The 60948-nt window shown below is 42.6% G+C and overlaps 4 protein-coding genes across 8 annotated transcripts in view; 1 reads left to right on the top strand and 3 right to left on the bottom strand.

Annotated features, from left to right (window-relative positions):
• itsn1 (intersectin 1 (SH3 domain protein)) overlaps window positions 1-25385 on the top strand; it is a 50964-nt gene extending 25579 nt beyond the window's left edge. The window contains exons 17-41 of one of the 4 annotated variants that reach the window (XM_031558934.1): window positions 1235-1321; window positions 3539-3651; window positions 3948-4147; window positions 4351-4469; window positions 4638-4652; window positions 6908-7227; window positions 7633-7831; window positions 8241-8446; window positions 8679-8761; window positions 9022-9188; window positions 9492-9537; window positions 9984-10105; window positions 10475-10598; window positions 10980-11171; window positions 15573-15694; window positions 16702-16808; window positions 17184-17367; window positions 18168-18266; window positions 18612-18779; window positions 19306-19518; window positions 20003-20124; window positions 20448-20530; window positions 22282-22365; window positions 23013-23186; window positions 25041-25385. In XM_031558934.1, the coding sequence (XP_031414794.1) occupies window positions 1235-1321; window positions 3539-3651; window positions 3948-4147; window positions 4351-4469; window positions 4638-4652; window positions 6908-7227; window positions 7633-7831; window positions 8241-8446; window positions 8679-8761; window positions 9022-9188; window positions 9492-9537; window positions 9984-10105; window positions 10475-10598; window positions 10980-11171; window positions 15573-15694; window positions 16702-16808; window positions 17184-17367; window positions 18168-18266; window positions 18612-18779; window positions 19306-19518; window positions 20003-20124; window positions 20448-20530; window positions 22282-22365; window positions 23013-23186; window positions 25041-25189 (3498 nt within the window). In that variant the 3' untranslated portion in view covers window positions 25190-25385. The remainder of the gene's footprint in view (window positions 1-1234; window positions 1322-3538; window positions 3652-3947; window positions 4148-4350; window positions 4470-4637; window positions 4653-6907; window positions 7228-7632; window positions 7832-8240; window positions 8447-8678; window positions 8762-9021; window positions 9189-9491; window positions 9538-9983; window positions 10106-10474; window positions 10599-10979; window positions 11172-15572; window positions 15695-16701; window positions 16809-17183; window positions 17368-18167; window positions 18267-18611; window positions 18780-19305; window positions 19519-20002; window positions 20125-20447; window positions 20531-22281; window positions 22366-23012; window positions 23187-25040) is intronic. The other 3 variants (XM_031558935.2, XM_031558936.2, XM_031558937.2) reach the window with 3 other exon arrangements.
• Window positions 25386-28595: 3210 nt separating this feature from the next.
• Window positions 28596-35835, bottom strand: LOC105911696 (carboxypeptidase O-like). The gene is made up of 9 exons (XM_031558823.2): window positions 35716-35835; window positions 34578-34638; window positions 34191-34292; window positions 31463-31567; window positions 31244-31360; window positions 30864-30957; window positions 30013-30215; window positions 29846-29930; window positions 28596-29470 (listed from the first exon to the last, which is right to left on the bottom strand). Exons 1-9 carry the CDS (start codon window positions 35778-35780, stop codon window positions 29211-29213), a joined length of 1092 nt encoding a protein of 363 aa, XP_031414683.1. The 5' UTR covers window positions 35781-35835; the 3' UTR covers window positions 28596-29210.
• A 3693-nt stretch (window positions 35836-39528) lies between these two features.
• LOC105911697 (carboxypeptidase O-like) lies at window positions 39529-43732 on the bottom strand. The gene is made up of 6 exons (XM_042702883.1): window positions 43532-43732; window positions 42869-42970; window positions 41940-42044; window positions 41699-41815; window positions 41296-41389; window positions 39529-40667 (listed from the first exon to the last, which is right to left on the bottom strand). The coding sequence occupies exons 1-6, from the start codon at window positions 43727-43729 to the stop codon at window positions 40384-40386; spliced, it is 900 nt and encodes a 299-aa protein (XP_042558817.1). The 5' UTR covers window positions 43730-43732; the 3' UTR covers window positions 39529-40383.
• A 1328-nt stretch (window positions 43733-45060) lies between these two features.
• cpo (carboxypeptidase O) lies at window positions 45061-57858 on the bottom strand. 2 transcript variants are annotated; one of them, XM_031559039.2, is made up of 9 exons: window positions 57458-57858; window positions 51325-51391; window positions 50657-50758; window positions 49746-49850; window positions 49504-49620; window positions 48662-48755; window positions 46363-46565; window positions 46055-46139; window positions 45061-45916 (listed from the first exon to the last, which is right to left on the bottom strand). In XM_031559039.2, exons 1-9 carry the CDS (start codon window positions 57520-57522, stop codon window positions 45639-45641), a joined length of 1116 nt encoding a protein of 371 aa, XP_031414899.1. In that variant the 5' UTR covers window positions 57523-57858; the 3' UTR covers window positions 45061-45638. The 2 variants fall into 2 exon arrangements, with proteins under 2 accessions (XP_031414899.1, XP_012695983.2); XM_012840529.3 differs by lacking the exons at window positions 45061-45916; window positions 46055-46139; window positions 46363-46565; ... (3 more) ...; window positions 50657-50758; window positions 51325-51391 and adding exons at window positions 52822-53317; window positions 53440-53524; window positions 53748-53950; ... (3 more) ...; window positions 56431-56532; window positions 56983-57049 and having other exon boundaries at window positions 57458-57832.
• Window positions 57859-60948: the final 3090 nt, after the last annotated feature.

The following is a 60948-nucleotide window of genomic DNA, read 5'->3' on the forward strand; positions in this document are numbered from 1 at the left end:
GCATGTGTACTTGTGCATCTGTATGACACATGTTTGTATGAGTGTGTATGTGTGTTGGTATGTATGTATGTATGTATGTGTCTGTTTGTGTTCTCTGTCCTCTTCCCTCTGTGTTATTGTATCAGTGAGAAGAGACAGAGAGTTTCTCAGCACTGGAGGGCCCTGTCTTCTCCTCTCACCGTCTCTGACTGTCGCTCACTCTGCTCTGTCACCCCCCCTTCTGTCCCGTGCCCACTTGTGTGCCCACCTACCCTCCTCGCACCTGGCCGTGTCTGCGCCCACCGTGTCCCTGTCTCTGTGTGGCTTGGCTGTGCCCCCCCCCTCACCCCTCCCCCCTTCACCCCGAACCCTTAAATGCCCATGCGACTCATGATCACGACCCCGTGCTCCTGGCAAACCCCCCCCCCCCCCCCCCCCACCTGCCACCGTGCCCACCCGGGTCCCCTGGGACAGTCTCTGGGGTGCTTCTACCAGGAGCGCACCTCCCGGATAGAGAGCCTGCACCTGGAGCTCACCCTGGACGAACCGAGGTGCAGACAGGTAGAGAGACACCCGTACGCCTGCCTGCCCAAATAACCCCCCCGCCCTGCCCCAACTACCCCTCTCAAACCCTGACTCTCTGACCCTGACTTAAACCTCCTCTGCATCTCTGCAACAGCACTGCACCTGCTCTCTGCTGCCCCTCTCTGGTTCTTCAGAGTACTGCATCCTTCCCCACCCTAAAACTGCCCAGCCTGGTTTGTGGTCTGGTCTGTGCCTCTTGCTAAGTTGGTAGTTTCCCCATCTGGTAACACTACTCACCCCAAGGGGAGTCTGTTGAACTAACACTCAAAGACAGACAGACAGACAGACAGAGAAGAAGAGAGACAGAGAGAACAGGCCTCTCGGCTTTTTGGCTTATATTCGCAATGCTGATTTAAAATTAAGACGCAGAAAAATGATGTGATTTTATTTATTTATCTGATTTGTTTATTGTGGATTTTGGTGACACACACTCACACACCCACCCACACAGACGCTCACACTCCCACCCACACACACACACACTCACACAGTCAGACCCTTTTCCACCCCTACTTACTGAAGCACACATACACACATACACACTCTCTCACACACACACACACACACACACACACACACACACACACACACACACACACACCCCTCCAGCCGTGTGGCAGCAGCCTGTCTGACCCGTGCCCTGTCGGGTGCGTGTGTGTATCTCTTGCAGTGGGAGGGCTCGATGGCGAACGGGGCTCTGCTGGACTGCCTCTCCTCCCTGTCCGCCTGTCTCAGGCGCATAGGGCACTACCTCCAGGTCTCCCCTCTGCCCCACCACACACTCACACTCACACTCACTCACTCACACACACACACTCACTCACACACACACACTCACACAGTCTTTCTCACAAGCTTTCCTGCCCCCTGCCACACCTTACGCCCCCCACCACCATCCAAAAAACGCTATGCTACTTCACCCCAATGCCTCCCACAAATGCCCCAATGCCGCAGCACCTAAAGCCTCACAACCCCCCCCCCCCCCCCCCCCCCCCCAAGACAGGGGGAAAGGCCTGCTCCAGGTCAGCCCCCCCCGGTCTACAGGGAGTGCAGTAGTTAGATGCCCTGTGGACTGTGTGTGTCACTGCCAGCTTTCTTATCTCCGCATGAACCTGGATGTGGTGAATTGTTATTATATGGCTTTAGGGCCATTTCAATTAGATTTTTGGGACTAATTTGGTTTGATTTCAATTTGGCCATTTTTATTCAGTAATAGGTTTATAATTGTTTTGCTGTGGCTAATATGACGGTAACTGTTTTGGTGTTTGTCCATCTTTGTAAGTATAGGATAGAGGGGGACGAGTGACGGTGTTCTCAAGAGGTTAGAGTGTTTGGTTCAGTGACATTACAGCCTGTAGCTACAGTAGTTGGATGCACTATGTGAGTTGTGTAGACATTGGGCTTGAGGCACTAAATTAGTAATGTCAGAATGTCATTCATCCTCTTTGTAAGCTCAGCAGCAAACAGACTTAGTTCTTTAGGCCATCTTTTCTCCTTAAAGAGATGAGATCACTCTTGCCTGAATTCGGCATCATTTGCACAGCCTATAAAGTGGTGATGATGACTGACTATGATGATGATAATAACCAGTCCGGTTCATGAGGTCTAACGGTGTGTGCTCCTCTCCAAGTGTGACCCGGCTTTGGTTTGTCAGCTTGGTGTGTGTGTATGTAAGATTGCGTTTGTTTGGGTGCGCGTGTGTGTGTGCTTTTAATGCTAACTGGTTGGTACTAGCTCCTCGTGCCTGTGGCTTGAAGTGATCTTTTCGATGTGTTTTATGTCCTGTCTTTGCTTTTGTGGGATTGGTGGTGGAGTGTCTGTGTAGGTGTGTTTAGAGTCTGTGTGGGTGTGCTCAGAGTCTGTTGTAGGGTCAGATACTTGCAGTAGCAGTAGTAGTAGCAGAGAAGCTGGCTTCTTGATCCCGCGCTGAAAATCTACAATTTTATCTCTCGATTTATCCCAGCTCTTAGCATGTGACCCCAGGAAGCAGGATTTGAGACTCCTGATGTTTTGTTAAAATAATTATTGGAATACTTATACTCTGGGACATTCTCTCTATGTCAACATATAGTGCACATGGAATGGCAGACTTAAGAATCCATGCTTCCATACCGTTTTTAGTGTGTTCTCAAATCTTAACCAGGGTGCATGTGCATATTATTGATACATATACATTGACACAAGACATATTTTTGCATGTAGGTTAGCAGCGTGGGAAATGTAGTTTTCTCATGTGGTGTAGAAGCATGGGAGTTGTAGTATTTTTACTAGTTTTTACTAGGGAGCCCCACACATAAGCAGTGTTGTGTTGTGCCCTGGTTGCTGACACACTGTAACCCCCCCCGCCCCACCCCGCCACGCCCTGGAGTTTTCTCTATGGTAACTGTGAGCTCTGTTTCCGTGACAACGGTGGCTAGCAGGAGCCTCCCAGCAGCCACTGCTGCGGCCCCTCGTGAGCTCACCCGTCCGTCACCCCGTGTTCCATGCAAGTGTGTCTCAAAGCGCTCAACACATCCAACAACCTACAGCAGTGATGCGTAAATACACACATTAAGTCACACATTTATTCACAAAAGAAGTACATAATGTTACACATGTCTACACTCAGTCATAAACCTACAATGCACAGACAGTCATCACACACACACACACACACACACACAGGTACAGTTATCCTGCCTGCAGGTGTGAAAGGCAGAGCAGAGAGGAGACTAGCTCCTGTTGGGGACTTAGAGGGGAAATACAGAAGAGAGTGGCACCTGAGTTTTGAGTGGCGCTTGCAGGGTAACAGCGGCAGATAGCGCACGCGTCTGTGTGAGTGTGTGTGTGTGTGACTGAGAGAGGATGTGTGTGTGTGTGTGTGTGTCCGTGTGTGTTTGATGTCACCGTGAGCAGAAACAGCCCCCCTTGCGCCCCCTTTTTCCCCATGCCTCCTCCCCTCACCTGTCCTCCTCTATCCCACCATGCCTTGCAGGAGCTCAGGGAGATCCACGCCAAGCAACAGCAGCAGCGGCTCAAGCAGATGGAGTCGCTGGAGGATGCCCAGCCCATCCCCGACAGGAAGTCAGTAGAGCTGCCTGAGGCCAGGTGATCACTGTGTGTGTGTCTGTCTGTGTCTGTGTCTGTGTGTGTGTGTGTGTGTGTGTGTGTGTGTGTGTGTGTGTGTGTGTGTGTGTGTGTGTGTGTGTGTGTGTGTGTGTGTGTGTGTGTGTGTGTGTGTGTGTGTGTGTGTGTGTGTGTGTGTGTGTGTGTGTGTGTGTGTGGCGTTAGTAGAGGAGGGTTCCTGTGGGTATGTGTGTCTCTAACATACCACTCCTTGAAGTTACACCTGACGTCTGAAGCACTTAAGCATCTCTGTACTGATTGACCTTTGATCCTTCTAGGTTGTCGGGCACAGACGAGGGGGTGTCACCGGCCCCCACCCCCACGCCCCCTCCGGCACAGGCCTGGCTGAGCAGTGTGAGTGTGAGCGAGGAGGACACACCCACACACAAGGACACGCAGGACAAACTCAGCCAGCTCTTCATGCCACCACCACAACCACAGCCAAAACTACTGGGCCAGTCGCCATGGCCCACGGGAGGTGTGTGTGTGCCTGTGTGTGTATCTGTCTGTGTGTGTGTAAGAATGGAGAGTATGTTACAGGTGATGGTGGTGATGGCACTTCAGTGGTGTATGTGTGTGACCTGATTTTGTGTTTGTAAACGTTTGTGTGTGTGTTTGAGAGAGAGAGAGAGAGATAGAAAGTTATTTTTTTCTGATTTCTAATGTCTTTGTGTCTCCTAGATAAGACCCCAGTAGGCTCCTTTCAGGAGACGGTAAAAGTGGTCTACTATCGAGCGCTTTATCCTTTCGACGCTCGTAGCCATGATGAAATCACCATCCAGCCTGGAGACATTGTCATGGTGAGGATCCCACACTGTGGGTGTGTGGGTGGGTGTGTGTGTGTGTGTGGGGGTGCGTGCGTGCGTGCGTGCGTGGGGGGGGGGTTGTTTTCGTACACTCATGATAATGATAGACGCTGCCCTTTAACTAACCTCTGCCCCTGGCTCTCTCCTACGCTCGCTCTGAAGGTGAAGGGGGAGTGGGTAAGTGCAGGCTCACAAACTCTCCCTCATCCAATCATCCTCCTCACCCGGCTGCATTCTGCTTGCTCCCATTGGTCTGCAATGTTAGAGTCCCACCTCCCAAGTATATCAGGGCCAATGAGGGACCACACGAGGCCCTTTCATTGGTGCTGAGGGCCTGACAGTCTGCCACAGATGAGGAACTGAGAATTTCCAGGAACTAAACTTTCAAAAACACATTACATGTGTTGGCATGAGAGAAAGTTTACAGTAGAAAAAAATAACCAACATGCTACAAGCAATGATGACATGAAACCTCCAGGCCTGATTAAAATAGAGGACCTGAAGGCAGCCAGTGTGTCTCACTGTTATATGCCTGCTTCGTTTTAGTAGAAGTTTTTAATTGTTTTGTTTTCGTTGCATTTTTTTCTGGTGATGTTGTTTTGACAGTGGCTTAGATTCGGGGGTTAGGATAAATGGAAGCAGTCTTTGCATACTTCGTTCTAAGGCTAGCTATCAAAAGTTAGTCGCCTAAAAGCTGTCGTGGAAAATTCTAAGATATCTCAAGAAACGTTTCAAGGCAAACAGGTATGAATATACTGAACGGTTTAATTCAGAAGAGTTAACTACTGCTGAGCTGGTCCATGGAGCATCTCAAAAACTCTAAGCATACGGCAAGAGCGATCAAGTAAATAACCTGAGGACTGAGTCCCTGTGCCCTTTTTATAGATCTACCCCCTTTGTTCTTCCCTGTTCTTGTTTACTTCATCAGTTTTAACCACATCGAGGGACGATTGGTACATCTATTTTACCAGCGTGCATAATGCATCTATTTTGCCAGCGTGCATATTGCATCTATTTTGCCAGTGTGCATATTGCACAGTTTCCTGTGATAACAGGTGTCTCAGCGTTTTCAGGTATGGTGTCTGGAAACTGCCTGTCTCGTGGCATTTCAGAAGCGTCTAGAGGAACCCGTGGCCCCGCCATGACCCCTCAGAGGGGCCTATCTGGAGGCCATGACTCAGTCAAAATCCTCAGACGCCCACGTGATTTATCAGAAAGTGTATCTTATCAGAAAACATATCTCTGCCATGAGTTTTATAAGAAAAGGTGTCTCTACAACGGGGTTTATAAGAAAAGGCATGTCTGCCACGTGATTTAGAAGAAAAGGGCCCTTCTGCCGTATGGCAGCCTTCTCCTCTAACTGCTACCTCTATTTGTTGAGATGTCCATGTTCCAGTACCAGCAATGCACAAATTATTCAACAATACAGTCATAAGTAGATAAAAATACGACAAAGCCAAGCTTTTCTGAAGGAGGAGTTTGTCAGCGTGAGAGCAGGCTCACTGCCTCCAGGTTTTGTTTACCTTTGTCAGCTCAATCAATCAATCAATCAATCAAACTTTATTTGTACGCCGCATTTCATACCAGGAGGTAACACAATGCGCTTCACAGAAGGAAACAAAAACATTTAAGAGATAAATGAACAGGAGATGACGTACTAACCACACTGGCGCCGTAAAGAACTGCTCAGTACAGTTATCGTAGGTAGCACGTAGCTGTATTTTTATTTTTCTAAATTCATATTTCACCAAATCATTTCTGCAACATTACCCATTTGCCTGCTGTGCTCGTCTCCATTGCTTTGCATACGTGTCTGTGTTGTGGTCCCACTGTCATAGAGAAGTGTCAGGCTCCTTATGAGTAACAGTACACAGTGGTATGGGTTGTGTATGTATACAAGAAAATGTGTTTCATGTAAATGTTCACGGATCACATGAAAGCATGAGCCTCAGTTGGAGAGGTCACTACAAACATTGTTTATTTGTAGATGTATACAGCCAAAGGCTATTTGGGTTATTCGTGATATTTTAAATATATTACATATTCAGAGATTTTGTCATCTTCTCACCTTCCAACCCTGCCTTGCTCTTTCATTAGGAGTATAGTGTTGTACGGTCACGTCCCAAAATAATGTCTACTGAAATGGTGACACCCTGAATCCGCTGGCAGATCAGACAGAACTAAAAGGAAAGGAAGAACAAACGTGTATTCATGCTTCAGTGTCTGCCCCGTGCCATATCGCACCAGAGCATCGCAAATATGGGCTTTCATGGTTATCCCATCACACAAGTTCTCATACTATTGCGTCCATTTGTTGCACCATTTTCCTGTACTTGCTCACTAAGAATGTGTTCTCATTTGCATAAGCACATTAAGTGGCTTGTACACTAAGCGGTGTGTCCCAGGCCTCACTGTCACTCACTGGCCCACAGGTGGACGAGTGTCAGACTGGAGAGCCTGGCTGGCTCGGGGGGGAGCTGAAGGGAAAGACCGGCTGGTTCCCCGCCAACTACGCCGAGAAGATTTCGGAATCCGAGGTGCCGCTCAGCCTGCGCCGCTCCGAGGCGGCCACCTCTGCGCCCCCACCCAAGCTGGGCAACCCCCGGATAACGCCCACATCGGTCGCCGCGCCCACCTCCATCCAGCCGCCGCTCCCTGAGTTGCCCCCTGTCCAATCAGCTGCAGCCCTGGCCCCGGGCGCAGCCTCCTCTTCGTCCTCGGCCTCTAGTAACTGGGCAGATTTCAGCACGACGTGAGTGCAGCCCTTAGATCACAGCGACATGCTTATTTAAAACACACACACACACACACAAAGACATCACCACAGGGAGATTCATCGGTTTATATACAACTGTAATGAGCAACGATTACAGCACGACGTGAGTCAGGCCTAAGGTCACACCGACATGCTTGTTTAATCATTCAAAGTCGAAAAAGTCAGTTTTACATTCTGTTTTTACCTAAGCATAACGTTACTTTACCAGCACTTACGTGTATGACTGTGTGTGTTGTGGTCTGTGAATGTCTGGATATGTGTGTGTCTATGTTTTTGCTGTGATCTTTGAATCTTTGAATTATTTGTGTGTGTGTATTTTAGTGTCTCTATGTTGTGTTCTCATTTGTGATCTCTGGATGATATCTGTGTGTGTGTGTACAGGTGGCCCTCTAACTCGGTGGAGAAGCCGGACAGTGACGGCTGGGATGCGTGGCCCTCTCAGCCGGCCCCGACCCAAGCCCCACCCCCCCAGCCCCCCCAGCCCAGCCTGTCTGTGCCCAGTGGAGGCCCCCTGCGCCAGCGCTCAGCCTTCACCCCCGCCACCCTCAGCGGATCCTCGCCCTCGCCCGTACTGGGACAGGTACTACACACACACACGCAGAGATACACGCACGCACACACACACACACATGCACACACGTGAAGATGCACAGACACACTCACACACACACACGCACATGTCCCTCTGTGCCTCTTTGTAGCACACCACTCCCTCTTTCTTGTGTTCCGCCCGCAACACACACACACAAACACACACAAACACACACAAACACACACAAACACACACAAACACACACACACACACACACACACACACACACACACGCGTCTCACATTCATTTTCTTTTCCCCCTTAATCTCGATCACCTGCTATGCCTCTGTGTGTCTGACACTTCACCTACCGTACTACATATCCCATATATTTCTACATGTCTCTCTCTTTATTTCTACCGGTTCCGGCTGTGACTGACTGTCTTGTCCTCCGTCAGGGAGAGAAGGTGGAGGGACTGCAGGCGCAGGCCCTGTACCCGTGGCGGGCCAAGAAGGACAACCACCTGAACTTCAACAAGAACGAGATCATCACGGTGCTGGAGCAGCAGGACATGTGGTGGTTCGGCGAGGTGCAGGGCCAGAGGGGCTGGTTCCCCAAGTCCTATGTCAAGCTCATCTCAGGCCCTGTGCGCAAGTCCATCAGGTACGGAGACGGGGGTGGGGTGTGGGGGTGGGGTTAAGTGTAGTGTGAAGGGCAGTTTGTCTGATGGGGAATAAGGAAGGAGGAAATGGAATTATGGGAGGAATTGCTTTTAAAAAGCAATATTGGCATGTCCTTTTGAATAAATAATTGAAACATCTGAATATTTGAACCATCTACCTTGATGTATGTGGTAGTTGAGTGTGTCGTGTGTGTGTGTGTCTCTCTGCTGCAGTATTGAGTCAGGCTCGTCAGAAAGCCCGCCCAGTGTGAAGAGACCCAGCCCCTCGCCTAGCAAACCATTGGAGCTTGGAGAAGGTGGGGATCCCGCTCTCACTCACTCACTCACTCACTCACTCACTCACTCACTCACTCACTCACTCACTCACTCACTCACTCACAAACACACAAACTCACACTCACACACTCATCATCATCACATTACAAGTTGTATATAACAGTATTCATTTTCACATAAATTACACAGAAAAAGAAGAAAACAGATGTATCTCCCTGTGGTAATGGTTTGTGTGTGTGTGTGTGTGTGTGTGTTGTCTTGGTGTTGTCTTGGTGTGTAGAGTACCTAGCCATGTACACGTATGAGAGCTCGGAACAGGGCGATCTGACGTTCCAGCAGGGTGATATCATCACTGTCACCAAGAAGGAAGGTGATTGGTGGACAGGAGTGGTAGGAGGAAGGACGGGCGTCTTTCCTTCCAACTACGTCAAACCTAAGGACTCTGATGTGAGTGTGTGTGTGTGTGTGTGTGTGTGTGTGTGTGTGTGTGTGTGTGTGTGTGTGTGTGTGTGTGTGTGTGTGAGCAGATATGATAGATAGATAGATAGATAGATGGATAGATGGATACTTTATTAATCCCAAGGGAAATTTAGGATTTAGATATGTATGGGTGAGATTGTCTGCTTCATTATGCATTGGTTTTGTGTTGATTTAAGTTAAATGTTTAAAATGTATGAAGTGTGTGTGTGTGTGAGAGAGAGAAAGAAAGAGAGACCTGTATACCCAAGTTGAAATCTTCTCCCTCTTCAGGGTCTGGGAGCAGCAGGGAAGACAGGGAGTCTGGGGAAGAAGCCAGGTACCCAGCAGCATGACGCATGACTGCCCCCTGCTGGCCCTTATCTCCTCTAACAGGCCCTCTGTACAGCCACTGCCCTGCACTGCACTCACTAATGCCTTATGTCATGTGTACTCATAGTTAATCCTTCACTGCCGCTCACATATATTGCCATTGTAGGCTGCCTTTTCAGTTTAAGCCTGTTCAGTTTCAGCCTGTGGGAGTGCATGCCTATAGAGTGGCCGCTCTCAGGCTAGTAACTGCAGTGCTTTACTAGGAGTTTGAAAGCAGGGGACACGCCTTCATCCTTCCTTCTTTATCGATGCACGTCTTTACCCCCTCAGATTCAGATTATGTCTACAGGAGAATAGGGCATGTCTTTGAGTACATCTCCACAGCATTTACCCATCTTTTGAATCTCTCCTTTTACCCCCCCCCCCCCCTCCTACCTCTCTCCTCCCCTGCAGAGATTGCACAGGTCATAGCCCCCTACACGGCCACGGGGGCGGAGCAGCTCACCCTCGCCCCTGGGCAGCTCATCCTCATCCGCAAGAAGAACCCCGGAGGCTGGTGGGAGGGGGAGCTGCAGGTGTGTGGGGGGTGGGGGGGGTGGTAACAGTTATTTATGTATGTGTGTGTGTGTGGGGGGGGGGTTACAGTTATGTGTGTGTGTGTGTGTGTGTGTGTGTGTGTGTGTGTGTGTTCCTCTTGAACATAATAACCAGTAATAACAGCAGTTAACTTTTGATGTTATCTAATAGTCCTCCCACGTTCAGGGTCAGGATAGCTATATGCCCATATTGGTAGAAGTGTTTTCATGTACTTCCTCTATGCGTTGATTATTTAGTATCATTCTGTGTTCTGCTATTGAGTCTGTTGGGTTTGTGTGCTTATGGTGGCAGTTTTGGACGTCTCTGATTCTCACAGTGGTGTTCTTATTATGTTTTGCTCCACCCAGGCGAGGGGGAAGAAGCGTCAGATTGGCTGGTTCCCGGCCAATTACGTCAAGTTATTGAGCCCAAGCACCAGTAAGACCACACCCACTGAGCCGACGCCCCCCAAACTACCCACCCCAAGTGCAGGTGCGAATCCTGTGGTCTGATGCACGTACAAAAAACGATTTATTTATTTTTTCTTTCTGTTTTCCGTACACTAAGCTGAATTGAGTAGGTTTGTCACAATACACAGAACACATTCTTTGAGAACGTTTTTTTTTCTTTTTCCATATTTTTAGTTACTGTGTGTTTTGTATGTTACCTGTTGCACTGTGGTACCCAAAAAATTAAATTAGGTTCCCCTTTATGTATGATAGCATGCATGTCAGACATGACAATTACAGCTTACTTGGCTTGACTTGAGAAATGGCTGCTCACACAAGAGATGTATGTCTAATTTATCATTACAAATGTTAGGGTGGCATCATTTGTAAAACTTACTGGTGTGTGTGTTTTCATTCACACCAGTGTGTCAGGTGATCGGCATGTACGACTACACGGCGCAGAATGATGACGAGCTGCCCTTTGGCAAAGGCCAGCTTATTAATGTTCTGAGCAGGGAGGACCCTGATTGGTGGAAGGGTGAGCTGAACGGTTCCGTGGGCCTCTTCCCCTCCAACTACGTCAAGCTTACCACCGACACCGACCCCAGCCAACAGTGTGAGTACTCCACCCCTTCCTCCCTCGCTCTCGCTCTCTCTCTCTCACTCTCGCTCTTTTTCTTTTACACACACACACTCTCACACACTAATCCCGGTCTCTCTCTCTCTCTTTTTGTTTTTTACTTCCTGCATACTGAAATGCAAATGAAAGCTCAGACGTAGGGCCATAGGAGTTATTCTCAACAAGGTCGAGGCTCCGGGATTTGCCTGGGCTTAGGCGTAGGGTTAGGTGGGTCGGTAAACCAGTTCTTCAGTCAGACCGTCATCTTAGGGGGACCCCCTAGGACCCGCCACTTAAAGCAAGCAGTTGTCCAACAGCCCTTATTCCTACAGTTATCTAGATGACAGGAGTTTGGCCCTCTCTCCCCCACCGCACTAACAACTCTACCCCTTCACCCCCCTCCCCAGTCTTTTTGGGATCCCCCCCGCCTCATGTGTTGCATGTCAGAGTCATAGTTCTTCTTCAGTGTCATCTTCTCCTTGCCTGCATGCTGTGTTGTCATGTTGAACATGTCTGCCAGATCATGTAGCTCCTCTTAGCTTGTGAAGTTGCACATTGTGTTCCTTTCTTCCTTCCTTTCTTTGATTTTTCCCTTTTTTCCCTTTTTTTTGTTTGTTTTTGTGTTGTCGTCGTCTTCTTCTTCTCCTTTTGTTACGCCGTTATTTTTTGGCTTATGTGCTGTGTTCTCCTCTCTCTAGGACTCATATGTTGCCCATATCCCACTCTACCCTGAAAGTCCTCAAAGAGACCCACTATCCCCTAGTCACTGCCCTGCGGGATGATGGGAGATGCCGCCCCACTGAGGGTCTTGAGACTGCCACCTGCCCTTGTGGCTAGAAGACAAGCACTGCAGACAAAAAAAAAAAAAAAGCAAATGCAGCAGTTTTTTTTTTCTTTTTTCTTTACCTCAGTATTCAAACCGTTAGTAGATGCACGCCAAAATTACCAAGCAGCATTCTCCATGTATTTAAAAAAAAAAAAAAAAAAAAAAAGGAAGAAAACAAACTAACTAAACAATAACTCGTACTGAAAGGCGTTTGTTTTCCTTGTCTTGAGTAAAATTGAATGAATCTATTCTAACTACTCACATGAATGACATGGTGGACTGATGAGGGGATTGGATAGTGGGTCCTTTTGTGGCTTTCTGTGAACTACTTTTTTTTTTTTCGCCATTCAAACAAATTGCGCTAAAGTAACGTGATAGATTAACTTTGAGCTCCCTGTCAAATGGCTTCCATTTGATGCCTAGATGCTTCCCTCCACCCTCTCCTAACTAATGCCCCCCCACCCCACCTTTGTTCCCCCCCCCCCCCTCTCATCTGGTCCCTCCCTCCGCAGCTCCACAGAATGACCCACTATTCGTGCCCCAGACCTTCCAGGGCCCCGGACCATCCCAGTTACTGTCATAGCAGGCATGCCCCTCACTACCACTCACTTGACCAGTAGAAAGTCCTTATAGCTGCACCGGGGCAGCTCATTGGTTAGATTAGTTGTGAGTGACATGTAGAAACCCCTCCCACCTACCCTCCTATCCCACCACTTTCACAGAACATATAGATAGTGGGCGGGATAGGGCCTCTCCATTCATCCAATCACATGCCTCTCTCCGTGTTGGTTTTTATTATTTCGTTACTCCATTTTCATACCAAACATTAAATGAATAGGTTTATGTGTTGTTGTTTTTTTTTCCTCTTCTTCATTGTTTCATTTTTTTTCGTGCTAGGTGTTCCTTTATTTCAGTAGATGTTGTGTGTTGGGATGGAGATAGGTGTTGTAAAAACCAAATAACTGCACAACTGCCACTGATGTAGGAGAACGGTACAAGGAAACACAGATCAAATCTACTCACACTCACACACACACACAAACACACTTTCTTTTGATGTGTGGAGCTGGAGAGATGTGGTAGGTTTAATATACCTGTCTCTCCCAGCCGTAAGTCTGTTGTAGTGCTCTTGACTCCCATGTAAGGGGGCACTCCACTGGTTGCTGCCCCTACCAGACACTCATCAGTGCCCCCTTGTGCCTGCAGAGGGGAACTGCCTCTAATAACTTGGCTTGGGCCTGTCAGAAACTAGGCTTAGTGTGTTAACGCTCGTGTCATTGTAATGTAATGTTTGGTTTTTCTTTTTGAGGTGGCTGGAATAGCTGTTTTCTCTCAGTTATTGAGAAATTCCACTAGTTTACACGGCTCCTACGGTTGTCCTCTGTCTCTGTTTTTTTTTTGTTGATATAAGTTTCATGAAATTGTTGCATTAAGTTGGAAAAGAGCAATATATCCCAAGTCACTCTGCAGTGACTTCTATTTTTATATTGAACGCAAAGCAATCTCAACACCTATAGTGTTTTAAGAACTACGGAAGTAGATGAACCGCCCCCCCTACACGCACGCACACACATACACATACATACACACACGTACGCACACACACACGCACGCACACACATACACATACATACACACACGTACGCACACACACACACACAGTAAGACTCCTGTAGAAGCAGAAAAGACCAAATGAGAGAGAGGTTTATGGCTTGTGCAGTCATATTCCCTTGATTTTTTTTTTTTATTTATTTTTTTTTTGCTTTGGTCCTAGATTTTAGGTTTTGAAAAGTCAAGACACATGGAAGATGACCTTAGCGGCTCCTTAAAGAGAGATTCCTTTCAAAGACTAGCATCATGTTAAAATCAGCATGGAAGTTAAGGAATGTACTAAAACGAGCAAAACTCTTTTAATACCCTAATCCAATCCTATACTCACAAATAAAAGTATGTTTACAGATAGAAAGCGAAGAACTAAAGACTGGTGTTTTTCTTGTGAAGTGTTAACTGAGCACCAAGCCAAGTATGAGGACTCGACTTTGCCTTAGAATTTGGAAGCTGACTTAGAAGAAGCATGGCATTGGATTTAACAATGACTTAAAATACATGAGATGTACTGGTACCGAATTTTGTATGATTGATTTAATTCTGTTTGGGCTGTGTTTTTAATCTGTCAGACCTATCTGAGTGTTCTGTTGTTATGTCTGTGTTTCTCTCTGAACCCGACGCTGTTGTAGCTGCCCTCAGCCTGTGTTTGTTTTTAAATCTAGCTCTGTGGCTCGCCTTATTGGCTCCACAACGTAACAGTATTGGAATTTGCTGCTTATTGATTGGTTGGGTGAACTGTCTATCACGTCCCCCCACCCCCACCCCCCACCCCCACCCAAAAAAAACAACGATATGAGGACGTTGGGGATGTCACAGATGGTTTGGATTTTTGAGAAGCACAAAAAAGAACAACATTGTTAGAGCTTCATGTTGGGTATCTATAATACTGTGTGTAAGACAGAAGACTGAATGCTTTTCTGTTTGAATCTCACAACAAATCCAAAACGTATCCATTGCACTCAGTTATTGAAGCATTTTATCATAAATGAATGTAAAAAAAAAAAAAACCTGAAAATATATACAGACGATTCCTAGCTTTAATAAAAGTGTCATGCCGTCTTTATAGAAAATGACATGTATAACAATTAAAAAGCTCCATGGCAACAATGGACTGGTGTTTTTCCTTCATGTCATAACATTCATACCTGATGTGTGCTGATATGATGTCTCCATGTCTAAGAATCTCATAGAATGTATGTCCAATGTCTCAGCAATGGCTCCTGGCAGAAATACAGTGTCTGGATACCAGGTAGCGGCCCTGTTACGCAAGGATGAGGGAGAGAGAACAGATGGAAAGAAAAAAGAGAGATCAGCATCGGGTAGGAAAAAAAACAGGGTTTGTGTGAAGGTAACCATCACACCGAGGTAGAACCACGCCAGAAGCGAGAACCAGACCAAAAGTGGACAGAGCAGGGTGAGGTACAGTAAGAAAGTACAGGTCAGGTGTAGAGCCACAGGGATACATTACAGAGAAACTACAGAACAAAACGTTTTAAGGAACGGTATTTTGTGTGTGTGTGTGCGTGCGTGCGTGCTTGCACTCATGAAAGATGGATGGTAGCATGTGTACTTTTAAAAGGACCACAAATAGGGTGTGTGTTCAGGGTTTGGGTGGGTAACAGAGTGTATCCATGTGTGTTGCCTGCTCAGTGTATATGTGTGTGTGAGAGACTCTAAATCTGAAACTGACCTTATATGTGTGTATCAGAGCTTACTGTGGAATTGTGTGTGTGTATCAGAGATTACTGTGAGATTGTGTGTGTGTGTGTGTAAGAGCTTACTGTGAGATTGTGTGTGTGTATCAGAGATTACTGTGAGATTGTTATGCAGTGAAAGGGAATGTTTGTGTGAGTGAGTTAAAATGCTGATCTTAGTGTGTGTGTGTGTGTGTGTGCGTACATGCGCGTGAATGATACCTGCTGACCTCTGTGTGTGTGTGTGTGTGTGTCCGTCCGTCCCTACAGGGTGTGCTGACCTGCATCTACTGGACATGCTGACACCCATGGAGCGCAAACGGCAGGGCTACATCCACGAGCTCATCGTCACTGAGGAGAACTACGTCAATGACCTGCAGCTGGTCACCGAGGTAACGGTCACTCACACACACACACTCAAGAACATATGGATGTGAGTGCTATATACCCTAATACACACATACACATGCAGTATGTTAAGTGCTGTAGACACAGATGCACACAGATCGCGCATTGAATGGGATCAAACCTCCTGAAGCAGCTCATGGTGCTCCAGAGGTTTCGTAACTTTCCTGTTTAATTGTTTGTGAGGATTTTTGGAGACAGATTGGGGGACAGTGAAAAGAAAACTCTAGGGCTCAAACGTATGATGGAAGTGCTCTTCGGTGCGGATCACAGCCTTTTTACAAAAAAATGCAATTGCATGTCCGATCGCATGATTTATTCATGAATATATAGGCTTTTGAACCTTAATCACATTCGAAAGAGGCCTAGTGTTTTTGGCTCAGTATTTCAGGCCTTTGAGGACGGATCAGAAAAACTCTAACTAATAACGGCCAAAAAAGATAAACATATAAATGCGTATTGTAATAAACACAGCCTTACCCAGCTGAGACATGCACTCCATGTTGGACCAGAAAGTTCTTAACCTCCTTATACATTTGCTGTGAAGTGCTGCATTGTTTTTTGGATACAATTTGAGAGGGCTGCTAGTGTTAAATAATAATAATAATAATTCATTTAATTTGTAATGCACTCTTCATTCAGAAGAATCTCAGAGTGCCAACATATTAGAAACTAACTATAATAATAAAATAAAAATTAGTTAACATAAGCATAATTGAAATTTTTTAACATAAGATTTAACACAAAATTTAAGATTCATAAGATTTAACACAAAAAGTTCCAAAAGTGCCCTTTGGTGGGGATCTCAACCTAGTCATTCCGTACCCTCCTGTAACTGACAGATTCTCACATTGAATAAGAAAAGGACAGGCAACCATATGGAAGTAACACGACCTCCTTGTTCTATGAGATTGATTCTTAAAATGAGCTTAGTGTTATGTGGGAGGACTAGAGAAGGATCATGTTTAACTGACCTGATCTGGCCAACCCACAGACCTTCCAGAAGCCTCTGCTGGAGTCGGAGTTGCTGACGGAGAAGGAGGTGGCCATGATCTTCGTAAACTGGAAGGAGCTGATCATGTGCAACATCAAACTGCTTAAGTATGTCGCGCACACACACACACACACACACACTCTCACTCACACACACTCTCTCACTCACTCTCACTCTCTCTCTCACACACACACACACTCACACTTTCTCTCTCTCACACACACACACACTCACACTTTCTCTCTCACACACACACACACACACACACACACACACACATTAGCACCCTTCCAAACATTAACTTCTTCTGTTCTCTCTCTCAATTTCTGCCCCCTCAACCTTTCCCAGGGCTCTGTGTGTGTGTCACACACACAAATCAAATCATGACTTCTGATTACACACACACACACACACACACTCTCTCCTGAACATTAGCACCCTTCCAAACATTAACTCCTTCTGTTCTCTCCCCTGTGCTCCAGGGCTCTGCGTGTGAGGAAGAAGATGTCGGGCGAGCGCATGCCAGTGAAGATGATCGGCGACATCCTGACGGCGCAGCTGCCCCACATGCAGCCGTACATCCGCTTCTGCAGTTGCCAGCTTAACGGCGCCACCCTCATCCAGCACCAGACCGACGAGGCGCCCGACTTCAAGGAGTTTGTCAAGGTAACCTCCTTCCAAGGTTAAGGAAATGCCTGCAAACGTAGTTCCCAGTAACACTTCACTTGAGTCTCCCCATGTTATGACCGTCCGTCATAAGACTGACACAACCATGTCATAAACATGTCATGGTAGATGTCATATTCTCGTCATCTAAGCACATGCAAGCAGTGTCCAGTGATGTTACGGTGAGATGTTACCTTTAAATAATAACTGATAATAATTTAATACATAATAATTTATTCTAAATAGTTGATGGTATGGAAGCTTAGCAGTACATAAAGTTCGTAGAATTGTTGTGGTGATTACTAATAATGGTAACATGGCACCATCATATCTTTGAACAGCAACTTTCATGATGACTACTGACCGCATTATAAGGTGTGGCTATTAAATAACGAGCCTGTTAGTACGAATATAACAAGTTTTCTTCATTACGATTGAATTACAGCATTAGTCTCATAATTTAATAGCCACGCCACGTACATAGTGTCTGTCATGTTATGTTTATGACTTGGCTGTGGCAGTCTAATGATGGTGAGTTTAGGTAAAGTGTAACTCAGCCGTAAGCCTGGCAGAGTTTTGTGAAGATGGGAGCAGGGTTCGGAGGAGGACCGCGATCTCACAGGATACTGTCTCACTGCTTTGGGAGGTCTTGCTATTGGGAAAGATAGACAACATAGTTTGGCATGTTTGCGCGACTTTGGGTATGTGTGCGTGCCCTTGGGTATGTATGAGTGCCCTTGGGTCTGAAGGTGTGATCTGAGCGTGTGCTGAGTGTCTGACACGTGGTCTGTGTTTGACAGAGGTTGGCTATGGACCCGCGGTGTAAAGGAATGCCCCTCTCCAGCTTCCTGCTGAAGCCCATGCAGAGGGTCACACGCTACCCCCTCATCATCAAGAACGTAAGTGACCACACACACACACACACACACACACACATTTGTTCCTCATCTCAATCATACACTCTGTCACAAATACAAACTCAACGTCATCAAAACCTTAAGACCTACATTTGTTATGTCTTCTCATACACCTATCAGTATGAGTAGTAAATTGTCAGATAAATGCAAAAAATTAGTAGATGCATGTATTAATATTAGCATGACAAGTAGATCATAACATCAAAACAACACTCAAAGTTAGCATTTTATTACAGTTCGAAAGGGTTGTGTATGTATGTGTCTTTACATTTACATATATGTGTGTGTGTGTGTGTGTGTGTGTGTGTGTGTGTGTGTGTGTGTCAGATTTTGGAGAACACGCCGGACAGCCACCCGGACCACAGCCATCTGCGTCAGGCGCTGGAGAAGGCGGAGGAGCTGTGCTCCCAGGTCAATGAGGGCGTCAGGGAGAAGGAGAACTCTGACCGGCTGGAGTGGATCCAGGCACACGTGCAGTGTGAGGGCCTCTCAGAGGTACACACACACACACACACACACACTTCATACATGCAGGAATAAACAGGCCTCTTACTCACACACACACACACACACACACACACACACACACACACACACACACACACACACACACACACCTCATACACCTCATATATGCAGGAATAAACAGGCCTCTTTCTCACACAAACACACACACACACACACACATCTTATACATAGGGAAAGAGAAAACACTCTTTCTCTCACTGTCTCACACACTCTGAATTATACATACCAAAATACACACACAGCTGATGAGGCCATACAAAGAAATGTAACGACTTGTCAGCTTACACCAATATCGTAACAGTGTTAATTATCGGATGACGTGTGTTATCAGCAAACGTTCGCGTTGTCATGTGAATCCATTATTAAACTGAAGTTATAGATTGTTTATCCATTAAACTCAGCATTTTGATTGTTTAACAGAATGGCCAATGTTTGACACTGTCCGATAACTGACATTGTACGCTACTTATTTTTCATCCCTTTCTCCCCCAAGCAACTGGTGTTCAATTCGGTGACCAACTGCCTGGGCCCACGCAAGTTCCTGCACAGCGGCAAGCTCTACAAGGCCAAGAGCAACAAGGAGCTGTACGGCTTCCTGTTCAACGACTTCCTCCTGCTCACCCAGATCATCAAGCCGCTGGGCTCGTCCGGCTCCGACAAGGTCTTCAGTGCCAAGTCTCACCTGCAGTACCGCATGTACAAGACTGTGAGTTCAGCCCCATCAGAGACGCACACCAGACTAGTAATGCATGATTCATTAAGTTCACTTGAGGTAATAGGTTTAAATGATTACGATAATGATAATAAATGTATTTATTTATTTATTTGTGAGGCAATAATCACCCCTGTCCAAGAAGTTATGCATGATTTATTAAGTTAAGAATGACTGACTGAATAAGTTAAGGTAATAATGATTTAATAACCTTAGTTAATAGGTTTAAATGATTATAAAGTTCAAATGTATTTATTTATTTATTTATGAGGCACTAATTTCACCTGTGCAAGAAGCTATGCATGATTTATTAAGTTAAGAATGACTGTATAAGTTAAGGTAATAATGATTTATTAACTTAACTTTAAATGACTTATTAAGTTAGAATAATTTGCTGCTAAATAGCTGCTAGGGCCTGCCTCACTTCTCTGAGTCCTCCAATGCCCTTCGACCCCTGACCCGTCTCTGACCCCTGTAGCCCATCTTCCTGAATGAGGTTCTGGTGAAACTCCCCACGGATCCTTCCGGAGATGAGCCCTTGTTTCACATCTCGCACATTGACCGTGTCTACACCATACGAGCCGAGAGCATCAACGAGAGGTAGCGCACACACAGGCACTGATGCTCACTCTCTCTTTCTTTCTCTTTGTCTCTCACACACACATACACAGACAAAAAAAAACACCTGTTTTCACATCTTCAACATTCATTTCGAATTTACCACAATTACTACAATTTAACCATTTTACCATACAGCATATTACACATACATCTCTCTCTGTCTCTGACACACACACACACACACACACACACACACACACACACACACACACACACACACACACAGAAACCCTTGTATCCTTTTGTGCATACACACAAACACACTCTCAACACTCTCCCCCCGTCTCTGTGTTTTGCTGCAGGACTGCATGGGTACAGAAGATTAAGGCAGCCTCTGAGCTCTTCATTGAGACAGAGAAGAAGAAGCGGGAGAAGGCCTACCTAGGTATGCCACACACACACACACACACACACACACACACACAACAAACATAAAGCATTTATATACAGTGGGAAAAATAAGTATTTGAACCCCTGCCGATTTCGCAAGTTTGGACACTTGCAAAGAAATGTGTGATCTATAATTGTAATGGTAGGTGTATTTTAACAGTGAGAAATAGAATATCAACAAACAAATCCAGAAAACTGCATTTTATAACATTTATGACTTTATTTGTATTTGATGCAGAAAATAAGTATTTGAACCCCCAAGCAAACAGCAAGAATTCTGGCTCCCAATGACCAGTTATGTGCCCAAGAAGCACACAGATTAGTCCTCATTAGGCCTAACAAGGTACACCTGATCTCAACTGGTGACGTGTATAAAAGAAACCTGTCCAAAGAATCATACTTCACACCTTCAACCTCACCACCATGGGCAAGACCAAAGAGTTGACCAAGGACGTCAGAGATAAGATTGTAGACCTGCACAAGGCTGGAATGGGTTACAAAACCATCGGCAAGCAGCTTGGTGAGAAGTAGACAACTATTGGTGCGATTATTTGGTAATGGAAGCAACACCAAACAACTGTCAATCGCTCTAGGTCTGGGGCTCCATGCAAGATATCCCCTCGTGCGGTATCGGTGATCATCCGAAAGGTGCAGAATAACCCCAGAACTACACAGGGGGAGCTTGTGAATGATCTCAAAGCAGCTGGGACCACAGTCACCAAGAAAACCATTGGCAACACACTACGCCGTAATGGTTTGAAGTACTGCAGCACTCGCAAGGTCCCCCTGCTCAAGGAAGCACATGTACAGGGCCGTCTGAAGTTTGCCAATGAACACTTAAATGATTCTAAGGAGGATTGGGAGACAGGATGTGGTCAGATGAGACCAAAATCAAGCTCTTTGGCATCAACTCGACTTGCCGTGTTTGGAGGGGGAAGAATGCTGAATATGACACCATCCCCACCGTCAAGCATGGAGGTGGAAACATTATGCTTTGGGGCTGTTTCTCTGCCAAGGGTACAGGACGACTCCACTGCATCGAGGGGACTATGGATGGGGCCATGTAACGTGGAATATTGGGCTTGAACCTCATTCCCTCATTCCCTCCCATTGAAAACGCAACCTTAAGGATTTGGAGAAGATCTGCAAAGAGGAGTGGACCAAAATCCCTCCTGAGATGTGTGTAAACCTGGTGACCAACTACAAGAAAAGTCTGACGTCTGTGCTTGCCAACAAGGGTTATTCCACCAAGTACTAAGTCATGTTTTGCTAGGATTTCAAATACTTATTTTCTGCATCAAATGCAAATTAAGTCATAAATGTTATAAAATGCAGTTTTCTGGATTTTTTTGTTGATATTCTGTTTCTCACTGTTAAAATACACCTACTATTACAATTATAGATCACACATTTCTTTGCAAGTGGTCAAACTTGCGAAATCGGCAGGGGTTCAAATACTTATTTTCCCCACTGTATTATATCTATTTCATGTGTTAAGTGTCTTTCCTGTAGTCATAGTGCTGCACAGTGTTTATACTGTATGTTCTTGCTGTGTGTGTGTGTGTGTGTGTGTGTGTGTGTGTGTGTGTGTGTTTGTGTGGTTATAGATATTTCTTCTTTATGTCTTGCTAAATCTTGTGTTTGTATGTCTCTCTCTCTCTTTCTCTCTCTCTCTCTCTCTCTCTGTGTGTCTGTGTCTGTGTCTGTGTGTGTGTGTTCTAACTGCTTTGTCGTCCTCTGCTGCAGTGCGTTCCCAGAGAGCCACAGGCATCGGCAGACTAATGGTCAACATCGTCGAAGGCATCGAGCTCAAGCCCTGTCGTTCCCATGGTAACTAACCCATCATGCTGCGTCATGTCCTTTCTCTCTAACATTGTGTACGACTCTGAGGTGAAAACACCAACTGCTCAAAAGTTCAGGATGATGCCCGTGGCCCTGTAACAAAGATGTTATTGTGTTATTGGCACTCTGAGCTTCTTTTAAATTAAAAGTTTGTTACAAATAGAATGCATTATTATTATTATTATTGTGCAGTGGTTCCACTAGTTCTCCTGTGCTCCTTGTTTTATACATGTGTTACATTTATAAATCTTAACACCCCAAACACGTTCAACACTCTCACACTTACTGTGCATTTCTTCTATCTGCTTGCTGTGTGCTTTCTCAGATTAGCTAGAATTTGTTTAGCTTAGTAACTTTGTACTTATCTTGTCTTAAAAGGTCTCCAAACGTACTGAATCTTTGCTGAATGAATGCAGTATGCATCTAAATGCATAATACATAAATGCTCTTCAGTTATCAGTGGTTTTGGATAAAGGTGTTCAATTGTAAATTTGAAAATGTAAAGATGGCTAAGTGATCATATCTCTCTCTCTCTCTCTCTCTGTGTGTGTGTGTGTGTGTGTGTGTGTGTGTGTGTGTGTGTGTGTGTGTGTGTGTGTGTGTGTGTGTGTGTGTGTGTGTGTGTGTGTGTGCAGGGAAGAGTAACCCTTACTGTGAAGTGACGATGGGCTCCCAGTGCCACATCACTAAGACGCTGCAGGACACTCTGAATCCCAAGTGGAACTCTAACTGCCAGTTCTTCATCAAAGACCTGGAGCAGGATGTGCTGTGTGTCACCGTCTTCGAGAGGGACCAGTTCTCCCCTGACGGTGAGAAGCTCACACAAACACCTAAACACATACTCACACTCACACAAACACCTACATACAGTGCCCTCCACAATTATTGGCACCCCTAGTGAATATGAGCAAAACAGGCTATAAAAAAATATGTCTTTGCTGTTTATCCTCTTGGTCTTTCACTCAAAATATTCACAAAAATCTTGCCTTTTCATTGAAGTAAAACTATTGAAAGAAAAAAAAACTGTTGACATTTAAATAAATATTTTTCCCCAAAACATGTGTGCCACAATTATTGGCACCCCTTAATTTAATGTTTTGTGCAGCCTCCCTTTGCCAAGATAATAGCTCTGAGTCTTCTCCTATAATGTGTGATGAGGTTGGTGAACACATGGCACGGGATCTGAGACCATTCCTACATACAGTATCTCTCCAGATCCTTCAGATTCTTAGGTCAACGCTTGTATACTCGGCTTCAGCTCTTCCGACAGATTTTCTATGGGGTTTAGGTCGGGGGACTGTGATGGCCATGGCAAAACCTTTATTCCGTGGTCGGTGAACAATTTTTGTGTTGATTTTGAGGTGTGCTTCGGATCATTGTCCTGCTGGAAGGTCCAACCACGGCCCATTTTAAGCTTCCTAGAGGGGGCTGTTAGGTTTTCATTTAATATCTGCTGGTATTTGATGGAGTTCATGATACCATGTCTCCTAACAAGATGTCGAGGGCCTTTGGAAGCAAAACAGCCCCACAACATCAAAGATCCGCCACCATACTTCACATTGGGTATGGGGGTCTCTTCTGTATGGCTATCTTTCTGTCTACGCCAAACCCACCTTTGATGTTTGTTGCCAAAAAGCTTTATTTTGGTCTCATCTGACCATATAACTCGGTCCCATTGAAAGTCTGACTTACATTTGGCAAACTGTAGGCTCTTTAGTTTGTTGTTGATTGACAGCAGAGGCTTTTTTCTGGCAACCCTCCAAAACAATTTGTGGTGATGGAGGTGGCGTCTGATGGTAGTTCTGGAGAGTTTCTGAACCCAAGACTCAATTTACCTCTGCAATTCTCCAGCTGTGATCCTTGGAGATTCTTTTGCCAGTCGAACCATCCTCCTCACGGTGCGTGGGGTCAATTTACAGATAGGTCCTCTTCCAGGCTGATTCTTAACATCTCCTGTCGCTTTAAAACTACTTAATTATTTCCATGATAGTGGAAATGGGTATTTTCAACTCTTTAGAGATTTACTTGTGTCCATTTCTTGATTTGTGCAGCTCCACAACTTTCCGTCGCACATTGTCACTGTGTTCTTGGGTCTTTCCCATAGTGATGAATGACTAATGGAATTTGGCCTGTGTCACCTCATATTTGTTCGCCAGTGGAACAGGAAGTCATGGTTGACCTCTTAAGAGTTCCTTATCAAACAGGTGAACTTAAAAATGTAAAACATGACTGGAAATATACTTCAGTTAGATTTTAATTATAAGATTTTTCTAGGGGTGCCAATAATTGTGGCACACATGTTTTGGGGAAAAATATTTATTTAATGTCAACAGTTTTTTTTTCTTTCAATAATTTTGCTTCAATGAAAAGGTAAGATTTTTGTGAATATTTTGAGTGAAAGACCAAGAGGATAAACAGCAAAGACATATTTTTTATAGCCTGTTTTGCTCATATTCACTAGGGGTGCCAATAATTGTGGAGGGCACTGTACATACACACACCTACATACATACACACAATTGTAAATCCATAAAACTCCCAAACAACCACATACACAAGTGTTATACGTACACACACACCCACCCTAAATCTGTCTGATCTACTGAGATTCTCTCTCCCCACGTTCTGACTCTGTCTCTCATCTGCTCTCCCCCTCTCCCCAGACTTCCTGGGCAGGACGGAGATCCGGCTGGCGGACATTAAGAAGGACCAGGGCTCCAAGGGGCCCATTACCAAACGGCTGCTGCTGCACGAAGTCCCCACGGGCGAGATCGTGGTGCGGCTCGACCTGCAGCTCTTTGATGAAACCTGAGCACTCCCACACCTCTCAATCACACACACACACACACACACACAAACATAAAAACACATACATGGCCCTCTCCTCCCGCCCTTGGTGTTTTGAAGCCTAGCACCCTGCTGTGACAATCCCACCTGCCCTGCTCCCTATACACACACACTCCATACTCCTGTGTGTGTGTGTGTGTGTGTGTGTGTGTGTGTGTGTGTGTGTGTGTGTGTGTGTGTGTGTGTGTGTGTGTGTGTGTGTGTGTGCGCGCGCGTGTGTGTTTATTGATGTGTGGAAGAAAGTGTGTGTGTGTGTTTGTGCGTGTGTCTGTGTAAAAGCTGTAACAGTCTTCATCAGTGATCTATTTTTATGAACAATTTTATGTTTTTAAGTCATGGCCATGCTTCGTCAGTATGACACCTGCTACACACACGGAAGATGCAAGATGGAGGACGAGTGTTGAGAACTGCAGTCGGCTGACGCACAGTGGACTGGTGGCTGGAGAGGAAGTCAGACTCTAGTGTTTATCAGCTTCTTCTCTCGCTCTGATGCAGCCATTATCTTCTCAGTGGGTTCACAAAAAAAGTCAACTGTTGGTTAATGTGGGCCTAAATGTGGGAACGATGACAGCATCATTTTAATTAGACATTTCCAGGCCAGGCCAAATGACTCCTGAAGGTGAAGCTTCGAGGGGGGGTCCTAGGGGGGCACTGGGTGTGTAGCCAAGTACATGTTTGTTCTTAAACAGGCTTCTGGGCTACAATTTTGAAGCTTTGTCTCCAGACTGGGAACACTCATCACGACTGTACTGTAATCTACCACAGATACTGCTGTCGATGCGTGTATGTTTAGGAGTGGAAAAAACTCAGAACACATCCATCTGTGAGGCACGTGCCAGTATCATGAGGAAGATTGGCTTTACAATCAGGTGTTCAATCCTCCAGTCTCAGCTGCTATGTGGGTAGCCATCTCTTTTTCCCCTGTTTCAGAATCATGGTCAGAGGGACACAACCAACAAGGGACCAGACAGAGATTATGTGAAGAAATGCTGGAGACCTGCATCTAAGATTTTTTTTTAATGATTTTGGTGTGAAGGCATTTGCACCTTCGGTGACCTAGACAGTCAGCATTAACGCTGCCTTTAGTGCCACAATGTTAACTCTCGCAGGGCCATCAGCACGGTAACCCCCTAATGTCGAAAGAAGTCCAGGACAAAACAGAATCACAAACAAACAAACAAACAAACAAAAAGTCTCATTCCAGTCCACAGGTAAACAGTGTGTGCCATGTCAGATATACTACAAAGGGTGTTGAAATGTATGCAAATAACCTGTTGAGAAAGTGTTCCCTGATTTAGCTCAAGAGATGGTCAGATGTCTTAATTCTTAGTGATCTCAGATTCACCAAGATTTTATTTAATTTTTATTTATAAAATATTTATTTGATTGGTGCAGGTTTGATACCAGGTAACGTATGTGAATGTAAACAGAGTGGTGGTGGAGATTTGTAGAGATGGGAGGTACTCGACTGAAGTTATTTCGGTACATGAAGACCAAGCCTGTGTGTGTTACCTCAGGCAAGTAACGTTAATTTTTCAGTTTGGCGAGCAAAACTGTAGCAATATGTGAAGCCTCGTTTAAGGGAAGAGTGTGGAGCACACACACAAAAACACTCCATTCTGCAGCATTCCAAGAAGTCTCCTTCTAATTTTAAACTGAACCTTTACACACTCCTGAAGCTGTCGATTTGGCCAAGAGTCTTAAAGTAAGAGTTAGCGTAAAGTATGAGCTAGCATTGCATATGAGAGGAGAACCATGATCTTGGTCCCCAGAATAGCAGGGACCTGGGATTGTAAGAAGTGTGTGATGCCTAACTTTGGTGCCCTCTACTTTTCATTGTATTCAGTCAACCAGTTGGAAACATACTGTATATTTGCTAGTGTTTTTTTGTTGTTATTTTTGTTTAATTGTTCCCCCCCCCCTACATTTCGAAAAGGTAACTATTTAATATAGAGTGCTATATTTATGATGGGTATGAATGACATTGGTCATTATTGTGGAGGACCACTTTTGTAAAAGTGCATTTTTGTTTTAAAGGATTTTTTTTTTTTTTTTCAGTTATTGTTGTGCTTTGGGTGCGGATGCTAGTGTGGCTAACACTGTACAGTAGTTGTATATGTTTGTAAAGAGCAACTGTTTTGAGGTCAGCCTCCCAGTTCAGTTTTTAAATTTGTTTTCATCCATAAGATAAGTAGCTGACGGACGAGTAGTAGTACTGACATATGCTGTTAGGAGTCTTTTTAGTACAAATGTGAAATGATGCTGGAAAAAATGGTCAATCAACATGAAAAAAAGAATGAAACGGAGTTGGTCAAAAGGGAAAATCCTCACCTGCAATGTTGTTTTTTTGTGTATCTGGTCTTTCTCACAAGGAAAAAAAACATATTCCTTTATTACCGCCCAGTCAGTCTCCTTGAATTGAACCGTTTTAGAGCAGCACTGCTGAAACATGCGATCAGGACCAAGGTGAGCTTTGGACAGGAACTTGCTTGCTGTTTTGTGAACTGAACTGCCAGGGGAAACAAAAGCTCGACTGTGGGTCTATCTTTTCTCGTGTAGCAACTGTGCGTGTGGTATGTTCACACAGCTGTGTTCAGTGCAGCTGAGGCCACTAGTCTCATGTTTGTAAGAGATGAGAGCAGTGAATAAAAAATAGCTTCTGCAGGACCTGTGAGTTCTGGGAACCTGAGGCTTCTCTCTCTGTGTGTGTGTGTGTGTGTGTGTGTGTGTGTGTGTGTGTGTGTGTGTATGAATGAATCCCCGTGATTTGTGAGTGTATGTGGAGTCACATCACAAGCCCTACAGATAAATAGTGGTTCCATAGGGAGTCATACACCTTTAAGCAGGACATCTCTGTGGCCGCTTGACCCCAGTACCCAATGCCCTCACCTTTGACCCCTCCTGTGGCGCTCAGTTCTGTACAATCCAAAGCAGTCAGCTCGCCCATATTTAAAAAAAAAAAAAGATCAAGCAAAGTCTTATTGAATAAAAGTGCAGGAAGTATCCATGTTACAAACCCTGAAAGACATATAATATATTACAACTTGAACATGAATTATGTTGATGACAATGTATTGTTATCAATGTAGGAACAGTGTATTGTCTTAAATGTTACCAATAAATCTCAATTGGACCAAGAAATATGTTTGTATTTTTGGGCGATTTATTTGTTTATGTGTGTGTTTATTTATTAATTTACTTGTTTATTGACGTTGTTTGCAAGAATAGAAGGGGGAACACAACTTGTGAGTCACTGAGACATGCCATTCTGCATGAAAGTTGAAGGTATGTGGACATTGTTTCACTATTGCATCATCTGACCTTGTGATGTCATCTAAATTTAAGCTCACAAAAATACCATTTGTGCCAAATTTGGATTTTGTCAGGAGTGCTTGTCACCAATATCACACAAGTTTATTATATATTTTTAAGTCCTTTAGTCCTTTAACGACTTTCTTCAGTTTAAGCTATACACACGGTGACCAATAGGAAGACCGAATTATAAAAGTACACATTAATAGATAAAATGTAATATTATCTATCTAAAAAAAAAGTTCTAATGCCAAACAGTAATTTTAGAACATAGACGTGTTTGTGTTCTTTGAGTTAGCACTCAAGACTAAAGAGCGTCACCATTTAAGTAGTCCACAAGCAAACATCCGTTGGCATTTTGGCAAGTAAAACAGCAATGATTGTGACATTCACATGAATTTGTATAAAATGTGGACAGATTCATATTTACGTACCTGCACCGGTCCTATTCTGGCTGCTTTCTTTTTTGGACGCATCATGTGCTTTTTATTCATTTTGGTACTCTAACCATGAAATTGTTTGCATATATCACAGCACAAAAAGACACATAATATATTCAAATTATATTTCTTCACGGTGTCATAGAAAGATTTATTTCCTTATCTTAGATATGGGTCTAGCGCATAAAGGGGCAATCTGTATTTAAATCCCTCTATGTCTGCAGGTCCCCTCTTTTACAGAAGGGCTAGCAGTGTTGAGGCCAGTACTGTTGTCCACAGGGTTGCCGTAACGCTGGCAGCAGCGTTGTAGAAGGCCTTGTCGTGAACGTAGGTGATGATGGAGCGAGCTCCCTCATAGGCCTCTTCGCAGGTGGGCTGGATCTGGTCCTCGGGGAGGACGAAGCCGTGGACACCCTTGTCCCTCAGCTCGAATGTGAAGGAGTAGGGGATACCGACAAGACGAGCCCAGTCCATGGAGGTTCCTCCTGCAGGGTCTGGGAAAGGTCCATCAGATTACATTCTGTTCTACAAAACTCTGTCTTCATATCAGCCTACCTGTATCTCTTTGTAACTGTAAGTATTGGGATAACTAAGTGAACTAGTAGTGAACTATTTTGTCCCAGGGAATTAATGCTCTGCTGTGTCAACTTAACCAGCTCTAGCTAAAGGTTTGGCACCTAGAAAATTAAGGACTGGATAAGAGCATCACATTCTAGAGTTGTTTGTGAAAAAGGGTATAAAATAGTAATGTAAAACATGTATACTAAAAGTAGTGTTTCATGCTCTGCAGTGTTGCATTGAATTCCCAAAAACTCCCAGTTATTTGTAACACTGTTTGAGTGAGTGAGAGACGTGTGTAGATTACATACATAATGCTTCTGTGAGGGAACCCACTACATAGTCCATTCCATGAACTGCCTTTACGGCTTTGGCTGCAGCATTCACCACCTCCGTCTGAAGAACAGGTCACAGGAACAAATCAGTTCGAGCTTCCAGCCAGTGGGCTCTGCCTGTGTCTGTCTGATGCTAATCTTACCAGCTCATCGTAGTTGGGGGCCTTGATGTTGGGGTGGCCGTAAGGGAAGAGGATCATCTGGCCGAAGGAATGGATGGTCAGGAAGCAGAGGATGTCTTTGCTCTTGGACTGCACAAAGTCCACCACAGCCTTGGTCTCAGCTTCTGATGTGGCCTCGGGACCGTGGTAGATGATGGAGCAACAGTTCGTGGACACACCAATAGCTGCAAACCCAACATCAGCATTCAGAATCTTAAATCAAGTGATCTGGAGAACAACACTTACATTCCAGATCAGACATGAAGTTGATTTCATGTCATTTTCTTGAGAACATATCCCACTTAGTCTTTGAAAAAGAAGACCTCTACTTGAATTTTTATGGGAGTCAGGGAAATCATAGGGCTGGCTACTACATACCAACCGATACAAGAAGAAAGAAGGTTGGTTTGAATTAACATTTATTGAACAGAGTTGTTGCACGGTGTAAAAATTAGATAACTATAAGTATACTTTAAGGATTTTAAGTAAGGGATAATGTATAGTCCGGCGTTCATTATCGAAAAATAAATCCCGACAGGACGAACAGGTCTTGTTTCTGGCTTTGCCTCAGTTTTATATTTCCCGGCATGACCTCACTCTTGGTAAGTAAGTAGTTTTAATATCAGACCTCCGAACGTTGGGGTGGCCCAACTTTTTGACACATTCTGAGGAGCCGTATAATAATCATTCTTTTTTGGTACACTTACATAGTGTTTCATACTCAGTCAGTATACAACTACAGCAATTAAAATGTTACTCACACATGCAATGTATATCAAAATAATTCCTTCTCGGTTGGTGTGTAGCAAATGTATCCACAGAATAATACTCACTCCCCCACACGGCCTCATAGTTGCGGTTGAGGTCTGTGCCTGTGCAGTTGCAACCACCAGTGCCTGGCGATCTGTTTTTCCTCCACAGCCGAGTCTGGAGACGTGGGCGTCGATACATTTAGTCATTTATAAGACCAAGGAAAGAAACAGCACACTAAGTGACTGTACACTACATCTAATGTTCTTGCTCACTTGTAAAGACTGATCCCACCACGTGCTGCCTGAAATTTCTCAAATGTATGACACCATATGAATGATCTTCATAACATGTTATCTCACGCTCATCTCACACTTGTCCACCCATTGCAGTGCTTTTTAGGGAACTAATGTGTAAAAAGCAGAATTTGACCAAAAAATCCAATGGTTGCATAGGTACACACCGTGTTGTCTGTCCAAGTGTACGTGTAGCCATCCACATTCAGCACAGGGGTGATGTAGAAGTCCAGGTTCTTGAGCATCTCCCCCACCTTGGTGTCGGTTTTGTAGGTGCGAAGTATCTGTGTCAGAGACAGAGAGTAAGGTTAGTCAAAGCGGGATTTCCTTATAGGCCATCTGAAAGAGCCGTCACAGTGATTTGATAAGGAGGTGAAGCACCCCACCTCTTTGACAAAGTGCTGGCAGAAGGCCGGGGAGATCCATTCTCGGGCGTGGATACCACAGTCCATCCAGATGGCCTTCTTGTTTTCAGTGGATTTCAGGCCAATCTGCAGAAGCGATGATATCTTAAGTAAGCCAGCATGAGAAGGGTTCAAGAAAGGCCATGGGTTCAGTGACCACAGCCTTCATGTGCTGGTAAAAATGTTGCTTTCCTGCACTAAAGGTTATGTATGAAAATGTCCTTGATTTGATTTTGAAAGAAAATCACACTTTTATGATTCGAATAACCTAAAATTGATCAGAAATATAGTGTAGAAATTGTCAATGTTGTGAATCATCCTTTCCGAACCATCTTTTGGGTTTCTTGGAGCATCAACACTTGTGGAATTGATTATGATCTAAAAATGGTCAGGAAGAAAGAACTTGATAGTCAAAAATGCATCAGTCTATCATTTGTCTACCAATTAAAGCTATTCTATGAAAGTGGGCAAGATATTTTACAAAGGTTTGCATCACATCCTTCACAGAACAGTGCAGAGGGCCCTTAGCCGTGATCCAAAGAGAGGCTGGAAGTCCCAATGCACAACTGTGTGGATAAAAGCATCAGAATCTCTAGTTTGAGAAACAGATGGCTCATAGAGTCCCAGGTGGCAGCTTTATTAATTATTTTATTCAATTTACTTCAAATAGTTTATTACAGCTTTTTTTTTTGCCTCATCTTCACTGTCACTTATCAAAACTGCACATTTCTGTGTGTATACTGCAGCTGCTCTTACAACAGGTGTCCACAAGGGAGATGACAAACAGCATTAATGGCTACGAAGTTGCACGATCCAAAGTATATTTACTGATCGGCTTGAATGACATGCTCCGGTAGATCAGTTATTACAACGGTGCTGAAAGCACCTAGGGAATGTGAGTGATTCAGGTTCAGTAGTCATTATAAAAAATATCACCATTCATTTCAATGGTTTGGATGAAATAATTTCTTCCACCTTAAACATCCTACTCTTTGGCATTTCTGCTTATATTGTGAGCTCAATCACTTACTGCATTGCCTGTAGTGTGTTTGCGTTTTCCCTGGTTGCATTGGCTGTTAATGTTATTCTTTACAGGACACTGGAGTACCACACCTGTCCCCTGATCGCCAGTGGTGGACAGTAACGAAGTAGATGTAATTCGTTCCTGTACTTAAGTAGCATATAGATGTATCTGTACTTTACTCAAGTCTTTCTATTTGGTGAGACTTTATACTTTGACTCCACTACATTTCAAAGTGAAAAATTGTACTTTTTACTCCATTACATTTAGTAAAACCTCTCGTTCCTTTTTACCAAAGCGAATCAAATCATGAGGGGTCAAAGCGAGTGCAGAATCACACCAATCAGGGCTCAGCGCGCGATTTGCTCTGAAGTCCTTTCAGTTTCGTCAGTTTCGTTCGTTCGTGGAGCGCGAGCTGCGTTGAATTTGTTACTGCAGCATTTTGAGGATGTTTTATGCTCATGCTTACTTAACGCTACATAAATGATGGAAATGATGGGAAAACGGCTGACACTTATTTGCCTGAAGTCCCTTGGCCTTATTTGGGCAAACTTTTTGAATAGGAAGAAAGGAAGAAGGACTTATTTTGTTTTAAGTGTCTTCTCTGCCTGCCTAAGTACAATACAATATCCTCTTTTTAACAGTTCGACCTCCAATTTGAAAAAACGCGTTGAGGTAACTTATTTTTATTCTGGTAGGTTTGATGACTAGCAACCGAATTATTTTAAATTTAACCTACATTGTCTGCATTGTGTGTTCGGCTAAATTAGTTAACTAGCAGCTATACGCTAGCATAGCTTGTATCACACTGCTCAAAAGAGATGGACTATCCGATTCAATACAATACATGGGAATGCTCTTTAGTACCGTTTCACTGAAGCTCGTAGAATATGTTCCTGCATACTGAAATGGTAAATACTGAAATTGGTAGGCCAGGCACACTTTTTCAAGAGTGTTTGTGATTCTAGCCGGGATGTTTGCGCACCCACTTAGTTAAGCAAGCTAGTGTTCTAGCCACTAGAATTTTGACTTGTTAAATAAATAGTAAAGGAGCTTATGTTTTACTACACTAATTAAATGTGCAACTAAGTTACAAATACATGTAAAATGAAATACTTGTTCTCTAGTGCTGTTATTTCATAACCACTTGGTCTTACCTAATGGCAATAGATAGCTTTCAATGTTTTGTGCTTATACTCTTTTAAATAGACAAATGTAAGACACTATTTAAACAGTGGCATTCGTATTTCCACCTTATATCAGTTGATTGAGCAGGAGCTTTGACGTGAAAATGATAAAAGGCCATTAGAACCATAATTCATCAAGGTACTTTTACTTTTAATACTTAAGTATATATGAAGGCAAATACTTTTATACTTCTACTCAAGTGGAAATTCAAAGTGCATACTTCCACTTTTACTTGAGTAATATTTTACACAAGGTATCTATACTTTCACTTAAGTACGTAGTTAGTGTACTTCGTCCACCACTGCTGATCGCTACACAAAAGAGCAAGGCTCATTGGTATGGCATTTAAAGCACATGCTCAACCCTCAACCGTAGTGACGACACTCTGTAAAAAGACACTGTTGTGTATAATGCTGCAGACAAAGAGTGAACTCCAACCCCTACATCCTGACACGTGCCCCTGTGTACTCTTGAGTCGTGAGATAAGGCCTGGCTTTTTACCTTGAGGAATGCAATGTCTCTGTTCTCATAGGACTTCCCATAGACCGTGCTGGACACCACTTCTGGGTTCTCAGTTTCAATCTGCTTCATCCATGCCGTGATCTACAGACCATCACACAACATTAGCAAGGATGAGGATGAATAAAGGAGTGGAAATCGAGAATGTTTACCACAACACCAGTTACCACACAATCTATTATAGTTATTGTTAAGGTATTTATCAAACATTTTCACCTAAAGCGACTTGCAAAATAATGCATGGCGTGTTGTAAGTCATTTCATTTGTGTAGAGAAATCCATTACTGTGTAATTTACTAATGTTGAAAAGCCTTTGTTTAGATTCTCTGCTGTAGTTGAGAGTTGTTCCACAGAAAATAGCTCTCTCACCTCAGGCAGCGGGTGATACTTTGTGTAGTCATAATTTCTTGGCTCCACTTCTGTGAGCACTCTGCTCAAAACAAGGAACACAGAGATTTGCAGATAACATGTTTGCTGATCAGACAGCTCTAATCTGACTAAATTGGAAGACCAGGGTGATTTCTACTCAGATAACATAATTTATTGATACTTGAAGACTGCTGTACTTCAGGAGTGGAGGGAGAGATGAAACATTATCTCTAGTTGAAAGACTAAATTGGATGCCTATCTGAGTAATATAACAATCTAGGATAAGCTAAAATAGATTTCAAGGGATCATGAACCCTGTGAAGATCCACTATCAACACAACAAAGTGTTGGGTAAAACTTTGTTGTGTTGATAGTGGATAGCTTTTGCATGAGTCAGATATTCCTACAGATTACATAATTCTTTAAAGCACACACTTTTTAGAGTATAGCAACCAGAGCTGGGTAGAGTAGGCAAAAGCTTAAAGTGTTGTTACTTTATAATAATAATAATAATGATTCAAGTAGAAGTAGAAGTAAAAGTACCTGTCAAAATAATGATTTGAGTAAGAGTTAAAATGTATCTCACAAAATGAGCACTCAAGTATAGAAACAACATAACACAGCCATCAGCACATTCAACTAAATCACATTCCAAATAAACCCAATCAAAAAAGCAAATTAACAAAAACTTGTAGGCTGGAGGTCAGCTGGTGGCCATTTGGGTGCCCTGAGCGGAATTGCTTTGTGGTGAGCTGAAGCAGGAGAGACTGCTGTAAAGACTAGTCTTTCAACGTTATGTATAGGGCAACAGTACACTTAAGTGAAGCGCCCATAATAATGCTTTTGATCCCATTTATGAAGATGTATTCATTATTCATAATACCTCCCCGTGTCTAAGAATCTATTTATAAAATATCATGTTACTTAAGTTATGTAACATTAATTGTACATTATCAGGCATTATGACACATATCTGTTTATAACAAAAAAAAAACAGTTTTCAGAGTTTTTTAGCCCACTTTTGGTAGCCAGTATTCAATATGCATGATTCAATAAGCAATCATTGGCATGTTCAGTGTTTTACCAAAGAGTTAATACCATGTTGAAATACATGTTAATGTATTTTCCCAAGTCTCACCTTGCTGTGACTGACTGTCCACTCAGTAGTACCAGCATCAGAACTGCAACCACTGGGGTCTCCATTATTCCTCCGATCGTCTGTCCTGCAGCTTGTATCAGATAACGTGTGTACAATGTCATGGCGTGTCGATCTAGGGTTTATAGGGATCGTTATCTGATGACAATATTATCTCTTGTGGGATCGGTTTGATAAGCAGTGATACGAGATGAGATAAGATTAGAAACTTTATTGGCTGATTTGAAGTGGTCCCCAACCAGGGCACAGTCACAACAATTAAATACTGAACTGCAAGATTGAAAATTTTTATTATTTTAAAGCAGCTAAAAAGCCCACTTTGCAAACATCCTAAAAGCTAAAGGAATTGTGAAACGCTGTGCTTAACAGTATATTGGAATTGACAATTCATGATGAGAGGTGGAACATTTGTTGGAAATGATGCAAAAGGTTTGTCCTTTGCTTACATGCTTTCTAATGTTGAATACATTTGCTGGTATTGTTATGAATGAAAGGCGCTTGTGGTTCAGATCTGTACTGCTGAATCCTGTGTCCCACGTGCTTCGTTACTGCACTTTCCTGGAATAAAGACAGATTGCTGCATCAACCACAACATAAACGTCCCTTTTCTTACAAAAAGAGGGGAATTGATGAGTATTCTACTATTCTTCTGTTTCAGGAAATCTGCACGCTTTAAACAACATAGAAAGGAGGTTTAAGGATAGGGATCATCTGCTTCTTGTTTTGACGGACAGTGGCAGAACTTTTCAAAAGCCTACGTATAGGCGAGTGTGACATTGTGCCGTCAGCCCAACGAATTGTGGCATAGTATTTGCATACGTTGGCTGGGTCACAGAGAGTAGACTGACAAATAAAGCAAGCTTGTTGTTGGTGGTGTTTTTTTAGAACTTAAGAATGGAAGATCTAATTGTTAAATACATCACAAAACACCGTTCGCAGGGGGATGTATGACGGAATAGAGAACACGGAGGATAAGCCCTACGGGTTGGCAGGGTCCTGGTTCGAGAATTATTCCGAGATACCAAAACACAAAAAAGGGAAAGTTGCCAATGCCCATCAAGGACTTCTTACCACATACAAAGTGACCAAGAAAAGATTAGATGAGGTAGAGTAAGAGAGAGACCTACTGAAAGAAGATCATTATTCACGTCTTAATGGCATGATCACGTCTTATCACGTCGCGGGGCAGCACACATAAAAAATCTTCAGATTAATGACACGCTTTTGAAAATGGAGAAAGAGTAGTTGCAGAAAGAAATGGGAACTCTCAAGGCTAATAACAACATGTTGAAATCAACAGTGGTGTTGTCAGGTGAGTGACATATGCAAGAATGCATATAATTACGTAAGAAAAACTGCGTAGCCTACATAAGGATATGTACAGTTGTCGTTCTCCAACATTCAGATTCACGGGATAGTCAGTGCCAACAGACAAGTGCCATGGTTAAATACCCAATGGCACCAATTCACTCCACCAGTGTGAGTAACAGAGCAAGTGGAGATGAGGTGATGTCACACACCATAAAATGCCTTACCCCCTCAGAGATAGAAGCAGTGGTAAAGAGTGTGGGAAAATTTGAATCTGGCAGACACGATCTTCTAGAATTCCTCACCAGTCTGGAGACCTGTGTGGACATTTACAGATTGATATATTCTGATGCTTGTGTTGTACTGAGCATGTGCCCTCCCTCTACATTATAGAGCCTTGGCAGATAAAGTAAAGCATAGGATGGGAAATAATAAGGACTGAAAAAAAGCACTACTGGAGGTCTTGGGGATTGTATCTGTCAATCCAGAAAAGTTAGCAAAAGTGACAATGAGGAAATGGAAACATACTGCATGCTTTGCTTTGATCTACAAAAGTGACCCCCAGGCTCACTCTTCCATAGAAATGCTTGTGACTCATCTCTCAGACTATGATGAAATTATTGCTAAAATGACACAATTTTACAATAATCAGGCCACTTATAAGTAATCCCACCCAGCTGCAGCTATAGGAAGTAAGCTTTCCCAACAGAACAGGAGACGAAGAAGGTCAGAATCTTTTGTCACACTCCATTTAATAGGAACATCCAGCAGCCTTTGCAGATAGATTACAGGAAGCTTTTAAGACATACAGTGGGTACCCTGACATCATCACTGAGGATATTGGCTATACATTTGCTTTGATCAACAAAAGTGATCCCCAGACTCAGGGATGGATTACCGAACGGGCCTACCGGGCCCAGGCCCAGGGGCCCATGAGCTCAGGGGGCCCCTAAGCCAGAGCCTCTACGTGAAGTCGCTGTTATATATCTCGTATTTGTGGTTGAAAAAGGTGTATTTTGTTCATTTGCTAATGGCTTTAATTGAGTGTACCTCTGCTGTGTTAGAAAAAGTACATATGCGCCAGGGGTGTAACTATAGACAACGCAGCCAGCGCGGAAGGTTCTTAGGCAAAGCAGACCCTGCTTTCTTACTTTTCTCGGACATATAGATGTCAAAGTGTGGCTAGATTAAAGTGGCATTATGTAGTAATTGTACTTCCGTTCGGTAATCCATCCCTGGTTACAGAGTAAACTTTGAACTGTTTACTTTCCCAAAACAATAGCCAAAGTATCTAATTCGACCGTAAAATCCAACACATTGTTGGTCAAATATATATATACACCTAATTGTGTTTGTGTGTGCGTGCGTGTTTTGCGACCTCACAATTATTTTTTCACGGAGGGGGGGGGGGGCGGCCTTTAACATGTCCAGGCCCAGGGGCCCGTGGTTTCTTAATCCGTCCATGCCCAGACTCGCTCTGCCATAGAAATGCTTGTGACTCATCTCTCAGACTATGATGAAATTATTGCTAAAATGACACAATTTTACAATAATCAGGCCACTTCTAAGAAATCCCAGCCAGCTGCAGCTATAGGAAGTAAGCTTTCCCAACAGAACAGGAGACAAAGAAGGCCAGAATCCTCATGTTCTCACGTAAAATTGTGTCATTTTGGCAAAACAGAGGTAAAACCTTATGTTTATGTTTGTGTTGATGTCGATGCATGATGGATGTGTGAAGATTCTTGTGGGGAAAGGGGGGGCAACATTTAAAAAAATATATAATTTCAGACACCAGATGACCAACCCAACGGAAAGGGGTACCAGTTGTGAAGCTGTACTGTGTCACTGCGCACTGATAACCAGCTCTTGCTTTGAACTAAATATTCACAAACAGCACATTTCTTTGTCTGAGTCATCATCCTCTGAGCAGCCAGGTATATTCATACTCTCTGAATTTTTGGATGTTTCATATGATTCTTTCATATGTATCACTTTAGACTGTTCACTTTAGATTCGTTTTAATATGTAACTGTATAAGACCACGCCATTGGCGTGGAAAATTGGTTCCTTACAATTATCAAATATATTATATGTTATATTATCAGATAACATGATTTTTTTATAATGACTTATTTAATGAAAATGCATCATGATTAACATGTAAAAATGTGTTTACTGCCACTGTGGATCACATCTGAACATATTGTACCCAATATGAATACTAAATATCATGTTCAAAGAAGCACAACAAATGTTGTCAAAAACATTTCCTGACAGCAACACACTAATCGCTTATTAACGTGACTAGTGCATGAGCAGCGATTGACACCTTGTCAGATACTCCTCCTGGCTCTGATTGGTTGTTTTGATTTGGTCATGGAGGATTCTTGCAAATTACATTAGGAGCACTACATGGAGCCAGAGGTGGCCCCATTGCATGCACTTCTGTCAGGACACAGAGATAGTTTTAGCAAATATGACAAAAAGTTATTTTTACACGGGTTACCATGGCAACTTTAATACATGTAATAGGCTAGGCTAGCAAGCTAGTCCACTAGAAGTTTCAAATTTAGCAATAGGAGGAGGAGCTGAGACAACTGTTGCAGTAGTGGAAAAAAATAGTACATTAGCAATAAATAAGAACCTCTCATTTTGCTTGTGTCACTATAACATAGAGGTAGTTGCCAATACTTTATAGTAAGTGTGCGCTAGTGAGACATACAGCTAGCAGGACAGTCCATATGGTGGCTATTACAGTGGCAGCAGTATTTGGAGTAGTAATGTGGAAGGCCTTGTCATGGGCATAGGTGATGATGGAACGAACTCCAGCGTATGCCTCCTCACACGCGGGCTTGATCTGGTCCTCAGGCAGCTCGAAGCCATGCAGACCTTTGTCCCTCAGTTCAAAGGTGAAGGACAAAGGTATGCCAATCAGACGAGCCCAGTCTTGGGAAGAGCCCGAGCTTGGATCTGCGGGGAGAGAGAGAAAGAGAGGGAAAAAGGCAGATTGAGAGAGAGAGAAAGAGAAAGAGAGGAATTGGTTGCTTGATTAGTTAGTGGACAACAGTTGGTTTGTGGAAACAAGAAGAACTTGTTGTACATATGGATACTCACAGATAACATTAGGGGTGCTTCCTACTGTGTAGTCCATTCCATGGACATCTTTAATGGCTTTAGCAGCAGCAAGCCCCACTGACATCTACCACAGCACAGATGGCAAGCATAAATATAGTGTACAGATTTAGGTAAACATTTTTCCATGTTCTTTTTTTTTCATCTTTTTTTTTGTCTGTACCACCACCCTCCCTTTCTCTGTCTTTCTGTTTCATTCCCTTCACTCTATCAGTCCTTCCTGTCTTCCCTCCCCTTCTCACTGTCACTCTTGTCTCTATCTTTTCTGTCTTTCTCTGGAGTCAGACTCACCAGTTCATCGTAGTTGGGTGCGGTGATATTAGGGTGTCCGTAGGGTACCAGGATGAGCTGGCTGTAGGAGTGGATGGTGAGGAAGCAAAGGATCTCGCTGCTCCTCGCCTTCACAAAGTCTGTGACGGCCTGCGCTTCACTCTCAGACAGCACGGTGGCGCCGTTATAAACCTCTGAGCAACACTTCCTGGAGATGCCCACCGCTAGAAAGAGAAATAGTTTCTGGTTTCGTTGTGGAATTTAACCATGCTAATGTCAAGTTGCTCTGCACAGTATTAAAAATGATTCGGTACTATTAGAGTGGCAGCAGTATTTGGCGTAGGCCTGTGATAATACTACTACTATTACTACTACTACTGCAACTTCTACTACTGCAACTACTACTACTACTACTACTACTACTACTAGTACTACTGCTGCTACTGCTGCTGCTGCCGCTACCACTACTACTACTACTGCTACTGCTGCTGCTACCACTACTACTACTATTGCTACTGCTACTACTACTACTACTACTACTGCTACTGCTACTGCTGTTGCTGCTACCACCACCACTACTACTACTGCTACTACCACTACTACTACTGCTGCTACTGCTATTACTACTTCTACTACTACTATTACTACTACTACTACTACTGCTAATACTGCTAATGCTGCTGCTGCTACTACTACTACTACCACTGCTGCTGCTGCTGCTACTACTACTACTGCTGCTGCTGTATAATAATCCTCACCATCATCATATAAAGTGACTGTGCCCAACTTGAGAGATATGACAGTGAACAATGAATCATACAGTAAACAACAAACAAAAAGGGCCACTCTTACACCCCCAGTTTGCATCAAAGTTGCGGTTCAGATCAGTGCCCATGCAGGAGTCTCCACAGTTGCCTGGCGATCTGGATTTCCTCCACAGTCGTGTCTGAAAAGAACAGCAGATACTGAATTACATTCACTCCTTCTTGACTCACCTTTGCCCTTGGGAATGGTGCTATAAAACTTTATATTATCCATCAGTAATGACTGCCGTTAAACTTTTTTGTCAGTTGGTACGGCTGTCAGAATGCCTGTGGTGTAACCATGTTGACTGATGATCTGAATAATATTAATTAAGAGACCCTAAATGGCTTAACCATTATTTATTTTTAATTGATCTGTGATAATGTTCATGTTATTGCATGACCTAATGTAAACAATTATGAATGGTACCATCAAGCAAAAATGTACTTACAGACTGGTTGAACCATGAGTAGACATAGCCATCCATATTTAAGACAGGGGTGACGTACAAGTCCATGTTTTTAAGCATCTCACCTATTTTCTCATCTTTCTTGTATGTGTCGAGAATCTGTTCAAAAAGAAAGGAATGAGCTATGATGCTGGGATTTAGTTTCTTGGGAAACTAAAAAGATGCAGATGAGCTTGACATATGAAGATAAGTGAATATTTTCTTTCCACTTTGTTCAACCCACCTGTTTGACAAAGTACTGGCAGAAGGCCGGGGAGATCCATTCTCGGGCGTGGATACCACAGTCCATCCAGATAGCCTTTTTCTTCTCAGTGGATGCCAGGCCAATCTGCAAAATCATAGATCATAAATGTATGTAGTGCAGCTCCACTAGCTCCACAGTCTTTAAGAATACACACAACTCTCTGATATGCATGCCTACATTACATGGGAAACCCCTTTGTGCTAAAGTAGTGCTAAATCTAAGCACAAGATCATATGAACCACTACTGTCTTTTCAGATGTCTACCAGAAGGCTCAGAAGCCCTCTAGTTTGTAGTTGATATCAGGTTCATGCATTCAATGGGTATAGAATACACTGAGTATAGTTTTAGGGTAAATATTGGGGGAAATTCAGAGATAAAATTAAACAAAATGCTTAAGTTGCATGGTGTGGGTTGATTCGAAACATTCTCAAACTGGTTTAAAGTAGCCTAGCAAGTGAGTGCAAGGGTAAGTGCTAGCGGAGAAAGCCTTAATGTATATCTTTGCTCACGTGCAGGAAACAAGGGAAAGACATTGGCTAGGTTACTTATCAGGTCAGCAGTCATAGCTGTTATTGACGCGTCTCAGGCATTCTTACTAACCAGCTTATCTACCACCTTGATAACTACCTTAATAACTTAATGTACCCAATACCTCACTAAACCAAACAGCCAAATACTGACCAGAAATGAACATATTGCAGTTGGGGCATACATTTGCTTAAATTTAAGCAAAAATGTAAAAGTAAATCTAATTTTGCCTCATGAAGTTGACATGATCCAATGAGATGTGATACAGTTTATCTAATAGAAACACTGAAAGAAAAGAAGAAAAAAACTAAATACACTGGAACAAAGTTAGCATCATCATTGTTGTTGCCTAAAGACTGCTGCAACAAAGTAAATGTACCTTCAAAAGTTTAATGATCTGTTCCTCATATGTCTGTCCATAGCGTACGATGGTGACAACACCCTGGTTCTCCTTTTGCAGCTGCTCCATCCATCCAGAGATCTATTCAGGCAAATGCAGACATGTTAGCTGAGGACGTCCTCAGAGTGCACTTTTAATATCAATTTGGAATTATTCATTTGGAGAGCTCAGTGGTTGGTGAAGCATTACTTCTGAGGGACCAGGTGAAGTGCTGGGAGCGGTAGCTGTTATAAGATTTGCTTAATAGGTTTAATAATAAGCCAAGAAAGTTACGGTTAACACCAATGTAAGATGTAAACCCTTTGAGGGGACAGTATGGTGTCAGTCATCACTATGAATGTGAATAACTGCCATACTGACCACCATACCTCTTGATGCTCTTTCGCTCGGGTTGTAAGCAAAGAGCAGATATCGCAAAACAACATTTAACCTCAGCTAACATGTTTTCAAAAGGTTATTAAAGGCCAGCAGGTCAGAATATTATGAAGCAATACATTTTAGTGATTTGTTTGTGATATGTTGAACTGAACCAACTCATCTTGCTTCTGCAAGGGACTTGTAAATGCCACGAAATGTCTTAGTTTACTGAAGTTAAATATTTGACACCAGTAGTTTTTTTCCTGTGGAAAGAGGTTGCCTCACCTCTGACATGTTGTGATATTTAAAGTAGTCATAATTCCTCGGTTCAGGGCCCTCCGCAACTCTTTGGCTATTAGAGAAGCAGAAAAGGAAGACATAAGAAGAGAAGAATGTGTGGAGACTTTTATCCCCATCTATATCTACATCAGCAGTGTCCATGGTGCTGGGAAAATTAAGATAGGGTTTCTCAAAGTTCTTCATCTAGACCAAAGGATGTATATCAACAAGGAATTTAATCTCAGAAGAATTATTCTGTTAGTAAAAAGAAAAACTGTTTAATTATGCATGAATCACACAATTCAGTTAAATGTAATCAAACTACAGAAATGTCCTCGTTTTTGTTCAATGTATTTTCCACTCAGTCCGTAAAAAATATTTCACAGGGTTAGTAGAATTCTAATGCAAATATTTGGTGTGACATATGTATATAGATATAGCCATACATATGTATGTAGCTATAGAAACATTAAAGGCACTTACCTCGCCTGACTTCCTAATCCACCTATAACCAAAAGTACTAAAATCCCTCTGATTGTTTGTGACATGGTTGAACTCCGTCTTTCACAACCTCCAAACATAGTCCTCTCCCTTACCTCAACGCAACTATATAAAGACATGTATATGTCATGTGGCAGATAAAGTAAAGAATAGGATGGGAAATAATCAGGACCGCACTACTCCAGAAAAGTTAGCAGAAGTGACAATGAGGAAATGGGAACATACTGCATCCTTTGCAGATAGTTTACAGGAAGCTTTTAAGACGTACAGTGGGTAGCCTGACCTCATGACTGAGGATGTTGGCTATGAATTTGCTTTGATCTACAAAACTGATCCCCAGATTCACTCTTCCATAGAAAAGTCTTTGACTCATCTCTCAGACAATGATGAAATTATTGCTAAAATGACACAATTTTACAATAATCAGGCCACTTCTAAGAAATCCCACCCAGCTGCAGCTATAGGAAGTAAGCTTTCCCAACAGAACAGGAGACAAAGAAGGCCAGAATCCTCTAGTTCTTCTGATTGACAGCACAGAGGTCAAAGCTTATGTTTATGTTTGTGTTTATGTCGATGCATGTTGGATGTGTGAAGATTCTTGTGGGGAAAGGGGGGGGCAACATTTTTTATAAATATAATTTCAGACACCAGATGATCAACCCAATGGAAAGGGGTAAACTAAATATTTACAAACAGCACATTTCTTCGTCTGAGTTTGTCGCACTCTATGTGTGTAGTCATCATCCTTTGAGCAGGCAGGTATATTCATACTCTCTAAAAGTTTGGATGTTTCATATGATTCTTTCATATTTGTCACTTTAGATTATTCACTTTAGGTAACTGTATTAGTAACTTGTACCTGACAAATACATTGTGATGATCTGATCCCCTGTGGCCTGTCAAAAAATTCTTAACAAGAGAAATATTGCTAGGTAATGATTTTTCCGTAATGACTGGCTAGGATTAGTTTCAAAATAAAAAGCAGTAATGTAAGTCTTTAGGTACCTGGCTAAACACCTGCGCTAGACACGCTGCAGCAGAACTGTTACGTTTTATTACACTGTGGATCACATCTGAACATATTGTACCCAATATGAGCACTAAATATCACGTTCAAAGAAGCACAACAAGTTTGTCAGTAACATTTCCTGACAGCAACACACTAATCGCTTATTAACGTGACTAGTGCATGAGCAGTGATTGACACCTCGTCAGATACTCCTCCTGGCTCTGATTGGTTGTTTTGATTTGGTCATAGAGGATTCTTGCAAATTACATTAGTAGCACTACATGGAGCCTGAGGTGCCCCCATTTTTCACAGTTTTTCACAGATTATCTGTGTCATGTACTACTGTCAGGAGACAGAGACAGTTTTAGCAAATATGACAAAAGGGTATTTTTACACGGGTTACCATGGCAACTTTAATACATGTAATAGGCTAGGCTAGCAAGCTAGTCCACTAGAAGTTGCAAATTTAGCAATAGGAGGAGGAGCCGAAACAACTGTTGCAGTAGTGGGAAAAAATAGTAAGGACTTGCACATTAGCAATAAGTAGGAACATCTCATTTTGCCTGTGACACTATAGCATAGAGATAGTTGCCAATAATACATTTATAGTAAGGGTGCGCTAGTGAGACATACAGCTAACAGGACAGTCCATATGGTGGCTATTACAGTGGCAGCAGTATTTGGAGTAGTAATGTGGAAGGCCTTGTCATGGGCATAGGTGATGATGGAACGAACTCCAGCGTATGCCTCCTCACACGTGGGCTTGATCTGGTCTTCAGGCAGCTCGAAGCCATGCAGACCTTTGTCCCTCAGTTCAAAGGTGAAGGCCAAAGGTATGCCAATCAGACGAGCCCAGTCTCGGGAAGAGCCCGAGTTTGGATCTGTGAGGGGAGAGAGAAAGAAAGGGAGAAAGGCAGAGAGAGAGAAAGAAAAAGAGAGGAATTGGTTGCTTGTTTAGTTTGTGGACAACAGTTGGTTTGTGGAAACAAGAAGAACTTGTTGAATGTATGGATACTCACAGAGAACATTAGGGGAGCTTCCTACTGTGTAGTCCATTCCGTGGACATCTTTAATGGCTTTAGCAGCAGCAAGCCCCACTGACATCTACCACAGCACAGATGGCAAGCATAAACATAGTGTACAGATTTAGGTAAACATTTTTACATATTCTTTTTTTTCCCATCTTTTTTTGTCTGTCCCAATACCCTCCCTTTCTCTGTCTTTCTGTTTCATTCCCTTCACTCTATCAGTCCTTCCTGTCTTCCCTCCCCTTCTCACTGTCACTCTTGTCTCTATCTTTTCTGTCTTTCTCTGGAGTCAGACTCACCAGTTCATCGTAGTTAGGTGCGGTGATGTTAGGGTGTCCGAAGGGTACCAGGATGAGCTGGCCGTAGGAGTGGATGGTGAGGAAGCACAGGATCTCGCTGCTCCTCGCCTTCACAAAGTCTGTGACGGCCTGCGCTTCACTTTCAGACAGCACTCGGGCGCCATTATAAACCTCTGAACAACAGTTCCTGGAGATGCCCACCGCTGTTAGAAAGAGAACAGTTTCTGGTTTCATTGTGGAATTTAACCATGCTAATGTTAAGTTACTCAGCACACTGTTAAAAATGATTTGGTACTATGTGATAATACTACTACTGCTGCTGCTGCTACCACTATTACTTCTACTGCTACTACTACTACTGCTGCTGCTGCTACCACTACTACTTCTACTACTACTACTACTGCAACTGCTATTACTACTACTGCTTCTGCTACTGCTGCTGCTGCTGCTGCTGCTGCTGCTACTACTACTACTACTACTACTACTACTACCAGAGATGGGCAAAAATACATCAAAATGTATTTTGATACAAAATACAAAATACCCCTCAAATAAATGTATTCAAATAAAATACAAAATACTGGTGCCAGAAAATGTAACAAAATACAATACATGTATTTTGTATTTAAAATATAGGAAATACTTTTTCTGGATTTTCCGTTCTCTCACAGTTTGGTATAGCAGAGCATTCAGTTTTGGGCTATATAATGTACACATAGCTCTGGGAACCCCACAAAAAGGAAAAACAGTCACAGAATATCAGTGTAACTAAGCAAAGCTATTGATTGATTATGTATATATATATTTTTGCAGGCAGCAGCTGTGTGACTCTCATGTTTTCACAAAACAGGGCTCTCAATGCAATCTCTATGGCTTCCGGGAGGGCTCGCCCCACCGTGCTTTCGTCATACGTAAATGCGTATAAGGACGTCATACAGCTTTGATCAAGTCACAGGCCGTGTCTATTACAGCGCACTTGCACACTTCAAACACTGACTTTCAGTGCTTAGTGCGTTCACACTGACAGAACCATCAGAATTCAGGGCACTGAAAGTACCCGGATGGCGCACTGCAAACGGTCAAAAAATGCAGTGTGAAACGATGGACACTACTCGCCCTAAACGGGCGCCATCTTGGCTACGTAGCGGAAGAGGAGGAGCTTTTGGCAGCTTTTCAGTTTGGAAAGTTGGCTTCGCAAATCACTTCAACCATTATTGCTAGTTACAATAACTGTGTTATCTGATAGTACAGTGTCTATTTCTCGGTAACCTTTGAAAAATCTAAGCGAGAAAACGCCAAAAGATGTACATTTACATACAAAACACGGATGTCAGCGGAGTTCGGTCGGCCATCTTTGTTTAAAATTTCCAGTTGGCCGGAGGAAGCTGGAGCACAGATTTATGGGTAAAAGGCTTGCACACTTGCGTCTCTCAGTGTTCCATTTGAGACAACACTAATCAGCGACAGAACGCATTACAGATGTAAGTGCTTAGTGTGCACTACGCACTGTATTGCAGTGTACTTCGAAAACCGGCGGTAATAGCCAAGGCCACATTCTGTCAAGATGGCTAGCGTTCAGTGCAACAACTCGATTCGCTCTTTGATAGAACCAACTTTAAGTCGGAGTACTAATGAAGATAAATTGACAAGGATCAAGACAGCTATCTAACTTTTCGAACACAGCCCTGTTTTGTGAAAAAAATGGATTTAACATGAGAGTCAATGAGAGAGATCTGGGGCAATTTCCATTTCGCCCCAAAAAGGGGCGGGGTCATTTGAAGTACCACTTTTGCCTGACTGTTGCCTGATTCGACATTGACATTCAGAGGCAGATCAGACAGTCTAGTGGTAGAATCCGACTTCTGCCTTAACAATGGAGAAAGTATTTTGAGTATTTTAAATACAAAATTACTCCACTCTAAAGTATTTTGTTACAAATTACGTTAGATTTTTTATCGGCCCTATCAAATACAAATTACAAAATACTCAAAGCAGTTGAAATACGTATTTCAAATACAAGTAATTGAAATACTGCCCATTTCTGACTACTACTACTACTACTACTACTACTACTACTACTGCTGCTGCTGCTGCTGCTGCTGCTGCTGCTGCTACTACTACTACTGCTGCTGCTACTACTACTACTACTGCTGCTGCTGCTGCTGCTGCTGCTGCTACTACTACTGCTGCTGCTGTAAAATAATCCTCATCATCATTATATAACATGAATGTGCCCAACTTGAGAGATATAACAGTGAACAATGAATCATGCAACAACAACAAAAAGGGCCACTCTTACACCCCCAGTTTGCATCAAAGTTGCGGTTCAGATCAGTGCCCATGCAGGAGTCTCCACAGTTGCCTGGCGATCTGGATTTCCTCCACAGTCGTGTCTGAAAAGAGACAGCAGATACTGAATTACATTCACTCCTTCTTGACTCACCTTTGCCCTTGGGAATGGTGCTATACAACTTTATATTATCCATCAGTAATGACTGTCGTTAAACTTTTTTGTCAGTTGGTACGGCTGTCAGAATGTCTGTGGTGTAACCATGTTGACTGATGATCTGAATAATATTAATTAAGAGACCCCTCACACCCCGGACACAAATTATTCAAACTCCTCCCCTCTGGTAGACGCTACAGATCACTGTTCGCCAAAACCTCCAGACACAAAAACAGTTTCTTCCCCCTCGCCGTCTCACTACTGAACAACTAACCCACTGTAGCATATATATTTATATTCATATATTTATCCCTGCACTTCTCGCACTCTCCACTTCTTCTTTGCACTACTGTTGTGCAACATTTCACAGCTACTGTATATAGCCATTCCGCCTTGTACATACTTTCTTAAACTCCTTAGTCCATTGCACTGTTGCACTGTTTGTTTGTTTGTATTGTATTGTATTGTATTGTATTGTGTTGTATATTTTGTGTAAGCACACTGAGAGTCACTTTACCAAGTCAAATTCCTTGTTTGTGCAAACTTACTTGGCCAATAAAACCTGATTCTGATTCTGATTCTAAATGGCCATCAACTTAACCATAATCTTTTATTTATCTGTGATAATGTTCATGTTATTGCATGACCTAATATAAACAATTATGAATAGTACCATCAAGCAAAAATGTACTTACAGACTGGTTGAACCATGTGTGCGCATAGCCATCCATATTTAAGACAGGGGTCACATACAAGTCCATGTTTTTGAGCATCTGACCTATTTTCTCATCTGTCTTGTATGTGTCGAGAATCTGATAAAAAAGAAAAGAATGAGCGATGGGGCTGGGATTTCGTTTCTTGGGAAACTTGACTAGAAGCAGATGCAGATGAGCTTGACATATGAAGATTAGTGAATATTATCCTTTGTTTAACCCACCTGTCTGACAAAATACTGGCAGAAGGCCGGGGAGATCCATTCTCGGGCGTGGATACCACAGTCCATCCAGATGGCCTTTTTCTTCTCAGTGGATGCCAGGCCAATCTGCAAAATCATAGATTCTAAATGTATGTAGTGCAGCTCCACTAGCTCCACAGTCTTTAAGAATACACACAACTCTCTGATATGCATGCCTACATTACATGGGAAACCCCTTTGTGCTAAAGTAGTGCTAAATCTAAGCACAAGATCATATGAACCACTACTGTCTTTTCAGATGTCTACCAGAAGGCTCAGAAGCCCTCTAGTTTGTAGTTGATATCAGGTTCATGCATTCAATGGGTATAGAATACACTGAGTATAGTTTTAGGGTAAATATTGGGGGAAATTCAGAGATAAAATTAAACAAAATGCTTAAGTTGCATGGTGTGGGTTGATTCGAAACATTCTCAAACTGGTTTAAAGTAGCCTAGCAAGTGAGCGCAAGGGTAAGTGCTAGCGGAGAAAGCCTTAATGTATATCTTTGCTCACGTGCAGGAAACAAGGGAAAGACATTGGCTAGGTTACTTATCAGGTCAGCAGTCATAGCTGTTATTGACGCGTCTCAGGCATTCTTACTAACCAGCTTATCTACCACCTTGATAACTACCTTAATAACTTAATGTACCCAATACCTCACTAAACTAAACATCCAAATACTGACCTGAAATGAACATATTGCGGTTGGGGCATACATTTGCTTAAGTTTAAGCAAAAATGTAAAAGTAAATCTAGTTTTGCCTCATGAAGTTGTCATGATCCAGTGAGATATGATACAGTTTATCTAATAGAAACACTGAAAAAATAAAATAACACTGGAACAGAGTTCATCATTATTGTCATCTAAAGACTGCTGCAGTAAGTAAATATACCTTCAAAAGTTTAATGCCTTGTTTCTCATATGTGTAGCCATAGTTTATGATGGTGACGACACCCTGGTTCTCCTTTTCCAGCTGCTCCATCCATCCAGAGATCTATTCAGGCAAATGCAGACATGTTAGCTGAGGACGTCCTCAGAGTGCACTTTTAATAACAATTTGGAATTATTCATTTGGAGAGCTCAGTGGTTGGTGAAGCATTACTTCTGAGGGACCAGGTGAAGTGCTGGGAGCGGTAGCTGTTATAAGATTTGCTTAATAGGTTTAATAATAAGCCAAGAAAGTTACGGTCAACACCAATGTAAGAGGCCCGTCAAACCCTTTGAGGGGACAGTATGGTGTCAGTCATCACTATGAATGTGAATAACTGCCATACTGACCACCATACCTCTTGATGCTCTTTCGCTCGGGTTGTAAGCAAAGAGCAGATATCGCAAAACAACATTTAACCTCAGCTAACATGTTTTCAAAAGGTTATTAAAGGCCAGCAGGTCAGAATATTATGAAGCAGTACATTTTAGTTATTTGTTTGTGATATGTTGAACTGAACCAACTCATCTTGCTTCTGCAAGGGACTTGTAAATGCCACGTAATGTCTTAGTTTACTGAAGTTAAATATTTGACACCAGTAGTTTTTTTCCTGTGGAAAGAGGTTGCCTCACCTCTGACATGTTGTGATATTTAAAGTAGTCATAATTCCTCGGTTCAGGGCCCTCCGCAACTCTTTGGCTATTAGAGAAGCAGAAAAGGAAGACATAAGAAGAGAAGAATGTGTGGAGACTTATCCCCATCTATATATACATCAGCAGTGTCCATGGTGCTGGGGAAATTAAGATAGGGTTTCTCAAAGTTCTTCATCTAGACCAAAGGATGTATATCAACAAGGAATTTAATCTCAGAAGAATTATTCTGTTAGTAAAAAGAAAAACTGTTTAATTATGCATGAATCACACAATTCAGTTAAATGTAATCAAACTACAGAAATGTCCTCGTTTTTGTTCAATGTATTTTCCACTCAGTCCGTAAAAAATATTTCACAGGGTTAGTAGAATTCTAATGCAAATATTTGGTGTGACATATGTATATAGATATAGCCATACATATGTATGTAGCTATAGAAACATTAAAGGCACTTACCTCGCCTGACTTCCTAATCCACCTATAACCAAAAGTACTAAAATCCCTCTGATTGTTTGTGACATGGTTGAACTCCGTCTTTCACAACCTCCAAACATAGTCCTCTCCCTTACCTCAACGCAACTATATAAAGACATGTATATGTCATGTGGCAGATAAAGTAAAGAATAGGATGGGAAATAATCAGGACCGCACTACTCCAGAAAAGTTAGCAGAAGTGACAATGAGGAAATGGGAACATACTGCATCCTTTGCAGATAGTTTACAGGAAGCTTTTAAGACGTCAACCCAATGGAAAGGGGTAAACTAAATATTTACAAACAGCACATTTCTTCGTCTGAGTTTGTCGCACTCTATGTGTGTAGTCATCATCCTTTGAGCAGGCAGGTATATTCATACTCTCTAAATGTTTGGATGTTTCATATGATTCTTTCATATTTGTCACTTTAGATTATTCACTTTAGGTAACTGTATTAGTAACTTGTACCTGACAAATACATTGTGATGATCTGATCCCCTGTGGCCTGTCAAAAAATTCTTAACAAGAGAAGTATTGCTAGGTAATGATTTTTCCGCAATGACTGGCTAGGATTAGTTTCAAAATAAAAAGCAGTAATGTAAGTCTTTAGGTACCTGGCTAAACACCTGCGCTAGACACGCTGCAGCAGAACTGTTACGTTTTATTACACTGTGGATCACATCTGAACATATTGTACCCAATATGAGCACTAAATATCACGTTCAAAGAAGCACAACAAGTTTGTCAGTAACATTTCCTGACAGCAACACACTAATCGCTTATTAACGTGACTAGTGCATGAGCAGTGATTGACACCTCGTCAGATACTCCTCCTGGCTCTGATTGGTTGTTTTGATTTGGTCATAGAGGATTCTTGCAAATTACATTAGTAGCACTACATGGAGCCTGAGGTGCCCCCATTTTTCACAGTTTTTCACAGATTATCTGTGTCATGTACTACTGTCAGGAGACAGAGACAGTTTTAGCAAATATGACAAAAGGGTATTTTTACACGGGTTACCATGGCAACTTTAATACATGTAATAGGCTAGGCTAGCAAGCTAGTCCACTAGAAGTTGCAAATTTAGCAATAGGAGGAGGAGCCGAAACAACTGTTGCAGTAGTGGGAAAAAATAGTAAGGACTTGCACATTAGCAATAAGTAGGAACATCTCATTTTGCCTGTGACACTATAGCATAGAGATAGTTGCCAATAATACATTTATAGTAAGGGTGCGCTAGTGAGACATACAGCTAACAGGACAGTCCATATGGTGGCTATTACAGTGGCAGCAGTATTTGGAGTAGTAATGTGGAAGGCCTTGTCATGGGCATAGGTGATGATGGAACGAACTCCAGCGTATGCCTCCTCACACGCGGGCTTGATCTGGTCTTCAGGCAGCTCGAAGCCATGCAGACCTTTGTCCCTCAGTTCAAAGGTGAAGGCCAAAGGTATGCCAATCAGACGAGCCCAGTCTCGGGAAGAGCCCGAGTTTGGATCTGTGAGGGGAGAGAGAAAGAAAGGGAGAAAGAAAAAGAGAGGAATTGGTTGCTTGTTTAGTTTGTGGACAACAGTTGGTTTGTGGAAACAAGAAGAACTTGTTGAATGTATGGATACTCACAGAGAACATTAGGGGAGCTTCCTACTGTGTAGTCCATTCCGTGGACATCTTTAATGGCTTTAGCAGCAGCAAGCCCCACTGACATCTACCACAGCACAGATGGCAAGCATAAACATAGTGTACAGATTTAGGTAAACATTTTTCCATATTCTTTTTTTTCCCATCTTTTTTTATCTGTCCCAATACCCTCCCTTTCTCTGTCTTTCTGTTTCATTCCCTTCACTCTATCAGTCCTTCCTGTCTTCCCTCCCCTTCTCACTGTCACTCTTGTCTCTATCTTTTCTGTCTTTCTCTGGAGTCAGACTCACCAGTTCATCGTAGTTAGGTGCGGTGATGTTAGGGTGTCCGAAGGGTACCAGGATGAGCTGGCCGTAGGAGTGGATGGTGAGGAAGCACAGGATCTCGCTGCTCCTCGCCTTCACAAAGTCTGTGACGGCCTGCGCTTCACTTTCAGACAGCACTCGGGCGCCATTATAAACCTCTGAGCAACAGTTCCTGGAGATGCCCACCGCTGTTAGAAAGAGAACAGTTTCTGGTTTCATTGTGGAATTTAACCATGCTAATGTTAAGTTACTCAGCACACTGTTAAAAATGATTTGGTACTATGTGATAATACTACTACTGCTGCTGCTGCTGTTGCTACCACTATTACTTCTACTGCTACTACTACTACTGCTGCTGCTGCTACCACTACTACTTCTACTACTACTACTACTGCAACTGCTATTACTACTACTGCTTCTGCTACTGCTGCTGCTGCTGCTGCTGCTGCTGCTGCTACTACTACTACTACTACTGCTGCTGCTGCTGCTGCTGCTGCTGCTGCTGCTGCTACTACTACTACTACTACTACTACTACTGCTGCTGCTGCTGCTGCTGCTGCTGCTGCTACTACTGCTGCTGCTGCTGCTGTATAATAATCCTCATCATCATTATATAACATGACTGTGCCCAACTTGAGAGATATGACAGTGAACAATGAATCATGCAACAACAACAAAAAGGGCCACTCTTACACCCCCAGTTTGCATCAAAGTTGCGGTTCAGATCAGTGCCCATGCAGGAGTCTCCACAGTTGCCTGGCGATCTGGATTTCCTCCAGAGTCGTGTCTGAAAAGAACAGCAGATACTGAATTACATTCACTCCTTCTTGACTCACCTTTGCCCTTGGGAATGGTGCTATAAAACTTTATATTATCCATCAGTAATGACTGCCGTTAAACTTTTTTGTCAGTTGGTACGGCTGTCAGAATGTCTGTGGTGTAACCATGTTGACTGATGATCTGAATAATATTAATTAAGAGACCCCTCACACCCCGGACACAAATTATTCAAACTCCTCCCCTCTGGTAGACGCTACAGATCACTGTTCGCCAAAACCTCCAGACACAAAAACAGTTTCTTCCCCCTCGCCGTCTCACTACTGAACAACTAACCCACTGTAGCATATATATTTATATTCATATATTTATCCCTGCACTTCTCGCACTCTCCACTTCTTCTTTGCACTACTGTTGTGCAACATTTCACAGCTACTGTATATAGCCATTCCGCCTTGTACATACTTTCTTAAACTCCTTAGTCCATTGCACTGTTGCACTGTTTGTTTGTTTGTATTGTATTGTATTGTATTGTGTTGTATATTTTGTGTAAGCACACTGAGAGTCACTTTACCAAGTCAAATTCCTTGTTTGTGCAAACTTACTTGGCCAATAAAACCTGATTCTGATTCTAAATGGCCATCAACTTAACCATAATCTTTTATTTATCTGTGATAATGTTCATGTTATTGCATGACCTAATATAAACAATTATGAATGGTACCATCAAGCAAAAATGTACTTACAGACTGGTTGAACCATGTGTGCGCATAGCCATCCATATTTAAGACAGGGGTGACATACAAGTCCATGTTTTTGAGCATCTGACCTATTTTCTCATCTGTCTTGTATGTGTCGAGAATCTGATCAAAAAGAAAAGAATGAGCGATGATGCTGGGATTTAGTTTCTTGGGAAACTTGACTAGAAGCAGATGCAGATGAGCTTGGCATATGAAGATTAGTGAATATTATCCTTTGTTTAACCCACCTGTCTGACAAAATACTGGCAGAAGGCCGGGGAGATCCATTCTCGGGCGTGGATACCACAGTCCATCCAGATGGCCTTTTTCTTCTCAGTGGATGCCAGGCCAATCTGCAAAATCATAGATTCTAAATGTATGTAGTGCAGCTCCACTAGCTCCACAGTCTTTAAGAATACACACAACTCTCTGATATGCATGCCTACATTACATGGGAAACCCCTTTGTGCTAAAGTAGTGCTAAATCTAAGCACAAGATCATATGAACCACTACTGTCTTTTCAGATGTCTACCAGGAGGCTCAGAAGCCCTCTAGTTTGTAGTTGATATCAGGTTCATGCATTCAATGGGTATAGAATACACTGAGTATAGTTTTTAGGTAAATATTGCACTTCAGAGATTAAATTAAACAAAATGCTTAAGTTGCATGGTGTGGGTTGAGTGAAACATTCTCAAACTGGTTAAAGGTAGCCTCACATGTCAGTGCAAGGGTAAGTGCTAGCGGAGAAAGCCTTATCTATATCTTTGCTCATGTGCAGGAAACAAGGGAAAGACATTGGCTAGGTTACTTCAGGTCAGCAGTCATAGCTGTTATTGACGCGTCTCAAGGATTCTTACTAGCCAGCAAATCTACGACCTTGATAACTACCTTAATAACTTAATATACCCAATACCTCACTAAACCAAACATCCAAATACTGACCTGAAATGAACATATTGCGGTTGGGGCATACATTTGCTTAAGTTTAAGCAAAAATGTAAAAGTAAATCTAGTTTTGCCTCATGAAGTTGTCATGGTCCAGTGAGATATGATACAGTTTATCTAATAGAAACACTGAAAAAATAAAATAACACTGGAACAAAGTTCATCATTATTGTCATCTAAAGACTGCTGCAGTAAGTAAATATACCTTCAAAAGTTTAATGCCTTGTTTCTCATATGTGTAGCCATAGTTTATGATGGTGATGACACCCTGGTTCTCCTTTTCCAGCTGCTCCATCCATCCAGAGATCTATTCAGGCAAATGCAGACATGTTAGCTGAGGACGTCCTTAGAGTGCACTTTTAATATCAATTTGGAATTATTAATTTGGAGAGCTCAGTGGTTGGTGAAGCACTACTTCTGAGGGACCAGGTGAAGTGCTGGGAGAGGTAAGAGGTAGCTGTTATAAGATTTGCTTAATAGGTTTAATAATAAGCCAATAATCAGTCATCACTATGAATTTGAAAAACTGCCATACCGACCGCCATACCTCTTGATGCTCTTTCGCTCAGGTTGTAAGCAAAGAGCAGATATCGCAAAGCCACCTTTAACCTCACCTAACATGTATTCAAAAGGCCAGCAGGGTAGAATATTATGAAGCAATAACTCATCTTGCTTTTGCAAGGGACTTTAATGTTAAAGTTAAATGTTTGACACCAGTAGTCTAATTTTTTTTTCCTGTGGAAAGAGGTTGCCTCACCTCTGACATGTTGTGATATTTAAAGTAGTCATAAATCCTCGGTTCAGGGCCCTCCGCAACTCTTTGGCTATTAGAGAAGCAGAAAAGGAAGACATAAGAAGAGGGTGGATCCCCATCTATATCTACATCAGCAGTACATCAGTGTCCATGGTGCTGGGAAAATTTGAATAGTGTTTCTCAAAGTTCGTCATCGAGACCCAAGTATGTATATCAACAAGGAATTTAATCACGGAAGAAGTGTTCTGTTAGTAAGACGAAAAACTGTTTAATTATAGACAACAGCATGAATCACACAATTCAGTTAAATTTAATCGAACTACAGAAATTTCCTAATTTTTGTTCAATGTATTTTGCACTCAGTCCTTAAAATATTTCACAGGGTAAATAGAATTCTAATGCATGTATTTGGTGTGACATACTGTATGTATGTAGATATAGCCATTAATATGTATGTAGAAACATTAAAGACACTTACCTCGCTCGACTTCCTAATCCACCTAGAACCAAAAGTACTAAAATCCCTCTGATTGATTGTGACATGGTTGAACTCCGTCTTTCTCAAAACATAGTCCTCTCCCTTACTTCAACGCAACTATATAAAGACTCCTTATCTGATAGGACTGAACAGTATAGCAATTCATGTCTTTTGTTCAGAACCTCACAGGGTAAACCTTATCTGTGACGTGAAAAGTTGTGTAATGTGTAATTGTTGATCATGGATGTTGACGCAGCCAAAGGAGTACTGGCTAGTGTGCAGTTACTCAGGGCAATTTTACAAATCTGAGGGTATATTGATAGGAGGAAGGAGAATATCTGGGGGGGAAATGTTCAGATGCTAATGGGTCAGTTCTCAGTGAGACAAAGACAGAGTACATATCCAGGGTTATGGGTTACAGTCAGATGATACAAAAGGATGTAAGTACTTAGTTCATGTCTGACACAACAGGAGAATAGCAACATTCCAATATCAGTCTCCCATATGAGCATTTCTATGCTCACACAAGACTTACTATGTAAACAACCACTTACAACAGGAAAACAGTAATATTCGGTTCCATCACCTCACTACTAATCCACTCCTCCACTACTACTGTACTACTGTACTACTGTACTACTGTACTACTGTACTAATGTAATACCCACTACTGTACTACTGTAATACCCACTACTGTACTACTGTCATATTAAAGGCCTTGGAAAATCGTTGAATGATGTATTATTCACTGTTGTAAGCCTTCTTACGCCCCACACGTGACACTGCAACCTTTGAAGGCTCACTGTCCTTTCTTCATATTCTCAGGACAATCACAGGTAATCAGCGATGGATTAATGGAAAAGGGGAGTGGTCAAAGGATATTATTTTCCTCTTCTTATCATTTGTTCTCTTTATTTTTGGACCAGACATCTGGAACTGACCTTTCATCATGAATACTAGGCTTATCATGTAAAAGGCCTATTAGCGGTGAATAGTGTTATATTCCCCTCCTGATAAGAATATCTGTGTTCTTTAGTGATGCCTGCTAGTATGGAATCTGGAAGGCCTATTAGTGCAGCTTTTTCTTTTGTTGCATTTTCTAAATGTATGGCTTTTACCAAATAAGGCCAGTGCTGTTTAGAATATCCCCGGATAGCCCTTGGTCACTGATGGTCGAAGACTGTTTTGTCTGGAATATTCAAACTTTTAGTGATCCAATATATGGGGCATTAATGACATAGCCTAATTTGTTTGTGCGTTTTCCATGCAAATGGACCAGTAATGTTTAACTCAAGGTGCCTTGGGGTAGCCTATCTCAGTTACACTCAGCCTGTGTGCCATTGTAGCATAGTCATGAAGAATGGAAATCAAATGCTGTCTGAATACATTTTATTTAAAAAAAAAGAAATCATCAAAGTTGTTATACCTGGATATAGGAAATCATTCTACACGTTTACATTTATTTTCAAAACCTTAATTTTTATATTTCACAAACTTTAGTTTTTGTTTGTTTTGAGAGCCCAGTCAAGATAGATACAAGAAGATTGAAGGCATTTTAATGAATGTGTCTGTAGCGAAAATAAAATAATGGGCTAGAGGTGTCTGTCACTATGTACTGCATCATGATTAACCATTTAAAAACAATACAAAATAGAAATCTTAAAGCAGTCAGACATTTTGGGTATTTGGGGGTGGAACTGAATATGAATGTGATATTTAATTATTTGGTGCCATATCATTACTGGCCCATTCAGTAATGGCACATCGCAGCGACTCTTTAACCCTCCTATTATGTTTGGGGTCAATTTGACCCCATTCAATGTTTAACGTCTCTAAATAAATGTTTGACATAATTGTTTTTGCTTCATATTTAATGACTTTTCCTTATTTAATGGGGACAACTGGGTAAAGACAAAATTAACATGATGATATGTTTTCAATGTCCTGTACACATACTTTACGCATAGGTGTTGTTTGGGGTCAATTTGACCCCAGGCTGTTTTAATTGTATAAAATATCAAGAAATATCAACTTTTTTCATCACATTGTTACTTTTCTTGATACAAGAAATTGTTTTGTATTCCAAATGTTATAGATAACAACAATATGTACTTAGAAATAATATGAAGCCATAAAAAACACCAGAAGGATATTTCTTTCCAATTTTAGGTCAATCAGTGAGATTTTATGGGGATCTGCATATTTCTCCATAGTCGCGTAACATGTATTCTAGATGTATAAAGGGGGTGGGTGGGGGTATGGTTTTATTTTTAAGGGCTATTTAGGTAGTCAACAAACAAACCTAAAGTACCTGACACAAAAACTTGGGTAAAAAAAAAGAATTATGATATTTTTTTGGAGGTTTAAATTGCTGGGGTCAAATTGACCCCAAGCATAATAGATGTGGGTAAAATTTGAACATAATAGGAGGGTTAAACTGCATTTTTTTCCTGTTACCAGCAGAGGGAGACATAGATCAACTCTCTCTAAATGCTGGTCCAAACTAACCAAAGCCACTTCGACGGGGCGAAAAGAGGAGACGATGAGAGTACAGCCAGTGGGAAAGTCTGGCCACAAGGACCTCAGGCACACGCACACACACACACACACACACACACATCCCTGGCTCTGAAACACAGGCAGTGATCTACACCCCTGTTTTTAAGCCCAAAAAGGCACCGTGCTCAGCAGCCCAAAGACGTGACCCTACATTTCAGACTCTTCTCCTCTCGCCTGCTCTCATCTGTTCTCTCTGTGACTGCTCTCAGACAACTGCTTGGCTTCTGCCAGATCAGGGCCTAATCAGGGCCGCCTCACAGTCACCTGCTGTTATTTTGTCATTGAGCACAAAATGTAATCTGCACAGGCTTGGAGTCAGCCTTGTAAGGAATAGCCATTTGGATATAGTGCTAGAAGGTATGGTGCCAGAGCAGTAGTGTTAGTTGCCAGAAAAATTACCTTTGGTCAAATCACTCACCCTGTACTCTCCTCTGTGCTATACACTAGTGTCTCCACAGGAGGTGCTCTATGACCAATACTTTTACGCCAGGAGTGTTATTCATGAGTCTGTATACTTGTCACCCATTACTGTTCTGTAAATACAGAATAAATATAAGATAATAGATGTAGTACTCTGGCTCAATATTGCTGAGGAGTAAGATAATCCATCTGAACAATTTCCTTTGCTCAGATCATGGTGTATACAACCCACGGTGACCATGTCAGCAACCTCAGCATGCAAGAACATATGCGCCGGCGCATATGCGCGTGTCGTGTGTGTGTGTGTGTGTGTGTGCGCGCGCGCACATACGGTATACTAATTCAGAAACAGATGTTCATCTATTCACCCAACCCTGCTCTACATAAACTTCTTGAAATATAGCCCTGATCTCAGTGGAAGCTGAGTTACCGGGGACCTGGGGATGTTTTCTTCTGTCTGCACAGTGACTGGGAGGAATGTGAAGGCCACTGTCACATTAGATCTGGGTCAG

Source organism: Clupea harengus, chromosome 21 (genome assembly GCF_900700415.2).
Source record: "Clupea harengus chromosome 21, Ch_v2.0.2, whole genome shotgun sequence".
Classification (NCBI taxonomy): Eukaryota; Metazoa; Chordata; class Actinopteri; order Clupeiformes; family Clupeidae; genus Clupea; species Clupea harengus.

Bases quoted from the DNA above. Each gene is read 5' to 3' on its own strand.
- LOC105911696 (XM_031558823.2), bottom strand. From the start codon at position 35,780: ATGGAGACCCCAGTGGTTGCAGTTCTGATGCTGGTACTACTGAGTGGA. The intron at 34,639-35,715 runs GTGAGACTTGGG...TGTTTTGAGCAG, and splicing joins GGACAGTCAGTCACAGCAAG to AGTGCTCACAGAAGTGGAGC. The intron at 31,568-34,190 runs GTAAAAAGCCAG...TCGCTTCTGCAG, and splicing joins GAGACATTGCATTCCTCAAG to ATTGGCCTGAAATCCACTGA.
- LOC105911697 (XM_042702883.1), bottom strand. From the start codon at position 43,729: ATGAAGAACTTTGAGAAACCCTATCTTAATTTTCCCAGCACCATGGAC. The intron at 42,971-43,531 runs GTGAGGCAACCT...TTGCCTGAATAG, and splicing joins AATATCACAACATGTCAGAG to ATCTCTGGATGGATGGAGCA. The intron at 40,668-41,295 runs GTAAGAGTGGCC...TTCTCTTTCTAG, and splicing joins CTTTGATGCAAACTGGGGGT to CGGTGGGCATCTCCAGGAAG.
- cpo (XM_031559039.2), bottom strand. From the start codon at position 57,522: ATGTCACAATCAATCAGAGGGATTTTAGTACTTTTGGTTCTAGGTGGA. The intron at 49,851-50,656 runs GTATATTTACTT...ATGATTTTGCAG, and splicing joins AAGGCATTAAACTTTTGAAG to ATTGGCCTGGCATCCACTGA. The intron at 46,140-46,362 runs GTGAGTCTGACT...GTGCTGTGGTAG, and splicing joins CACCTAACTACGATGAACTG to ATGTCAGTGGGGCTTGCTGC.